Source organism: Taudactylus pleione, unplaced genomic scaffold, assembly GCF_031769625.1.
Source record: "Taudactylus pleione unplaced genomic scaffold, aTauple2 ptg000025l, whole genome shotgun sequence".
Lineage (NCBI taxonomy): Eukaryota > Metazoa > Chordata > Amphibia > Anura > Myobatrachidae > Taudactylus > Taudactylus pleione.
In genome coordinates, this window is record NW_028284427.1 from 8,619,899 (window position 1) to 8,691,987 (window position 72,089).

General features: G+C 43.0%; 1 protein-coding gene and 1 pseudogene across 1 annotated transcript; both read left to right on the forward strand.

The window, feature by feature from the left end:
- Window positions 1-5,128: 5,128 nt before the first annotated feature.
- On the forward strand, window positions 5,129-42,977 carry ETF1 (eukaryotic translation termination factor 1). The gene is made up of 11 exons (XM_088451304.1): window positions 5,129-5,336; window positions 5,419-5,535; window positions 19,659-19,834; window positions 22,422-22,561; window positions 25,070-25,208; window positions 28,041-28,231; window positions 30,004-30,133; window positions 38,391-38,546; window positions 38,661-38,725; window positions 40,214-40,361; window positions 41,185-42,977. The coding sequence occupies exons 2-11, from the start codon at window positions 5,450-5,452 to the stop codon at window positions 41,265-41,267; spliced, it is 1,314 nt and encodes a 437-aa protein (XP_088307430.1). The 5' UTR covers window positions 5,129-5,336; window positions 5,419-5,449; the 3' UTR covers window positions 41,268-42,977.
- Window positions 42,978-44,648: 1,671 nt separating this feature from the next.
- Window positions 44,649-45,730, forward strand: LOC148539648 (uncharacterized; annotated as a pseudogene).
- Window positions 45,731-72,089: the final 26,359 nt, after the last annotated feature.

A 72,089-nucleotide genomic window follows, 5' to 3' on the forward strand; every position in this document is an offset into this window, starting at 1 on the left:
GATCAACCAAGTAGCAATTCTAAAGAATAATGCTCACCTGTGAGCTGTTTTCACACCAGACATCACAGGGGTGCTCACGGGTTGTGCAGGCTGTGTACCCACACACCAGTGGTGGTTTAAGAGAGGAGGGGGCACATGTGCAGTCTCTGTGTGGGTCCCCTCCCCTCTGCAGTGCAGTAATAGTGTGTAGTGTGGACACCACAACCCTGCAGATGGGTACAGGTTGTGTGGTATGGGCTCCCCTGGACTCAGGGGCTTGTGTGCACCACACAACTTGCATCCATTATAGATACACCAATGCCACACATTCCTTATGCAGCACCAACCTGAATAATCAGTGAATAGAACGGGATCATCAGACACTGATCCCAGATGTGTACTTGGAGGTATGTCAGTGATGTCGGTGGGCGATCCAATCCAGCACCTCCACAACATCAGCCGACCCCCAGGAAGGAGTAGTACGAGTTGGGCGTATGGCTGTCTCGGGGGCGTGGCTACTCCATGCACACCCCTAAAGAAGACCATGCCCATGCCTTTGGGAGATAGAGGACAGTCCCGGGTACAGATATCCTGTAAGTGGGAGTTAAAGGGCGAAGGCAGAGACAGAGATCAAATTCCAGGGTCAATACACAGATATCTAGCAGGATTGAGTTAAGGGAGCAAACAGAAAGACATTAAGTCCAGTCTATGGTTCATGCACAAATATCCAGTGACATATAATCCAAAGGAAAAGACAATAAGCAAAATAAAAAATAAATACTGTTGAGTTTAGCGCTCTGCGCTGTCTCCTTGTTCCTACTATTGGTGCTGCAGGGTCCCCAAAGCGGACGGAGGTGCGCTGATGTCACGTGTGCAACCTCTGACTTAATGTACTACTGCGTATGATTGGCTTTATCGTGCTTCTTCCTCTCTGTCCACCTTAGGACAGGTCTTAACCTGTGCCTGAACGTCTCCTGAGACACACTATGGCCCATATATACAACACTGTGTCACCGTCACTAGACATAGTGTATTTGTGCTGGTGTGTGCTCCACACCACCTGCATTAACCCACGACTGGCTGGATCTATTATACTGTATGTTCCTGCATGCCTGCTAGATAAACCCTGTGTTGACAAGCATCCTGTGTTCTACCTGGTTAAGCTATCCATCATACACTGCCGGCACTGATACCTATAAACACCATATGTTCTGCCAATAAATCCAAGGTTCAGATTCACAGAATTCCAGCAGACAGCGAGGCTTTGTTTCCGCAGAGAAAACCCTAATCACCTGACATTGACTATCTAGTGAAGATCGCTTTTATGGGAAACAGTGATTTGGGCTGGCTCCAGCAATCCCCTCTGCACATGCACTGTGCTCTTTTGCCAGCTTTGCATTTCTGACACCTGAAAGTAACAGTAGAGCGTGTGCTGGAGACACCATGATGGCCTGAAGGAGGAAGCGCATTAGGCGGGGAATAGGCTACAATATGTAACCATCAGTGATAAATAAATGGAATCGGTATGAAATACCGGCGGATGGGTTGCCGGCGGTAAGAAGACCAACAGCGGCATCTCAATGGTGAAGATCCTGACAGGGACCGGTAAGTAACTTAACCCTCCACCTCTCCCCCCCTAACCCTCCCACGGTGGTGCCTAAGCCTAACCTCCCCCCAGTGGTGCCTAAACCCAACCCCCGTTCCCGCCCCCTAAACCTAACCCTAACCGGGAGGTGTCTAACCCTAACCTTTCCTCCCCGCAGCATAACCCTAACCCACCCATCCCCGGTCTAACCCTAAGCCCAACCATACTTACCTTCGGGATGCCGGCAGTTGGGATGCCGACATCGGTATCTTGATCCCTTCGGAATGCTGGCATCGGCATTCTGATGGGCGTCGGGATTCCAGCATCGGTATCCTGATGTCCCGCATCCCGTCCGTCGGCATCTTGACTGGATCCCAAATAGGCTATATATAATTTTTAATTATTATTATTCTTTTACCACTTAACTGGCATGGTGACATGTGATGCGCCTGGAGCCAGGGGCGGATGTAGACTTTTCTTTTTTGGGGGGCAGATTAAGAATTAAACCTTACTCCTCCCCTCTCTACACATTACTCCCCCCACTTCCAGTCCTTGCTTCTCCATCTGAATGTGCTGAGACCAACAGGCAAATCAATCAATGAAATATGTGTCCGCAGGCATACAGGCAGCTGCTGCATCGTTTCTGGTGTCACAGCAAAATTCAACCAGAACATGGGTGAATTACGTATAGTAACTGTCAGCAGTGTTAGTATAGGGGCTTACAATTTTTATTTTTTTAATATCCCTCCCAAAATTATTACTTTGACAAGGTCCGTTTGCTGGGACTCCAGCATTGTCTGTATTCAACCACTATTCGTCAACTACACTAACTAGTTTTGTGCTCCAAATTGAGACAACATCATAGACAAACGCATGGGGGAGTTCCGGATGGCTGGAGACCCCCTCACTAGCCCACACCATAACGACCACAATTATTATTATTATCATTTATTTAAATGGCACCACAAGTGTTCTGCATCGCCTTACAAAGTACATAAACAAATATGTAACCAAGAAAAAAAAGAGTGTTTATAGGGTCTGCGCTAGGATGTATATCAATTACGAAAAAATTAATACAAATTAAATGTACCAATGCCAATGTGCTAATGACAATTTATTGGATAAATATCAAAATGATTGATTGACTGCAGTCAACTATATAAGTATAAGATAAAATGTGTGCTTTAAACATTAAAAACAAGAACCATCATATTCTTGTGACATATAAACAATCCACCTGTATAGCCTAAAAAGAAACAGTCTCATAACAGCTATTGATAAAGCTGTACATACCAGTCTCCCATTGTGGACTTGCCAAAGAATTAAATGTCACCTCTGATCCAAGGGTCCAACCTACTTCCTTTTGACAAAACCCCTGTAAGAGGGGAGAAACGCGTCAAGGCCAGGATTTACTGCCACAAACCTGTCTTTACCATCACCCTTGCAGAACCTGTATCTGGATGCCGGCCCGGGATCCCCGCAGGCTCTGTAATCATCTGTGCGGGACCTCCGCTGCAACTGCTATTGCCAGCATGCCTGACTGTATCCCCGCTGATTGCAGACCATCTACAGTGGGTGAGGTAATTTGGTCAGCCACACATCCTCTCCGCTGCCGTGACTTGCGGCTCCGGCAGCAGTAAGTGTGGAACAGCGGAGGTGATCAGGCTCATCCACCGGCCGTGACTTTCTGCTCCGGCTTGTGGCAATGTTACAGGTGAGAGCATACAAACACCAGGCTCTCTCTCTTGAGGAATATCATACACCCATGCTTATGGACCCTTGGATCAGAGGTCACATTTAATCCTCTGGCAAGTCCACACTGGGAGACTGGTATGTACAGCTTTATCAATAGCTGTTATAACTGTTTCTTTTTAGACAATACAGGTGGATTGTTTATATGTCTATTTAGGGGATATAGGCAGAATCCCCTGTTTGTGAGTCAGCAGCTGAGGATATAGTAGACTCTGATACTCAGTTAATTAGCGCACCTGGTTCTCTATATCAAATATGTAACCAGCAACTTACAATACAATGCCAGACACGGACATGGATAATAAACATAGCTATATATTAGCGACCTTTACACCCACATAAGCAGCCAAGTGTTAGTTGCCCTAGTGAGGAGTAATGGTGCGTACACACTGGGCGATTAAAGTGGACGACTGAACGATAACAATATCGTTATCGTTCAGTCGTCCACTTTATCGTCCATTTTTAACACAAAAACGATGAACGATAACGACGGCACGCGTTCCCGCGGGTCGTTCGTCATCATCGTTCATCGGGTTAACATGCAGGCCAACCTGACGATGTCGTCAGGTTGCTGCATGTTACGGAATGGGGGAGAGAGCCCGGTGCTGAACGATATCGTTAATGATGTCATTGGTGTGCTCAATGTCATGAACGACATTGAGCACACCCTGCCGGGGACACACTAGACGATATCGCTCAGGGAGCATATCATCTAGTGTGTACGCACCATCAGAGATAAATGAAAATACACTAAGGAGAAGCACAAGAGGGTAGAGGGCCTTGCTCGAAAGAGCTTACATTCTAAAAGGGAGGTGCAGACAAACAGGAGTGACACAGATGGGGTAGGCGGGGAGGAAGGAAGATGTAGCAGCAAGTTAGGATGAGAGCTGGAAGGCATTAATGAAGTAGTGGGTCTTAAGAGCTTGTTTAAATGATTGTAGAGAGGTGTAGAGTCTGATGGGGAGAGGGAGGGAGTTCCAAAAGTGGGGAGCAGCATGGGTAAAATCTTGGGAGGCGGGAGTGGGAGGAAATAATCAATTGGCATGAAAGGCGGCGTGTTGTAAGGGAGTGAAGAGGGCGGATAGGAGAGTGAAGGGAGATGAGGTCAGAGATGTAAATGGGAGAGGAATGGGTGAGGGCTTTGTAAGTGAGTGTGAGAACCTTGAATTGGATTCTGAAAGGGAAGGGGAGCCAGTGGAGGGCTTGTAGGAGAGGGAAGGCAGAGCGTTTGGAGAGGAAAATGAGCCGAGCAGCAGCTTTGACAGACTGGAGAGGAGAGAGATGGGATTTGGGGAGGCCAGATAGGAGGAGGTTACAATAGTCCAATCTGAAGATGACCAGTGAATGTATGAGGGTTTTGGTGGCATCCTGGGTGAGAAAGGGTCTGATCTTGGAAATATTCTTGAGATGGCAACGACAGGACTGTGAGAGGTTCTGAATATGAGGTTTGACTCCAAGACAATGCACTTTGGGACTAGATGAGATAGTTATGCCATCTATTGATAAGGAAATAGTGGGAAATGAGGTTATGTGGGAGGGTGGCAAGACGTAGAGTCTCTCCTGGGCTGCAATGTCAGCACATAATTCTGGGTAACAATAAATGACAGAATTTATTCTAGAAATAAAACTGAAATAGCTGAATAAATATGAACATTGTAAGTGAAGCTGTGTGTGGGGAGCATGGAACAGTGCACAGCAATATGCTGCTGTGGGTCACACATGAAAACTACATTTCCCATAACCACCAGAAGAGAGGGCGTCACACTGGCACCAATGGGACAGCGCCTTGTTTGCCTAGCAGCCCCGGCCAATGTCAGCTTGCGGTGCTGGCGGCGGGAAGTGACGCCGGGCGCCCCATGTGAGCAGCCGCTAGCCCGGATTGCAGCACATGCAGCAGCGGCAACGCCAGAAGCCGGTCACTACGTCACAACTGGGAGCTGCTGCCGCCTCTGGGGCCGCCGCCTCCACTGAGACTGGGCCGCGTCGTGGTCGGCACTGAGAGCCGGGAATAAGTGTACAGGTAAGGGACCGCCAGCCAGTGGGAGAGCGGACCCGGCCGGGCTGTGAGCGCTCTGACCCACCGTTGTCTCTCTCTTGTGCAGCGCTCGGCTCCAGACAAGAGGAGGAGAGAAGATGGCGGATGATCCGAGCGCGGCGGACAGGAACGTGGAGATCTGGAAGATTAAGAAGCTGATCAAGAGCTTGGAGGCGGCCAGAGGGTGAGTGCGAGGCGGCGGCGGCGGGTTAGCGCGAAGCAGCGGCGTGAGTGTGAGGCGGTGGCGGGCGGAAGGTGGGTATGAGGCGGCCGGTGTACGAGGCGTGACGGAGGCGGCCGCAGCGGGGAGTTGCTGGGTGTTGGAGCCGTAGCGGGGAGGCCGCACAGGCAGGTGAGCACGCTGCTGCCCCATTACTACCAGCACCGCCGGCATCACTGACTGAGCAGTGCACTAGCCGGCTTCTCTTCTTCCAGCTGTTAATCATTGATATATTTTTAAAATAATAAGATGGAAGCAAAAATCTAGCACACATATTATTACTCAGCATTGCTCCGTAATAGGTGACCGGTAGATTTTTATTTTTTTTTCCAAAGTTAAAGAACTTTGATTTATTTTTATTTTAAACTGAAGTTGGGCACACATCTTTCTGATGGTGTGACCCAGTGATGCAACAGTATATTGTGTGCCATACACGCTGCATGATCCGCCATATGACTGTGCAATGTATTTATGCTACATGTGTGGTTCATTGAATCGTCCCATCTGATGTGCAGTACGTCTGATGGGATGATTCAATGACTGATCGGGTGTACGCACTATACTATGTGCACAATATATTGTTCCGATCTATGTCTGGATGATATAGCATATGGTGTCTACCCAGCTTATGTGTGACTTAAATTCACGCGGTTGTCAGGGGAGCATTTGTATTTCTTTGTAGATTAACTTGCGTAGCTTTTTCAGCAAGTCAGTTCTATGTGTAGTAAAGCTGGGCATACACTGGAGTGATGGGCATTTGTTGCGCCATCAGAACGAATGCCCTCAAACGGGGATTGCCTGTCCACCCATGAACGAGTTAATGAATGACGGAACTATCACTGTTCCGTCCTTCATTAACTTACTACACGTTGCTAGTGATATCGCTAGGTTTGGTGTACAGCACATCAAGCCTAGCGGCTGTCGGAGCACGCAATCGCCAGTACACACTGAGCGATGTAGGCGACTTATTACAAAACAGCCTGACAACGTTTCAGTGTGTATCCAGCTTTAGTGTTTGCTCTCGTGTGCTCTAATTGGGGAAATTGGCATAAAAGTATGGCACACATAGGACTGGAGTTGCCATCTCCTGCCAACAAATACATATATATTTGTTTTAATATGCAGGTCAGCTTCATGTGTGACAGTTATGTGCTGCAGCTGGTCCTCCACGCCTTTGCTAGCTCCTTCCTGCTCTGTTTTAATTGTTTATAATTTAAAATGCTTGCTTAAACGCTTACTGATGTTACAAATGGCTGTCTATTATTGATTAAATGTCACTTGCTACTGAGATTTAAGTAATGCGAGGTCCCTTTGAAGGTTGGCAGCCCAACCAGTGCAGCCCCAAAAATCGCACTGTATGCCTTGTGTAGAAAACTAGAATAAGGCCAATTATGGTGTTCTGTGTGCTAACCATTTTGCTAGATGTCGTAGATGTAATTAAGGCCCTCAATGCCCTCTGTTCTTAAGTAATTGATTTTCAGTCGTCTCCATTTCCAAGTTAATTCAATGAAATACAAATATCCGTTGTATTTCACTTTAAAAATCAAATGGCAATATTCTAATGTGGTCCAAATGCTAATATTTAAGTAATGTGAATAGATGGGTATGACTTTACATAATACAGATGAAAAGGACTATTTAAAGTAACTTCTGTTTTTTTTATTCTCCATCCTCCTCTTTCATTGGCACAAAAAAGCATGATTGTTTATTGTTTGCATTCTTAATAATGAGCCTTTATCTGTAGTTGATAACCAGTGCCACTTTGCTTAGCAAAGCAGACTGCAGCCAATAACTGGTAAACAGAAAATAAAAATGATAATGAAGCTTATTTCAAGAATAGTTTGGCACAGAGCTCTTTGGTCTGGCTGATTGTCAGTGACCTAACACATAGAGGGGATTTCAGTTTCATACGTTGACGTTATGTGCAGTTCCGTAATGGCGCATCATGGAAGGGAAAACTTGTCAAGTTGGCCCTACCGTAATGTTGCGTGTACATGGTACGATTTTAAATGAACTAGTCTATCATTCATCGTTAAATTGTTAATTTTTATGCTGCCAATGAACGACAAATGATGTGCATTCCCGCATGGAAGATAACATTATCGATAATCGTCCATGAATGCAGGCCAACCTGGACGATATATAACATTGGGGACAATTCAGTTCAACGCGATGTTGAATAGCCGCGGGAGGGAGCTACCGCAGCTATTCAATGCACCGCGCTGTGTGGTCGGAGAATGCCGGTTATCGTACCTTAACAGGGGTGTTAAGGTGCGGTAACCGGCATTCTCTGACCAAAGTTCTGGGCACGCGACTGTTAGCGCCGCACTAAGCAGAAAAACAACAGCTACGCTCCCGGCACTTTGGTCGGATTTCTCCTCGTCCCCAGGGCGGTGCGAGAAGAAATCCTTAGCGCGCCCAAACAGCGCTGCAAATTGAATAGCTGCAGGAGCTCCCTCCTCCCGGCTATTCAACATCACGTTGAATTGAATTCTCCCCAGTGCCTGCAGGAGGGAATGGTTGTTGGTCGTGGGTGATAATGTTGGTGTGTGGATGAACTGTATCGTTCATCCAACACGCTGGGAAATGCAAGGGAGATCGTTCAGCGATATCAATCGCTGAACAGATCGTCCCGTGTGTATGCAGCTTAAGTGCCCATCATGTGCGCAAGCAACGCGGAGATGCTCGGCAGCATTTTGTGCTGAATTGAATCACTCCTATAAGACTGTCTTACACTTACTGTCTGGTTTTTCATTAATGAAAGATTAAAATCCATCTTTGGAACAATATACAGGTTGAGTCTCCCATATCCAAATATTCCGAAATACGGATTTTTTTTTGGCATGACTGAGATAATGAACCTTTGAATTTTGAAGGATCAATGTAACAAGCTTTGTCTAAGGCACAAATTATTAAAAATATTGTATAAAATTACCTTCAGGCTTTGTGTATAAGGTGTATATGAAACATAAATGAATTTCATTTCTTTACACAAACTTTGTTTGAGCCACAAAATTATTGAATATATTATATACAATTACCTGCAGGCTATATGTATAAGGAGGATATAACATATAAATGCATTCTGTGTGTATATTTGGGTCCTATTCCCAAGATATCTCATTATGGTATGCAAATATTCTAAAATACGGAATATTCCGTTATCCAAAATACCCCTGGTCCCAAGCATTTTGGATATGGGAGACTCAACCTGTAATAGAAACCGCGCTAGAAACATTGATAGTAAAAAGTATTAAACATCATTTAATATCATATGAGAAACAAAGTATACTTTAAAAGATAAAAACAGCTGGCATGTGCAAAACAAGCAATAATGGACATAGATATATAAATATATGAAGCATATGGATATGGAGTAGCCACCTGGACACTGGGTTACTCTATGGGAAGCTTCCCCTACTTCACTTGGGACATCATCCGGATTTGGAATACCAGCACCATTATCACTGGGACTGCAGGCCAAGTATTCCACTACTTGCGTTGGACTCTTAAGCAGACCAGAACCATCGCTAATTAGGATCCTCATCATTGTTGCCATAGGTAGTAATAGGTAATGACATTTTAATTAGCTGGACAATCATTTTCCGCTGGGCCCCATTGATTTACCAGAACTGTACACATTATTCTAGTACCCAAGTGTCCATTCAGACGTACCACTACTAGCTTCATATAATATCTATGTCCATTATTGCTTGTTTCGCACATGCCAGCTGTTTTTATCTTTCAACTTATACTTTCTCTCATACAATATTAAATGTTTATATTAGAAACAGCGCTAGAAACAGTAGTAAAAAGTATTATTGTTCCTCTATATCCAGGAGACTGACAATCTCCGAATAACAGCAGCTTGGGGATCCAGCCTTAGCAGCGCCTTATTTACTACCTTAAGTAATTTTCCTTCTAAAATCCATCTTTGGTCAGTGAAGACTCATCTAGGGGGAAATTTAAGGCCATTTGTAGTAGGGCTTTTTTTTTTTTTTTGGAAACTGATCATACAGAACTACCACTTGCCTTATTTTAAGCCTTAAAATGGAGTAATCAATGCTTTACCCTATTGTTTTTATCATGCACTGGTTCATAATCCTTCCTTCAAGTTAGTGCTTGTAAGTTTTCTATTTTTATTGGAGTCTTTGTATAGCGTACTAAAGAGGTGGTACTTTGCAGCTCGTCATAGAGAGGAGGGGGAGGATGTTTAAACACATACTAATCACTGATTTGATGTTTATGAACATCTGCAAACGCTGTTTATAAACCTAATGGTGTCTGTATTATTTTGTGTGCAGGCATCTCCCCTTATTGCTAACAAGTGCTTAGGGGCCCATTTATCAAAGTGTACTTGAGGTATAATCCCCGATAACCTGTTTTCGGGGGTTTACCTCAAATCTTGAGTATCCACCATATGTATAAAGAGGGACCGCAGCAGGTATCTCCAATACCTACTGTGATCCCTCATTTACCGCCGGCAGCCGCCTCCCCCATAAGTTTATGGGTGATGCGATGCTGCCAAATTTACCAATATCCAGAATGCGTTGCATTTCCGATATTGGCCCCTGCAGCTAATGCTATCTGCAGATGACGTTGGCCTGCTGTAGCCTATGGGCTACACCGCGCATAATTAGCCGGCGGAGGGAGCCGCCGGAACCCTCCACGGCTGTGGCGGATGTGCATGCGCAGCACTCCCTGCACTGGCCAGCAGCTCTCCGGTGACATCGCAGGGACGGCTCCTTTTGGAGCCCATGTTCCGGATAATACATCCGGCCGATAGGATCGCATTTTGCAATGCGATCATGGGCGTTAATGGCATGCCCTGATCGCGCCGAAGCTAGAGTGAACACTAATGTTGTCCTGCATAGCAATATAATTAAGCTTTTTTTTTTTTTTGAAAGGAGTGTAGCTCCTGATATTCTAAACGTAACTTTTGGTTTTATGTAGACTTGTTCAGTAATAGTATAGATTGCTTTATATTTCATAAAGAGCTGGATAATTGTTACCTCTATACATGTGGTGTTTACAAACATTATTTGGTGTCTTAGCCTATCTCAAGATGAGGTATATTAAAGTATCCGGAGTCGTTTTTCCTCATAATCTTTTATAGCGGACAAATTGATTGGAATATGATGTGTTCTAGTTTTCTGATTACATAGGTGAAGTTATTGTCCCAGTGTCACCTTACCTGACCAGACTAGTTTTCTGGCTAATTGTATGCCTCCCCCCAAAAAGTATCTTACATTTTTTTTTTTTACTTTTCTATATTATCCAACCATTCATTTGTGATTCTATCCTCCCTTTTTTTTTTTTTTTTTTTTTTTTAAATACTTTTGCCTTTACGCCTTTTTTTTTTTTTTCTCTGATAATCCATTTCACATTAAAATAGCCTGGGGGAGGGGGGGATGTTGCCCAGGGAATGATGTCATTGGGTGCATAACCATGTCTGTGTATAGGACCAAAAATATGGCAAAGCGGAAACACAACTCCATTACTTTTCTCAAAGCCTGAACAAAGGTATATGCGGGAGTGAGAGGGGTGAGATTATTGCATAATGGCTTCACTGCTATCAATTTGAGGTGGAAGATGTACTATATGGGGGGGTTTGGAATGTCTGGGTTTTATATATATATATATATTTTGTATTGGGGAACTGAATGTTTAACACGCGTAAAGCAAACTTTATTCCTAACTGAATGTACCAAGGTTGCCATGATAGGTAGAGGGTAGAGTTTCTATAATCAGCAGACAGTGGCACACAAGGGGACTCACGCTGGCCATATACTGAGAGGGGAAGATTTGTGAAACCAATAGTCTTCTGTACGTTTTCAAACACAGCCTGTACTGAGTTGATTGACTTAATCTTTTTCCACTTTCTCTCTCCAAGATTTGATAAATCCTCCCCCACAGGGGCATTTTCAATTGGCCGCAAGGTTTAGTACAGTAAAAAACCTTGCGCCCCTCTCGCCCAATTTTGGATTACCGCGGGTATGTGTGCTTCTGATACCCGCGGTATCAAATTAGATAAGATAAGGCAAGTGGTTTGTGAAATAAATTAATTTTATTGACTCAAAGTACAGATGTCTAGGGTGCTCATTTCTTCACTCACAGAAACAAGTGGTGTACAGGGAGTTATTTTTAGGATATTAGTCTGTTTAAATTAATAATGTACAACACAAAGAAACTTGATAAAAGAAAAACAACAGGTGTTTTAATAGAAATGCATCCGAACCAGTAAAATATATAAATCTAGGTCCATAAATGTCCATGGACAGTGTTAATTTTTTTGTTTTATAGCTGGTTACCAAAACTGTCAAGTTAGTTTGCACTTTAAAGCAATATTAATTATATATAGCTGTCAGCTTTAATTTGAGGTTATTTACATCGAAATTGGAGAAAGTCTATTCCAAGGCATCAACAGTAGTTGGGTTAGGGACTCCCGGGGGGAGGTTAGGGTAAGGCACCCCCCCCCTACGGGAGACTTAGGGTTAGGCTGCGGGGAAGGAGGGGTTGGAAGGGGGGGAGGTTAGGGTTAGGCACCCCTAAACAAAGGTTGGGGGGGGGGGGGGCGGCGGGGAATTAGGTTAGTTATACTTACCCTAAGGACGATCAGGATTTCCTCCTCTGTCGGGCTGCCGGGATTAAATCATGCTGATTCCCACCATACTCTTATCTCATCTGTGCAGCTCTATGTTCTGCTCAGACCACAGTTGCATAGACTGCATGTGTGTATTCCAATGAGCACACATTTCTGTGAATTAGCAGCTCCACCATTTTGCGAGTGACACCAATCTCATTCTGTGAGTGCTGAATCTGCCGTTAACCACAGGGTGTGATGGCATACCATATCTGTATTACGCAAGGAACACGTCCATTAAGGCATCAGCCTTAATGATCGCAATTTCATTGCTTTTTGGAGTTTGAGTGGCAGAAATTCAATAGGTTTTGTGAATTTTCAGATAATGTCTAAGCAGCCTTAATCGGACATGTGAAATCGTAAGGTTTTTTGTCAATGGAATATTGTACATATCATATAGTGTAGAGTTTCCCAAACTCAGTCCTCAAGGCACCCTAACAGTCCAGGTTATAAGGATATCCATGCGTGACAACAGGTGACTTCATTAGTACCTCAGGCAATTTGATTTAACTGCCTATGTTCAACAATGGATATCTCTAAAACTTGAGCTGTTGGGGTGCCTTGAAGACTGTTTGGGAACCTCTGCTATAGTGTGCATGCCCAATCCATCTTTCACTTCCATCATTCATTGTTTCGTCACATCTGCACTTTGCATATCACATAGCACAAGTAACTTAATTCATACCTCAGCTAATTTGATTTAACCACCTCGACTCAAGCATGGATATCCTAAAAACCTTAGGAACCTGTGGCATAGTGTTGATGCAGCTGGCATGCACCTGTCTGGTCAACCTGTGGCTTTCCAGCTGTTAAACTACGAGTCTCAGCATGCTTTACCAGGTGATTGTGGGAGAGTATGCTGGGACTTGTAGTTTAACAGCTGGAGAGCCACAGGTTGGCCAGGCCTGCTGTAGAAAAGGTTTCAGTAATGTGGATGAGCTCTGAATCAATTGCTCTGAATTCTACACATTTTGTCTTAAACTTCTTCACGCAAAGAAAGGTGAGAGCTTGTGTAGCAACGACTTCTCTTTGATAGGCTTCTTGGCTGATGTTGTTCTACAGCGTAATTATGGAGTGGGATTATTTTTACTGGTGGGGGTTTTTTTTTTTGTTTTTTTTTTTAGTGGACTGCTGTTAGTGAGAACCAGGTATTGTGAATGACTTCAGAGAAGATAACATATCAAATCTCATTAGCAATAACTGCTGCCAAAGATTCTGTATGGAAGGTTACATTACCCTTAAAACTAGTAGTAGAGGTAGTAAAGTGTTATGGTCATAGTACATCATATGTAGGGGGCGAATCAAATATTTTTCAAGTCGCAGTAATTAATGGGAACTCAATGTTACAATTCAATTGTTCGTGGGCGTCCATTATTGCGCTTGTTGCGCCCGTTTTAGACTGGTTTTAGCTGCATAAGATGGCTAAGCCTGTGTGACGTCCTGGTTAAGGCGCCCAAACCACGGACTTGGCACATATCTGCTTGCCTCCTTCAGCAGGGGGTGAGCAACAAGCCGGCACTGGCGGCTGTTCTTGCCCAAATAAAGCAATAATTGAATTGCTCCATTGATCGCCCTGCACAAACAGTCGCCGGCACCAACTATTGAGCCGCCCCAATAGAAAGCAAAGACTTCTTTCTAGTTGTGCATTAATGGAGCAGTTCTTGTTTTAATAAATGAAGCAATTTGCTTGGGGTTTAACTTATGTCAGCTGAGTGAAGTTAGTTTATTTTCCATGTGCGCTGTTGATCTCCGCTCTTATCTCCTACACTTGGAGCAGATGTTACTTCTCTCAGAGGTGAGGGTTTTTCAAAAGTTGACCTTCTGTTTGATTTGTGTAAACTATTCTAGGTTGCAGATTTGTCAATTAAATCCTGACTTTCTCAAAGTCTCTGGTAGTTTGGTGTATGTAGTTTTTTTTTTTTTTTTCGGGGGTCTGGCTACCTGGAATTCATAGGGGGAAGTCAATGGTTTTTGCGTGCAGCTGGATTATTGCGCTCCCATCTGGGCTATTAAATTGTTTCTGCCACCGGACGCAAATGCATAATGTCTACTAACACCCTCCTGAGTTGGTTATCAGAAATCTGCAAAAAGTCCCTCTCTTGGGCACCTGCTGTTTGAGTGCACTAAGCATTACTTTAGATGGGTTTAGCTGCTTTACATGTCTAAACCTGGTCCATTTGCAAAAACCTGAAATAATTGAATATTGCTTTGACGGATAATTGGGCACACAAAAGTAATTGAATTCCCCTCAGTTTATGTGCAACCCATACAACCGTAAAGGAATGTTATTGCGTATAAAATCAATATACTGTTAAATACGTTTTTGAGAAATGAGTTAAGCTATCCATAGGGAATTACCCCCAATAATATATATGATTTAAGTAGAAGGTATTATCAGGAACAAGCAGTTGATTATTTTAGATTTGCTAGTAGCAGAATGTGAGGTAAATCTTAAGCAAACTGCATCTTAAGGTGCGTACATACTGGGCGATAAAGTGGACGACTGAACGATAACGATATCGTTCTTGTTCAGTCGTCCACTTTATCGTCCATTTTTAACCCCTGAACGATAACGACGACGTGCGTTCCCGCTGGTCGTTCGTCGTCATCGTTCATCGGGCTGACATGCAGGCCAACCTGACTATCTCGTCAGGTTGCTGCATGTTGGGGAATGGGGAAGAGAGCCCGGCACTGAACGATATCGTTAATGATATCGTTCAGCGGCTGTGCTCAATGTCATGAACGACATTGAGCACAGCCTGCCGGGGACACACTACACGATATCGCTCAGGGAGCATATCGTGTAGTGTGTACGCACCTTTAGTGTCCCAAGCCTGCTGGCTCAGTTTGTTGAAATTGGTAGCAGCATGAGAAGGCGGGTTTCTTTTTTTTGAAGCAAAAGACAGGAGTATTAAGTCATGTGATCAACAGTCACCACCCCACAGCTTTTGCTTTTCGCTAGCAGGCTGCCTGGTACATCACTCTGCGGCCAGGATCGCTGCCGCGGCGCTGCTGGAGCATACTTTTAGACACTCCTGGCAGGCACCCTGCAGTCTGTCGCTGATTAGAGCATCCTCAGGACTCTCCAATCAGCACTGCATTTAACGGTGCTGCCGGCCCCGCCATGTGCCCGACTTCCTACGGTAAGGGAACGGGTTGGCACGGTGCTATTCAGCCCTGTTACGGTGCTGCTTAGCAGATTTTTACGAGTAAGTTTTGACCAAATTATCCCCCTACTCCAGAGGTGCCCGCACCTGCAGTGGTTACTGTTCAGGTGGGCTCAGGCACGGAGGAGTAACCACTGTCCATTAGAGACAAAGTTAAATGTGTGCATGCAAAGCTCGTGCACTTAGCTTGATTGGCTAAGGGACCCAGCACGGAATAAGGTACACTATATAAGTTTGACTGGTTGTAACAAAAATCTTGTAATGTGTGGGAGCAAATGACAATCGACTGTTTTACCTAAACATTGGTTTAATCCATTTGATTTAACCAATTTGTCTGAACGATTGTCTGTTTTCTGCATTTTGGGAGCAAATGTTTTGATTGTCATTTGCTCCCATACATTACCAGATTTTCGTTCCAGCCAGATTAGACATACATTAGACATTAGTGTGTAACTAGCTTTTCCCCCTGTGGTATTGTGTATTTGAACCAGATAAAGAGGGACTGCATGTCTGTTTTGTGTGTATCTTTTGAACATCAAGAAGGACTGTACTTCTGTAACATCTGCATGTGGTGATTACCCTGGGCACCTTGAGCCAGGGGAGTTGTCTTTTTTTAAGACCATGAGCAATACACTTCTTGCCTTCAGACATCTGCATCTGCTGTATCCTGTGACCCCCAGAATAGCACAAATCACTGTTCTGGATTGAGCCCAGTGTCTCTGAGCTGAAGCCCTCTACCAGCTGCCCAGTGCAGACTGATCCATGGTGAGAGACTAGTGGGAATTAGCCAACACTATTCAGGAAGTGTTGCATCAACATGTCCACACATACCCAGAAGTAGGCGGCTCCAGGTGCTGGTGTAGGCCCTGGGAGAAGTGGTTCCAGGTGCCTAGGAGGACCAAGCGGTGCCAGTGTAAAGAGCCTGGTGGTGACAGCAAATTATCTGCCTACTACGCAGTGGGTGGAGTCAGTAACAGACTGTTACTGACTCCACCCTACTGACTGTTAAAGGGAAATCCTAGGAGTGGTGAAGTAAGCACCCTCAGGTTAGACAGACTAGTAACCACTCACTATTCCAAGTCAGTGGACAAAAGTCTGATCGCCTGGTGGAGTGAGGTCATCCGGTCACGGGCATATTCAATTAGTATCGTTAACCATGAGGTTCCGGCTTTCTGACCATTTCTCCAGCACCTTGCGAGTATTGACATTGCAGATATTTTTTGTACTCCCTGCTTCCCATTGTAGTGCACAGGAAAATCTGTAATGATTGGCTACTGTATTTAGCACAGTTGCACATAGTCGCTAATTGAATATGGCCCTATAGTCAAACTTCTGGAGTAGAAAGCTAATTGCAAGAGAAATCTTTGAAAACTCAAATACTGTAGTCTGGAGTTTCGTGCAGTTCCAGAAATATAAACGCAGCCCTTAAGAATCCGTGTTCTGGTTTTTTATATGGTTAGGTCTGCATATGAGCTCATCATTCATTGTCTTCATGTATGTTTGCACAAATGCTGGCAAAAAAACTTGTCTGCCAAACACTACATGAGAGAGAGATCACATTTTCTCTAAGGCTGGTTACACACAAAGATTTTCTGTCCAACCATCCAACTAGTTAATTGGTTGGAATGAAAATCTGGTATGATATGAAAGCAAATGACAATCAGCAATTTGCTTCCAAATGCCGGAAAATGGACAAAAACTGAACAAATTGTTTAGATTAAACATTTAGTAAACTTGTCTGACGACCATTTTCATCTGTTTTCTGGCATTTAGGAGCAAATTGCTGATCATCAGTTACTCCCATACGTTACCAGATTTTCATTCCAACCAATCAACTAGTTGGATGGTTGGACAGAAAATCTTTACGTGTGTACCCAGCCTTAGGGAGATGGTGCATAGAAAGTATGATTATTTTTCCACCTTCTGAAGCCTTAAGGTGGGTACATACCTGAAAGATATATCTGCAGGTGATGGTCGTTCATACACACTAAACGACCATCATCTGTGCTGCAGCGGGTCCCGGGGGGTGAACGGGGCGTGGCCTAATCGCGGTCTACATGGTCACGCCACCTTCGAAAAACATAAACCATTTGCGGTGCGCGGGGGGGGGGGGGCGCTGTGTGCCCCTCAGCCCGGCGCACAGCCAATGGGGGGGGGGCGTGATTAGTGTGATCGCTCCCCCCTTTGGCATAGGAGACTGCTCGGGTCGCTGCTTTGGCAGCCTCGGACAGTCTCTCAGTGCAGCCCAGCACACAGCAGTCCCCCCTCTGCACCCCTGTGTACGGGCGATTGGCTGATCACCCGTACACACTTGCCGATGGACAGATATATCTGTTCATTGGCTGTGCAGCACAGATAAATGCGATATGTCTGTGAACGACTTTGTTCAGACATATCGTCTGTACACACTGGCCGGGGGCAAGATATATTGGCCGATCAATTGTGTACCCAGCTTAAGTCACAGATACTTTCCCAAAACTATTCTGGAAGTCTACAAAACCTTGATGGAAGTCTGTGTGCTTCTATCAGGGCAATTTCTTTCTTAGCTGTTAATGATGCCTATTAGCAGAGCTGCTATTAGGGCTAGCATTCTTATCTTAAGTAAATGACCTACAAAATGTTAATGCCGCATACACACTGGACAATAAAAGTCAACGATATAATTCAATGATATATATATATAGTCTAGTGTGTATGGTCCGAACGACCAACAGTCGGCTGTACATGCAGCTCAATCTGGGGATATCTTTAACGATGCAAATCTGCCGAATGCAGCATGGCCCCGCCGCCGTTCGTCGTTGCCGGCATTGGCAAGTGTGTATGCACTTGCCGATGCCGTCACTCCCGCCCGGGTCCTTCGCTGACTAGGTCGGCTCATACACAAATTGTCTAGTTTGGGGGGGGGCGCCATTCTGCCTTCGTCAGCATGGCATCGTTAATGATATCCCCAGATTGAGCTGCATGTACAGCCGACTGGGAATATCGTTAACGACCTGCTGGAGCACGCATTGTTGGTCGTTCGGAATGATATATCGTTGAACGATATTGTTCACTTTTATCGTCTAGTGTGTAAGCAGCATTATGGGTAGATTTACTAACCCGTGGTTTGTCAAAGCCGCCGATCAGCAGCTTTGACCAAGGTATTTAAAATGGAATCTGTACAAAATACTAAACCAGGCTTATTTAGCAATTATAGTTGCTGTTTTAAATCAATCGGATAAAGCTGCTGTCAATTAGCGGCTTTGACAATCAGCAAATTAATAAATCTACACCTTAAAGTGCACATCCACTAGACTATTTATTTGAACTATAACGATATTGTTCAATCGTTCAGAAATTGTTTGCAATAATTTCTAAAATGACCAGCGATGAGCGCTCCCGCTGGTCGTTTTTCATCTGGCAAACATGCGGGACAACCTGATTATAACGTCAGGTTCAGCATGTTTGTAAATGATTGATGTGCCTACACTGAACGACTGGTCGTTCAGTGTAGGCACATCAGACTTACAAATGACTGCACGATTACAATGTCGTAATTGTGCAGTAGTTTTCATGTCTACTAGTGGATAGGCGCCTTAAGTCCAAAGTCACCCAAGTAGGCAAAGCAATCTTGGGCCCACCTCTCATTGGGAGCGCTGTTATTGTGATAATAGGGCCATTGGTGATTGGACTTTGCTGGCAATGTTTTTTTTTTTTTTTTTTTTTATTCCCTACCACCACTACTTAAAATTACTGTTTGTTGCTGAGTTTTAATTTGGTTGTATGATAAGTAGAGATGTTTGTTACCTGTCAATGGATAGATGTTTTTTTTAGGAATTGGGTGCCCTGTTGCACACTTACCAGAATAATAACTTTTAATACAGTCTTATGTATAGGGGGGGGATTCAATTAGACTCATTAATGAATGTGTGCTAATTGATCGCCGGTCCGTATTCAATTAACCCCACTTATCTGAGATTTCTTTTCGGGGCTTCTGAGACCCGAAAAATGATCTCTGATAACTGTGCAGTTAAGTGTAAAGACCCAGTTAACACACAGGTTCATGAACTTGTCACGAACTCTGAGTAACGACCATTAACTGCACTTAATGCCCCTTTATAACCACCGTTAAAAAGGGGTTCGGGTGAAAAAGGGATGGTAATAAAGCCTGAGGCAACCTCCCTTTTTCACCCCCCTTATCGGCCCTAATTGAATTCCCCCCCCATAGTTTGTGTCCTTTTTTGACACGTATTATTTGTAGCACATCTTTTAACAATCTCAAATTTTCATCACCACAGAAATGGCACAAGTATGATCTCATTGATCATTCCTCCCAAAGACCAAATTTCAAGAGTAGCCAAGATGTTGGCAGATGAGTTTGGTACAGCGTCAAACATCAAGTCACGTGTGAACCGTCTGTCTGTACTGGGAGCAATTACATCTGTACAACAGAGGCTTAAGCTATATAACAAAGGTAAGATATCTTAATTCAATGGATATTTTTCTCTTTTATATTGCAACTGAAACATGGGATCTGGTGATTGGATCATGTCCCTCTTTCTTCCCACTGATGGAGGCAATTGGTTCCCAGCAATTAGAGCATATGTTATGTTATGCTATTACAGTGGTCTTATTTTCTGAAACCCTGGTTACTCTATGGACTGGGGTTCGCCACATGATAGTGTAGCAGTGATTGCTGTAATATTGTAGTATATCATATGCTAACGCTGTGCCTGTAAGCTTGTAACACTGTGGCCCAGTTTTAATGCTTCGCAGCAGGTATAGGTTTAGGTAGATTTCTTTTTAAGATATATACTGGTGCAGGAGGGCAAAAAGTGGGGGATACAATGAAAAACCATGCCAAGGCACTTAAGCCTTGTGTTGTATTGGGTACCTGTTAACGTAAATTGACATACATTTTTATTATTGCTGACTTCTAACTGAGGAAATTTTCCAGGGAGATTCACCACTTATGCAGCAGAGTAGACTATTTAGTGGTGCCCATGGAAGCCAACTCACTCTATTATCCTGTCCCAATCTATTGAGCTCAGGTGGGGTACAGTAGAAAGTTGTAGGGGCAAAATAAAACCTAACCTGTGCCCCACGCACGCCGTCATTTTACTAAAAAAAAAAAGGAAACCACATGAAAATGATGGGAGAGACTGTAAAGGTGCGTACAAACTGGGCGATATTACTGAGCGACTGCACGATTACGACATTGTAATCGTGCAATTGCTCAGTAATCGTGCACAAATCGTGCACTTTTAGGTCAGAAACGACCAGCGATGCGCACTCCCGCTGGTCGTTTCCGACATTGTCCATCACCTGAACATACAGCACAATCTGACGATAACGACAGATTGGCATGTTCAGGAATGATGGACAATGCCTACACTGAACGACTGATCGTTCAGTGCAGACACTGCAGGGGATCAGGAACGACGGTACGATTACGATGTCTTAATCGTACTGTCTTTCCTGATTGCCTAGTGTGTACGCACATTTTGTCCTCTAACTCTGCAACTTGATCACCTAGAAAGATATGGTTACCCTTGTTTGCAACAGAGTGAGAACCCATATTTGAAAGTGGGGAGTCCCCACTTTCAAATTCTGGCCCACTAGTAACTGGTGATCATCAGACAATATTACCCTGCAGTATGGAAAGCAGATGTACATGCTTATAATTGTATCTGTAAATGTGGTGTCACCCATACATGATAGCGGGGAGCCCTGACTTTCAAGTTATGTGGCCCCCTTAGCAGTTATTGTCTGGAAATCACCAGACAGTATCGTCCAGCGCTGAAGTGCCTGCCCTCCCCACATGCTAACCCACACACACGCCACCCTGTCTTGAAAGGGAGGAGTCTTGTCTTTGAAACAAAGTGGCCCCCTTAGTTTTTTTTTGAACCTTTTTAAAAGACACCAGACCTTGACGTCTGCACAGACCACATTGCACTATTTATACAACCGGGAGGAAAGAGGGCATGGCACCGCTGACATCACTGTGGGATGGGGGGGGCCTGGCCCTGTTGACGTCCGTATTGGAGACATGCCCAGCCAGTAGTGCCACTAATGCTTGGCTTCGCCAAGCTCTCCTTAATGTGAATAGATGCTGTGCACACTGTTTTCAGCAGGGCGCCGCTAAAAGGACAGCGTGCATTTTACCCTTTAAAGATTGGATAAGGGCGCGGAGCCTGCTAAACCAGCCTAGTGTGCACACTAACCTGCAAAGATGTGGTTACCCTCGTTTGTTTGAAAGAGGGGAGACTCCTCTCATTCGATGTGCCCACATAAAAGCTAATGTCTGGTGATATCACTTATTACCAGACATTAACCTCCTGCAGTATATAAAAATGTAGTCCAGGCATACAAATAATTAAAGGGCACCCAAATTAGAAAGAGAGCTCCCTTTTCAAAGTTGGAGCCCCTTAGTATGCATTGTGATCACCAGCCAATATTACTTCACGATATGGAAAACTTGCGGTTTCTGTATATGAGGGAGGGCACTCATGCTGTATCACCCGTGTTATGACAGCTGCAATAGAGTGGGCACTCATATTTGAAAGTGAGGAGTTCCCACTTTCAAATTGTGGCCCACATATGAAAGCGGACAGTCCCCTCTTACGTCTTATGTGGCTCCCTTAACAGCTATTGTCAGTTTAAGTTTTCTTCCATACTGTTCCGCACACAAATAATGGCTTGAAAGGGGGGAGTTTTCTCTATTAAACTATGTGCTCCCTTAGTTGTTTGAATGTATAGGAAATGCTATGAGGCAGTGGCGCTGGTTTTTTTCATGCCAAGTTCAGTTGTACAGATTCAGACCCGGTCGCATACAGAAACAAGCGTCGCATATCAAATTAATCTGTGCATTCTCATGAAGCGTTTTTGTCACATGGCGTTGTGACAGACGCACATTCCAACAAAAGACACTACACCACTCTGCGCAGCTCCACATGGCATATTGAGGATAGGCGTATGAGAACACATCTGTATATAGAGGGTGGGAAGTATGAAGAACCATTGATAATGCATTCTCATTGGTGGTGTTTTTTTTCTTTCAGTACCTCCAAATGGTCTAGTTGTTTACTGTGGAACAATTGTAACAGAAGAAGGAAAAGAAAAGAAAGTTAACATTGACTTTGAACCTTTCAAACCAATCAACACCTCTTTATACTTATGTGACAACAAATTTCATACTGAGGTATGTCATTGTAGTTTTCAGTATAGATTTTATGTGGGATATGCCCTGTAATATCATAAAATCCATGAATTACAGCATATAAAATTGGCTCAAAAACTAGGCAGACCAAATTGTTGGGATAATTTAGCATGGAAGAATTAGAGCTATTGAGGACCAACTGCACATTGTCTTTGCTAGTTAGTGCTAGTGGGGTCCTTTCTTGATAAATTAGCACAATAACAAAATTGGTGGACTAAGGGAAAGCCCAAAAATAACTTATCTACAACTATTATCTTTCTGTGTGGTGTCTGAAGTAAGCGATCAGCTGCCAGTTATACATAGGCACTTAGTGGAGGGTTCTGGCATGACGTGGCTGAGAGAAGTAGAATAAGTGAGCTGCTGTCAGTGAATAGAGAATCTTTTGTTCTAGTCTTTCATTCGCTTTGCAGTAAAACCCCTAGAATACAGGTGCACACTTAGTGGGCGATTTAGTTGCTTTAGCTGCGGCTATTTCTTATGGGCACCCGATGAAGCAATTCAGTTATTGCTCCCTTAGGATGTGAATAGCCGTGGCTCCACACTTCTTCTTGCAGCCTCCCTGGGTGGTGACCAGAAGTGTAAGAAGTCTGCTTTTTTTTGTGCCCAATTCAGGACTTTAGATGGGGGTTAGCTGCTATAAGCGGCTACACTGTGCTTTTGGTCGAGCACACGTGGCACTGGTGTCTGAATGGAGTACCAGTTGAATTACTACCATTGGATGCCCAAAAAACATTTGAACCGCCCTCTTAGAGTCCAGATAATATTTGGGCTATTTTAACTATCCACCACTGGTCATATATAAAAATGGAAAATTCCTCTAATGGCTCCTTTTATTAAGAACTGCTAGGCTGAGAATGGACCTCATACTCAGTGGGGTACTTGCCCATAGAAAACCATATGCATTTTAGCTACGACACCCATATAACAGGTGATGTATATCATTTAGTTTGAACAATGTTACTAATGTTACATTTCTTTGTGTCCCTGGATATTGTGGTTGAGGTAATATGTTAAGTGTATGAAGATTACGTAGGCAGTTATGCTTTCAACAGCATAATGTCAAGCACAGAACATGGGAAGAATGTTTAAATCATTTTTACTTTTGGCTTTACAAGTGTAAACATGATAGTAAAGCATCATGTTTATAGTTTTAATGCTGATACAGTGAAAATGCAGAAAGGGGGGAAGGGGCTTGGACTGCACACCCTAATTTTAAACATGAAGCTGAGACTTGTACAATGTAGTGGACAAAGAATACAGGTGCACACTGAGTACTATGAACAATGATAGTCAAAATAATCCTGATAAATTCAATAAATTCAAATACAAATAAAATGGAGTATGTGAGGTTCTTGGTACAAGTCTGGCCAAATTTGTTTCACCATCCACCACATCAAGGTGAACCTCGTAAGATAGGTCCCTAACATCTCTAATACTAACACATTATGTCAATTTTATCCATATATATCCACTATATATCATAGTGCCTATATATGTAGACAGCAAATGTAGGAACCTGTGCAGATTATTAAAAGCACCTAAGGGCAAATGGGTGGGGTGCAAATACCAAGCAGTAGTAGTCTCGGCCTTCAAGTGTACAAAATACACAAATATATAATGTAAAGGGGAAGGGGGCTTGGACTGCGCGCACAGTGAAAATGCATTAAATAATATTACTCCCGTGTATGTGTGGTTTGGGTACGATATCCCGGCGGTCAAAATCCTGACAGTCACAATGCCTGCTTCCGAATACTGGCAGTCAAAATCCAGATGAATGTTGGTGAGTATTCTAACTATACCCCTAACCGTCCCCTCCCACAGCCTATCTTTCCCCTTAGTGCCTAATCCTAACCCAAATCTCACCATCTGGTTTCCGGAGCTGGGATTTTGACAACATACCGTCTGTGTTCTACGCTCAACATTATATTATTGAAAGCATAGCGGTCGACAAAACATGCCAATCTACAAGAGTATACGGTCTGTAATGTAAATGTGTTTAAATATATGAAATAGGCTAATATAGAGGTTCCAAAACTACGTCATTACAGACCATGTTATAAGGATATCAATGCTTGAGTCCAGATGGTTAAATCAAATTGACTGATGTACTAATTAAGTCACCTGTGCTCAAGCATGGATATCCTTAAAACATGGACTTGAGTGACGGAGTTTGGGAACCTTTGGGCTAGTAATTTAGTTAAGAGGGAATGGTGCTGAGTTAGCAGCGATGGATAAGAGTTGGTGGTTTTCCAATAATTTTTTTTCTACACATCGCAACCAGCAGTGTTTTTCCAATAGAGATGCACAGGAAAATCTGTAATGGCAGGTTGCCGTAGTGAGCGGTGATGTGCACAGCCACACATCACCGCTAATTCAATATCCCCATTATACTCAGAAACATTGTTTCCCACGTCCTTTTTTTTTTTTTTTTTTTTTTACACAAATGTAAAAAACCAAAGTACCAGGTTAATGGAAATGTGTTATTTGCAGGCTCTTACAGCTCTCCTTTCTGATGATAGCAAGTTTGGATTCATTGTAATAGATGGCAGTGGAGCTCTTTTTGGAACTCTGCAAGGAAATACAAGAGAAGTGCTGCACAAATTCACTGTGGATCTTCCAAAGAAGCATGGTAATTATTGTGTTTGCAGTGTGGGTGTATACATGGTTACTTTGCTGCAGCAATCCATGTGTGATAATTTTTGGGGCATTGTTGAAAAACTAACATTTGGCGATGGGGATTAAGTCAGTGTGATTCTAGTTACGCCCCAGTATTGAGAGGTGTTTTCACGACAAATTCATGCACAAACTTATTAACTACCTTCTAGGTGAGAAGGGTCCATCTACCCTATGCCTAAGACGACGACATTATACTTTTATGTGCAGCAGAATAATGTACAGGAACAGAAGTATATTTGTAATGAAATTTAAAGGGTAGTTTTAAAACCTTTATATTGGCGCTGATTCATTTTAACAATGTTTTAAAGTTGCTAAAGATCTGTTTACATGCTGAATTGACATTTCTAAAGGAATCTTTATATACTTGGTCACATAAGTGGGTAAGGAGTTCCCTCTGCTTATTCTGTGGTTTGTAATACAGTGTATCGGCAAAGTCATCTGAACTAGCAAAGCTGGATTAATCCTTTCTAGAGAACTGAATCTGATCACTTTGGTTGCCATGGGCAACTTAACCACTTTTTTTTTTTTTAAATACTTAAAACCTCTGTTTTTAGCTGTAATCTAGCACATTCTGGTTGTCAGTGCTACTGTTGGCCTCACAGTAGCTTCTGTCAACTATGTATATGGTGTGGACTGATTAAGGCAATGTTACTGCAGATTCATCAAACTTCTGCAAAACGGGCTGTGCTAATCTTCAAAAGGGATGTGCAGTGCCTTTACAATGGGTTTGTAGCCTTCTCAAGATTATAGCATTAACTAACTAAGCCCGGAGGCTTGCCTGATTTTTGGGAGGCTCCTGGCTGAATCAGGAGGGTAGGCAATTATGATGTATCTGTGTAATAGTTATGTAGAGAGATAGATATATATATCTATATCTCTCTCTCTAGATCTATGTGTGTGTGTGTATATATATATATATATATATATATATATATATATATATATAATTTTTTTTTTTTTTTCGTTGCATACTTATTTTCTAAAACATGTAGTACTTACACAAACTTAAGTGAGATTTTGGAACAGTGATCAGTTTTCAGACTTGAATAATGTTCAAAATTCGTGGTGAGATCTTAAATATGCAAGAAGACACCAACAGTATTTGTGAACTAGAAGAGAAACTCCTGAAATAAGTATAGAAAGTCTCGATTACAAAGATTTGTAAGATCTTTGCTTGCCCCTTTCACAATTTATTCTAAATCTGTTATATTTAGCAACTAGAGATTGTGCAGAAATATCGAGCCTGATTCTTAGTTGGGAGCAAAGCAAAAAAAAACACCAGGGTAAAACCATGCTGCACTGCCGGTGGTAGAGATGTAAAATGTGCAGAGATTTAGATTGTGAGTAGGGTGTCCTGGCTTATATCTAAATTGCAGTATAAAAATAAAGCTTGTCTGCATTTGTGGGCTACTCGCAAAAGCAGCCAGCATTTACCCTGAATGCTAAAAAATATACATATTTGCACCCCTTGGTTTGTCCAGGTGCAAAGTTGCTTGCTTGTGTTTGCTTTGCTCCTAACTCAGAATCAGGCCCATCATGTGTAAGTTGGTACACTGCAGAAGTCTTCACTAAATTTCAGTGAAACATGCAATTTCTCAAAATAAAAAATTTAGATATACCTGAAATCCTAACCCTACTTTAGCTAATATTAGAGCAGGGCTTGACAAATTTTTTAAAAATCTAGGAGCCATGATAAAAGTGTAAAAGCCAGATCACTGTCTCCCCCCGTGCCACAAATAAAAAAAAAAAAAAAAAGTTACAGAAGTGATTGTGGAACATAGCTGTGTCATGAAATTGTTATACACACTATACCAGTCCACAAAATGGTTGCAGTTGAATGGATATAGTAACATGGAGGCCCCCTCACTGCTCTGCACAGCTCCACCCTCCAGTAAGAACAGACCGCATTTCATAGAAAACAATGGTGCTGGAATGTACAACAGAACCCCCCTCCCCTGGTGGACACACCACTATCCCTCTGAAGCTGCTCCACAATCCCTGGCTACGCATAAATTACTGGGGAGCTCTATGCAGCAAGAGATAGGAGACAGTAGACAGCCGGGACGTACAGGAGGATCAGCATAGACTGAGACACAGCATGGGTCAGAGCACATGCAGGCTGGGATGGAGAGGAGGAGTCAGCACAGGATGGTACAGACAGGAGAAGTCAGCACAGGCCAGGACGGACACAGGCACAGCAGTCACCGCAGATGACACTGAGCACATGCACTCCTACCACAATACTATAGGCACGAATCTCTGCGGGAGCTGATTACTCTGCTTCCTCCCTCACTGCAAAATCTGGTAGACATGGTGACCTGGCCCCTGGGATTTGTCAAGCCCTGTATTAGAACCATGCTAGATTTTCTTTGAGCATTATCTGAATTGATGTGCTTAAGGTGTCTCAACCTTTCAAAAGGTTATTTATATTTAAAGTTCCCATTGCATTTAATTTTCTTCATAATGGTAAATCTCAGTAGCTGCATTTGCTAATTAGATTGAATATTGCTTCCCCTGTTCCTTCAGAAACCATTCCCCTTGGCAACAAGCACTTAGCATCCAGGGGTAGCCATGATATACTGTTAACAGCTACCATATGGCGGCTATATCAAGAAAACTGAGACGGGCGATTCTGGTACTGAAGAGGGCATATGAATCCCAATTCAACTGACAGACATTAAGGAGGAAAACAACATCCTGAAAGTATTTAATAGTGTGCAGTGTTTGGTTTTACTCTGAGATGATCTCAACATTTTATTATTTTTTTTTTATTATTTCTTTAAAGGCAGAGGAGGGCAGTCTGCTTTGCGTTTTGCACGTCTCAGAATGGAGAAACGCCACAACTACGTCAGGAAAGTAGCAGAAACCGCTGTGCAGCTGTTTATTTCCGGTGATAAAGTGAATGTAGCTGGTCTTGTGTTGGCTGGTTCAGCTGACTTCAAAACAGAGCTCAGTCAGTCGGATATGTTTGATCAGGTTAGTTTAAAAAAAAAAAAAAAAAACTTTATAGTATTATGACATAACATTAATAACTATAATTGTAAAGGGTCTATATCAATCACAGGGGATATTTTTATTTTTAATGAAATTATCCCAGCTATGTACCAAGGAGAACTCGCAGGGACAACGTTTGCAGTAACCGGTGTCCCTGCGAGTTATATCCACGGCATAGAAGTGAAAGACTTCCCCCGGGGGGAAGCTGTCACTGTGCATGCACACAGTCCACTTTCGGGCCGGCTGGGGGCTGCTAGAGGGACCTCGAAAGATCTTTCCTGACCCAGGAGTCCTCATAGGTTTACAGCAGTTTACATAATCTGAAGGTGGTGTAAACTACTGGGGTTAAACTACAACATTTTGTGTGAAATCTCTTGCATTGTGCTATTAGTACATACGTATACTACATAAAATTATGCAGACGCTGCAGTTTCTGCATAATTTCATGTAAAAAACTGCTTGATACATAGGCCCCTAAGCCCCTTTTTATATTTTTTTATTTTTTTCCCCGCAGCTCTCCATAGTATTGCTGAACAATCAAAACTTTTGTAGGAGTTTTATCAAAGGCCTAAAAGGGAAATTACAAAATGATGATTTTTTTTCCCCAAATTTATTGGTTTACTGCATGTTTCTCAGGTCTCCTCACAATAGCAACTAAAATAATTAGCTCCACCTGTGGATCTTTTAAAATGTTAGTGAGTAATGAATACACCTGTGCGTCTGATGGGGGAACTAGAAAACATGACCTATGGGGCTCCTGAGGACAGTTTGAGAACCACTGGCTTACTTCATGATTTTTAACCATTTTACCCTTTAGAGACCTGGTTACACAGCTTAAATCAGATAAGGCTCTATAGATTATAGATCAGTTTATTGATCATGTATCAAGTACACAAGGAAAAGTTTATCCTGTCTGCTTATTATCCTGTGTACTAAAAACTATATTGACACCAGTGTTTACCACAGCTAACATTTTATTTGTAAGGCGCCACAGTTTTGCAGTGTCATATAGTGAAGCTTGCATATAGTTATAGTAAATGTAAATTGACAACTTAGAATAATCCCACAAATTAGGTTTGAAGTGGACTAGAATGGAGGGCAGGATAACGCACTATCTTGACAATAAATGGAGGTAAATCACGGTGGGGGGCTGAACTGCCTCTCATCACTGGTCACTGTCAGCGAAAGACCAGAACAAGGAGAGCTCTGCTTACATGCTAAAGCTGCCTACACACACACCGATTTTTTGAACGATTATCGTTAAGTGGTATCATTTAATGATGATCATTTGAAAAAATCGTTCACTTTCTGAGTCAAACGAACGATTATCGTTCATGCGTGTTCACGTTTGTAGTTAAGTCAGACTTGTCAACTCAACGACTTTCATTAAGGGAATATGCAAAAATCGTTTGTAGTTCAAAAAAATTGTTCATTACACTTTAAAAAAATCTGACAGATAATCGTTGATAAAATCGTTGGTAACAATCGTTTTGTGTACGCAGCTTTAGAAATATGCAAAATATAATGACCCATTTTGTCAGGTCTTTTTTAACATGCAGAATCCATTGTGGCACCAATCTGGGGAGAGGAGTGCTGTTCAAAACTACTTTTTTACTGAAAGGTCTCCATAATTACTATCTTTGTAGTAAGCCTACACATGAGCTAATCTGCTGAAGTGTTGTGTGATACTTTCACCATCTGTGTGCGTGATGCTCCTGGGTTCATCTTTGATTGTCCTTATTTTTATTTTTTAGCGATTGCAATCCAAAGTTTTGAAACTAGTAGACATATCTTATGGTGGAGAAAATGGCTTCAACCAAGCAATTGAACTATCTACAGAGGTTCTTTCAAATGTGAAATTTATCCAAGAGAAGAAGCTAATAGGTAGGAGTTCTAGATAATTTTAGATTTGTCTTTGTATAAATATGAAATTTCTGTCATTTATAGCTTTTCTTTTCTTATTTTCTGCATACACCACGTCTTTCACAGCCAGATACATGCTAGATTTCAAGAGGCCCCTTCCGTTTTCCTTAAGTAATTTCTCCTTCATCCACTAGGGGGACACTGGAGCTCAAGACTGGGGTATAGACTGTAGAGTAGAGCCTGGCACTTTAAATAATTTAGAAGTGTGACTGGCTCCTCCCCATCAGCCCCAGTTTAGAAAATGTACTTGAGAGCAGATAGCATATTTGGCTGTCTCCAGCCTTTTCAGATATATCTCTTTATTTTTTTTTTTTAAATAGTTTTTTATTAAACAAGCACTGAGGACAGGCCGACTGCTTGCTGTGGCAGTTCTGCCTGCTACGTGGGAGCCGCCAGGAAGGGCACCGCCACGGCTACTGTAGCCTGTGTCTGGTGACCTCGAGGAGGGGGCACAAACAAAGAGTCATCGGACCCTGCGAGGACCCGCCACAGGACCCCCTCCCCCAGAGTCACTCCTCGGGTTACTGGTAGTAAGCCGTGCTAATGGGGGAAGTTATCTAATTCCTGGATAGAACACTGGAGCTAGCGGGGGCTGAACTTATTATTGGCGGCCATAACATCTGCCACCCATACCAGCCGGTATTTGGCGTATCCTGCATATCAAGCAGCGCCATTCGTGTTTGGGCTCTCCCTCACAAGTGCGGCTCTCAGTAATTGCTCTGCCGCACTTTGTAGTCTTGATGAAGTGTCTGCTATGAGATGAAATACGTTGGGACTACCTCTATGGACAGACAGCTCACTTATTTTCACTCTTGTACGTGTGCTACCTACCATTTGGCCGTTGTCCGGATTAAATAAATATATTATGTTTTTAGATAATGTGGAGTCTCTTAATCCTTGGAACCTAAGTGTTCCTAAATATATATTTTTTAAGTATTTGTATGTGAATATTATTTACTCCACTAGACACATCTATATGGTACACCCAGTGTGATTTTTATGCTTTTCTTTTACATATATACTGAATTTACTTGATGATCATGTGACCAAAGATCATTCCTTTTTTAAGAAGTTTCTGGATCCTCTCATATTCTCATGCACTGTATTTGGCACTGTATAATTGTTTCTACGCTAGTGCTCTTTTATCTTTATTTACTGAATAAATTTTTTTTTATAAATATAAAGAATTTTCATATTTTGGCCTTTATTCGCCACCACAATGGCTTTGAAATGAAACAAACAAGATGTGCTTTAACTGCAGACTTTCAGATTTAATTTGAGGGTAATTACATCCAAATCAGGTGAACGGTGTAGGAATTACGACGGTTTCTGTATGTGCCTCCCACTTTTAAGGGGCAAAAGTAATGGAACTATCAACTCAAAAGCGATTTCATGGACAGGTATGGGCTATTCCCTCGTTATTTCATTATCAATTAAGCAGGTAAAAGGTCTGCAGTTGATTCTAGGTGTGACATTTGCATTTGGAATCAGTTGCTGTCGACTCTCAATATGAGATCCAAAGAGCTGTCACTATCAGTGAAGCAAGCCATCATAGGCTGAAAAATCAAAACAAACCCATCAGAGAGATAGCAAAAACATTAGGTGTGGCCAAATCAACTGTTTGGAACATTCTTAAAAAGAACGCACCGGAGAGCTCAACAACACGAAAAGACCCGAAGACTACAGAAAACAACTGTGGTGGATGACAGAAGAATTATTTCCCTGGTGAAGAAAAACCCCTTCACAACAGTTGGCCAAATCAAGAACACTCTCCAGGGGGTAGGTGTATATGTGTAAAAAGTCAACAATCAAGAGAATACTTCACAAGAGTGGATATAGAGGGCTCACCACAAGATGTAAACCATTGGTGAGCCTCAAAAAACAGGAAGACCAGGTTAGAGTTTGCCAAACAACATCTAAAAAAGCCATTACAGTTCTGGAACAACATCCTATGGACAGATGAGACAAAAATCAACTTGTACCAGAGTGATGGGAAGAGAAGAGTTTGAAGAAGGAAAGGAACTGCTCATGATCCAAAACATACCACTTCATCAGTGAAGCATGGTGGTGGTAGTGTCATGGCGTGGGCATGTATGGCTGCCAGTGGAACTGGTTCACTTGTATTTATTGATGATGTAACTGCTGACAAAAGCAGCAGAATGAATTCTGAAGTGTTTCGGGCAATATTATATGCTCATATTCAGTTAAATGCTTCAGAACTCATTGGACGGCGCTTCACAGTGCAGATGGGCAATGACCCGAAGCATACTGCAAAAGCAACCAAAGAGTTTTTTAACACTAAAAAGTGGAATGTTATGCAATGGCCAAGTCAGTCCCCTGACCTGAATCCGATTGAGCATGCATTTCACTTGATGAAGACAAAACTGAAGGGCAAATGCCCCAAGAACAAGCAAGAACTGAAGACATTTGCAGTAGAGGCCTGGCAGAGCATCACCAGGGATGAAACCCAGCGTCTGGTGATGTCTATGCGTTCCAGACTTCAGGCTGTAATTGCCTGCAAAGGATTTGCAACAAAGTATTAAAGTGAAAGTTAGATTTAGGATTGTTTAGTTTGTCCCATTACTTTTGGCCCCTTAAAAAGTGGGAGGCACATATAGAAACCGTTGTAATTCCTACACCGTTTACCTGATTTAGATGTAATTACCCTCAAATTAAATCTGGAAGTCTGCAGTTAAAGCACATCTTGTTTGTTTCATTTCAAAGCCATTGTGGTGGGTGAATAGAGGCCAAAATATTAAAATTCTGTCAATGTCGCAAAATTTATGCACCTGAGTGTATATATGTGTGTGTATATATATATGTGTGTGTGTATATATATGTCAAAGGGTTCAGAATCGCTTCCCCTCAGTTGCACCCCTAACTAGAGATTTTGCACTTTTTTTTTTTTCACCTGCCATTCATTGGAGAAACTCTTCCGCCTATTTCAGTGCATTGAGTTTCTGCTTAGGCGGATACGTCCTGGAATTGAATTTGGAGATTAGACTCAATAGGCGATACTACTTCGTGGTTTTCAACTTTTTGCATTGAATACGGCCCTATGTCTAAAGGCCTGAGGGCCAGCCGCTGAGAAAGGCAGGGCCAGGCCTGGGTTGTATTATATTGGGGGGCATCAAGTAAATACTTGACCCTGCAGTTCAATTTTATTTTTTTGTTGTGACCACTATAAATGTCGGGTGACTGGGGGATCCAATCTCAAATGTTAGACCGGTACACGGTTTTCGTTAATATCTTACGCTATCCTGCCATTCTGGCTAATACGCATTTCACCATTATAAGTGTTAATGTAATGATACTTAAACTAGCAGACCGTTTTGTTTTTTTGGGGCATATGTATAATCTCTATATGGATACACATCCCTAATGAAACACTCTCGGGTATAGAATGTGGTCCTGTTGGACCTTCATGTCTCCGCTAACAATTCTGCTAGTTTCTACAGTGTATTTTACTGCAACATCTCCAGACTGAAGTCCAAGCTCTAGAGCATTTGGTCTTAGACCACCGAAGCCACTCTCTATAACTGACTATGCTGGCTGCTGTGACATGGAAAAGGTCAGTGACATTCAACGCAACGTCCAGAGGGCTTCTGGTCGCTCAGGTAAGCAGGCTTACCCCACTAAAGCCTCGGAAGATTCTCCTATTAATACAACCTGACATTACATAGCAGTCGTTCTCCCTTCCGCACCCTAGCTGCTGTCCTAGCAGCCATCCGCTATTTTATGGTACCTGTTCATGTCAGTTGGCTCTACACTTTAGAGCTTTCCTGGCATGTGGGTTCATAGTTTCAACTTAGAGATTAGTGACACGATTCTACTAGAATCTGTTAGGTATGCTACATTCTGGATTGAGGTGCATCTATGGGCTAGTGCACATATTTACATTAAGGTGTGAGTCAATATGTTCCACGCAGGAGGTCTTGTTGTGTTTTTTTTTTTTGCTGTTCAGAATGTGTTGATATTGTCATTACACTGGTACCTTCATGGTTGTCCTGGTGCTCTAGCCTTGCTGTATAGGATGCATCCCTATATTGGTAGCTCTCTCTCTCTGGGTGGCTGTTGCATCCGTGATTAACTGCTAGGGTATCATACTAGGTTCGGGCCAGAAGTCAGTACTGACTGCACACTTCGTCTGTTTGAGGTATGTTGCTGTGGTTTTCAGCTGCAAGGTTCCAGTTGCTGTTTCCAGAATGGGTTGTACTGCTGTCTGAACCTCTGCAAGGAGTTGTAGTCTCAATCGTCTCGATGCCGCCTCTGCCCAGTGGGATCTCCACTCGTTGGAGACTTCTATAATCTAACACTTACCCGTAATTGGTTGGACCTCAAGAATGGTCCTGGTCGACTGTTCGGTTCTTGGTTTTGGCCTTCTTGTATACTTTGTTAGAGAAGTCTGTGGACAGGATCAGCTCTGTATCTGTATAATTATACATATATCTATTTGATTTGTTTATACCCAACAGTGCAACTGTTGCATCTTCCTGTTTTAGGCTCTGGTACGGTTTTCTCGAGTTGTTCTTGTGTTGCTGCCCCTCTCCTGTGGATTCTTGTTGGGGCTCTCTGCTTCACTGTCCGGGTTGGTCAGCTGAGATTACCGTGTTCTGACGCGGCTCATATGCTACTCTCCTCTAGATGGCCGTTCTGTTCCATTCGACTTACGCTGTCTATTGTGGAATTTTCTGTGGCTGTTCAGTGAAGAGTTCTGATTGTCTCCTGTGCTCTACGACACTTGCTTCTCAGCTCTTGCTTTTACATTGGGCCTACGGTTCTTTGTGGTCCCTGTTTTGGTATGCCCTTGGTGTTGGCAAGTTCTCTGCGCTTCCCACCCGGCAGGTTGGCTTTGGGATGTCCCCACGGTCTTGAGCTCCAGTGTCCCCTAGTGGATGAAGGAGAAAACAGGATTTTGGTACATCCCTTTCTCCGATCCACAGGGGACCCTGGACGCCCGCCCAGTGCTGCGTATCTACCGTTTGGTTCCTTATATGGTTGTGTGACTGCCTCCCTGAGGTGTGTTCCTCTGTTCTCCTTCAGTCGGTCTTGTTCCGTTCTGTGGACTTCCCCTTCTCGTTTTCCAGTTGTCCTCCATTTCCTCTCGGGCTCAGTTCTTAAACAGGGGCTGATAGGGCTTAGAGGGGGAGGAGCCGGTCACACTTCTAAATTATCTAAAGTGGCAGGCTCTACTCTACACCGTCTATACCCCACTGTCTTGAGCTCCAGTGTCCCCTACGGAATTGAAGAAAGGGATTTATCGGTTAGTACCAAAATCCTGTTTCATTCTTTTACTGTAACCAAACACGCTTACTTTTGAGGCATTCTTTTGCTAACATGGATAAATATAACAGGCCAAATGGAAACCATGTACCGTATATACTCGAGTATAAGTCGACCCGAATATAAGCCCAGGTACCTAATTTTACCACAAAAAACTGGGAAAACTTATTGACTCGAGTATAAGCCTAGGGTGGGAAATGCAGCAGCTACTGGTAGTAATCCCCCCTCTGGTACTGTCCCCAGTAGTAATCCCCCCTCTGGTACTGTCCCCAGTAGTAATCCCCCCTCTGGTACTGTCCCCAGTAGTAATCCCCACTCTGGTACTGTCCCCAGTAGTAATCCCCCCTCTGGTACTGTCCCCAGTAGTAATCCCCCCTCTGGTACTGTCCCCAGTAGTAATCCCCCCTCTGGTACTGTCCCCAGTAGTAATCCCCCCTCTGGTACTGTCCCCAGTAGTAATCCCCCCTCTGGTACTGTCCCCAGTAGTAATCCCCCCTCTGGTACTGTCCCCAGTAGTAATCCCCCCTCTGGTACTGTCCCCAGTAGTAATCCCCCCTCTGGTACTGTCCCCAGTAGTAATCCCCCCTCTGGTACTGTCCCCAGTAGTAATCCCCCCTCTGGTACTGTCCCCAGTAGTAATCCCCCCTCTGGTACTGTCCCCAGTAGTAATCCCCCCTCTGGTACTGTCCCCAGTAGTAATCCCCCCTCTGGTACTGTCCCCAGTAGTAATCCCCCCTCTGGTACTGTCCCCAGTAGTAATCCCCCCTCTGGTACTGTCCCCAGTAGTAATCCCCCCTCTGGTACTGTCCCCAGTAGTAATCCCCCCTCTGGTACTGTCCCCAGTAGTAATCCCCCCTCTGGTAGTGTCCCCAGTAGTAATCCCCCCCCTGGTAGTGCCCCCAGTAGCAACATCCCCCCCCCCCTGGTAGTTCCCCCATTATTAACCCCCCCCCCCTCTGGTAGTGCCCCCAGTAGCGATATCCCCCACTGGTAGTACCCCCCGGTAGTAGCCCCCCCAGTAGAAAGAAATGTAAAAAAAAAAAAAGTTACCTGTAACCCCGCTCCTGGTCCCGACGCTGCTACAGGCTCCTCTGCCGCTTTGCATAATGGGAGAGACGTCGTCATGACGACGTCTCTCCCATTACCCACTGCGGGAGCCGGAAGATGGCTCCCGCAGTGGGAGCAGCAGTAGCCGCTGAGAGTCTGACACTCTCAGCGGCTGCTGATTACACTAAACACATAGCTGGCGGCTGTGTGTTTAGCAGTGTGTAGTGCTGACCGAACTCCGTCCGGTCAGCGCTACACACGCGGTGCAGCTGTGTCACAGTGACACAGTCTGCACCGCGGCCCGCATGGTACGCTACTCAGCAGCGTACCATGCGGGCATGACTCGAGTATAAGCCGAGGGGGTGCTTTTTCAGCACAAAAAATGTGCTGAAAAACTCGGCTTATACTCGAGTATATACGGTATATGTGTATATAAATCTATACAGATATTGTTGATGCCTTTTCACAATTCTTTAATTACTCTTCTCACTTGGCTTCTAAATTACTTTTTCGTATTATTTGACAAAAAAAAACTACACCACTTCTGTTACTCAGAACTATATTTTTCAATATTTGTGTTTTTCAAAGACTGCCTCATTTTGTCTGTATTTATTTTTTATCCAGTCTAGCTGTTCTTTTTAAAACCACCTTATCCACTAGCTAAAGTTACCTCCTGAGTTCAAAATCACTTGTTTAAAGACACTTATTTTACATCACAAAATATCTGTATATACAAAATTGTGGTTCTAGGACTATAAATAACAGCCAGGGGGTTTACTGCACAGAGAAACTAAAAGATAACCCTACCCTAAAGAGTCTATAGCCACCATCCCTCTGGAATGCTGTCCCATCTGCTACCAGCAAGGTATGAGCCAAGCCTAATGTTCTCCTGCTTTTTTGGCAAATTCACAAATAAATGACTTCTGTGGAGACTTATGGTGCATACACACGGTCAGATTTTTCTTCAGGTCTGAACGATAACAATTTAAAAAAATCGTTCATATCTGAAGGAAAATTTGAGATATCTGACATGCCTGAACGATGCGCGTTCCTGATGGTCAGATAACGATATCTGACATCAGATGTGTTTGCAGTAAGACTTCGAAGATCCCATTAATTTTAATGCAGTCAAAAATCGTTCAAATCTTTGGTAAAATCGTTCATCTGACGGATCTGACAAATATGACCGTGTGTATGTACCATTAAGCTAGGTACACTAGGCAATGTGTCCGGTCTGGCCGCATCGGGCGCCATTTCATTTCGGGCACATCTAGTGAGTACCAGCCTTTAGAAAGTCAAATCCTGGAGCAGAATCTAGACCAGTCTGACACTAGCTATAAACCTTACTTCTCTGTATAACACAGGAACAGCCACTGATTCTTGGGGTGGAAGCAGTCACTCTGCAAGGATCGGCTCCAGGGAGCCTATTTGAATTGCTGTGGAATTAAAGGAAAACAGTTTGTCCAGTCATAAAGAACCATTGACTTAAGCCAATGTCAAGACCCACAAGTATTTTTATTTTTTTTTGGAGTTAACTTGGTGCTAAAGCTGACGAGCACTTTCTGTAGAACATGACTGAATAGGGTACATGTTGGAAAAGCAAGTGGTATTTACAGAACCTGTCTGGTGATATTTAAGAACATGTTAAATTCTAGAATGCATTAATACCAGTTATAATGCACAGCACACATTACATTACTGGGCAAGAGAAGATGCTAGATGGCTTACTGGGCAAGAGAAGATGCTAGATGGGCTTAACATTTATCTTCAATATGCCTGGCAAACTGCATCTGCTGCTGTCTTTCTTTCATGTTCTGATTTGATTTCTGTGTATACATCAGCTTGTATTTAATATTTGTATCGGCTTTTACTTTTTTTTTTTTTACAGGGAGATATTTTGATGAAATTAGTCAGGACACAGGGAAGTACTGTTTTGGTGTAGAAGACACACTAAAAGCACTGGAAATGGGAGCTGTTGAAATTCTGATAGTGTATGAGAATCTTGATATCATGAGATACGTCTTACGATGTAATGGTTCTGAAGGTAAATTACTTTTTTCTCATTCGAAAAGATGGACCTTATTATTTTTTTTTTATTGCTAATCTTCAGTGCATCGCTCAAAGGTTTGACCAGTTATTTTTTTTTTTTCCCACTTAGAGGAGAAAGTTCTTTATTTAACACCAGAACAAGAAAAGGACAAATCGCACTTCATTGACAAAGAGGTATGTGTATTGGTACATGAAAACATTTCATTCACTTACGGTTTTGAAAATGGTATCTAGAGAACCGCTGGACGAATGTCACGATTTGTGTTAAATCCTATCCGCAGCATACAGGATTTTTATTTATATTTAAATAAAAAGTGTAGGCTACTCCTTGTACATAACCACCTCAAGAAAGCAACAACTTTTAAATGCCCTGGAGAAGAGGGGGGGAGAATGTAGTCACAATCCTGGCGGTCAGAATCCCAGAGCCGACATCCTGACACTAAGTAGTAGGGGGAGGGTTAGGCACTAGGGCAGATAGGTTAAGGCTGTGGGGGGCTGTGAGGGGGAGGGTTTGGCTACTTAGTTTTCGGGATCCCAAGCACCAGTAACCCGAACCCAACCCGAGGGAGGTACAGGGAGTGCTATGTTCTAGCCTGCAACGATTTGCATCCCTGCTAAAATCAACAGATTATCCTGTGGGTAATATCTGCTCCTTCCAGGAGTTCACCTGTGTTCAAGTTGACATGGACTACCATTAATGGTGTAAGGTGGTGTTTCCCATCTCCAGTCCTCAGGGACCCCTAACAGTGCATGTTTTACAGATCTCCTTAATATTACAAGTGAAATAATTAGCTCCACCTGTGGATCTGTTAAATTGAGTAAGCCTGTTATGCAGACACCTGTGCACCAACTAGGAGATATGTAAAACATACACTGTTAGGGCTCCCTGAAGACTGGAGTTGGGAACAGTGGTGTAAATATATAGCCACGAAATAACCTATAATGCAGCATTGATTACCCCCACCTCCACAGTCCACTGGGAGGAATGCTTTTTTGGCACACCAAAGTAGATATTATTCCAGCCATCCGTAATGCTGCAGATTAGAAGGGTTTTTCGATTGTCTGGGAGTTCATCTTCTAACCTAAATCTTGCTTACGCTCAACAGTCCTCCACTGCTTTTTGCCGTGCGCAGTCTTAATAATTCCTTAGGCTATGGGGCACCTTCCGCAATGAGAAGTGATCCTCTCTATTGCTTACTACAATATGCAGCCAAAACGTGTGCAATCTGTCATTACACTTCCTACCAAAATTGTCAAGGGAGTTGTATTGCAGAAGCTGGAAAGTTGGCACAACACATATTCACCTTACATATAGGGGGGGGGGGGGGGGGTTATTTATTCTGTGGTACCTTGGTCTCATTCTCCTATTGTGCACTGTGTGGGGTATTGAGGACCGAGTTTGAGAACCTGTGGTTTAGTGTATACCCTGCTTAACTTTATAACTATAAAGCATTAGGCCACTCTTTGAAACACATATTTTGTTAACCTGCATTCAAACGGGCCACCTTCTTTCTACAGAATGTTGCAGTGGCAGCCAGCATTGAACTAAAGCTCTCCACACCTGTACTTCAGTTGAGCTAACTTTTTTGTGAAAAGCAGGGTTAAAACAATTATCTTGCAATTTTTTTTTTTTGTAAAGTGTTTTTTTTTTTTTTTTCCCAGACTGGACAAGAGCATGAGCTGATAGACAGTATGCCTCTACTAGAATGGTTTGCTAATAACTACAAAAAATTTGGAGCAACACTGGAGATTGTTACAGACAAGTCACAAGAAGGATCACAATTTGTGAAAGGATTTGGTGGAATTGGGGGTAAATATTCTATATATTCAGCTGTCTTTGCCCTGTGTAGCAGAGTTTTCCACTGCACTCTACATGTATTAACCATGTAACGGGCAAAAAATTTTTTCCCAAATGCTACTAAATTTTTTTTATTTTTTTTTATTGAATTAAGGCAGAACATCTTATCTATAGCACAATTTTTTGAAATTTTTTTTTTCAGTGAAACCTATGACATTTATTGCTAAATAATGTTCAACGATAAATTAGACCATCGATGATTGGGGCATTGAGACTTTTTCATTTCCCCTGCGTCTGCTCCTCTGTACGGACACTGGGTGAGGATGCAAGGATGCAGAGGGACCTCGGAGGTTCCTCTGCCATTGGTGGCTACTGGAAGATTATCTTTTGGCAGCCGCCCAGTTGGACTTGTTGCATTATTTGCAACCATGTCTGGTAACGCACAGCCTGACATGGTTGCAAATGATGTGACTACACTAGGCAAGTGGTTAAACAGAATGGCAAACCATGAATGTCTATTTTTGTCCTGTCGTCATAAGTCAGTTTTAAGTTCTTAATCCTACATTTAAGCAGGAAATAAAAAGCAGTGTTTTTTGGTCAATACTTGTATTCATCTTTTATTAGAACTGGATAAAATGTTCACACAACACCAAGGCTGGTTGTGATGTGTCCACCCAATTGCTGACTTGTATTTATACATTTTGACCAAGGCACTCTTCCTTATATTTCTCCCTGTTGAATGTGTTTGTAATACAGATATAGGTGTGTAAATATGTTTTACCTGACAAATTATCTCCCCTTCTTTTACTCAGTGTCTTGTTATTTTGTGTTACAGGTATCTTGCGGTACAGAGTGGATTTTCAAGGAATGGAATATCAAGGAGGAGAGGATGAATTTTTTGACCTTGATGACTACTAGGTAGTCGACATGGGTCTGGCAGAATGTGCCTAGCCCTCCAGCATCCAACCCAAGCAGAAATTTCATGGTGGAAAACGCAGGTCCTTGCCTTAGAATTTGAACATTTCCAGTACTTTCTCTAAGCATTGGATATGAGAAATGAAATTTTTTTTTTTTTTTTTTCTTCTCCTTCTTTTTGGTCTGTCATGATGCAAATGCAACCGCTAGGCTCCCTCTTGATGCCACTTGGACAACTCTGACAGTAATCAGTTTCTACTTATGAGGAAATAAATTTGTCTTGTATTTTAAGAAAAGTAATTTTTTTTTTTTAAATCTGGGAAATAGCTTGCTTTAATTATCCATGCAAGTTTAGTCCACCATTTTGCTTTTTTTTATTCTATGTCATGGGAGGGGGGTAAACCAATATTGTTAAGCAATCCATTTATATTATGTTTGAATTTTCAAAGTAAAGAATGGACTAGTACACAATTTACACTTAAAGATGTATAGCAAACCTATAAAAAGACATAATATTTATCTGTGCTATTTAAATTAGCATTCACTGTTCTAAAAAACGATTGCACATTGACAAAACTTTTGTGGAAGTAAATTGCACCAAAGTGAAGTTTTAAATAAGAATTTTGCATTAGCATGAAAGGATATACTATAGCCTCATTACCAGGTCAATTCTAAAGATATATCCTTGCATGATACTGTGAAGAACTCTTAAAAAGCAACCTGCAGATTGCACTGCTGTCATTAATCTACCTTACTGCAAATCATCTAATACCAATAACAGAATGTGTATGTGGTAGCCAGTGTCACAGCTACACCACTTCCTAATATTACTAGTGATAAATATGCAAACATTTAACAAACAACCGACCTCCACGTCTTTGAACTGGTTTCTCAGTTTAATTTTATTCATTTATTTTATTGTCATTTGTAGTGACTTGTTTTTCCTTAACTTAATAAGAATATTTACTGTCATCGGTCAGTAAGAGTCTCATTTTGTTTAAATTCCATTTAATTGTGTGCTTCTATAATCATCTGACACAGAAGCTTTAAATATACAGTGTGCAAATTCTCTTGCAATATTTTAGACACTGTCAGTTTGCTACTTAACCCTATTTAAATGAGATAAAAAATCCAATTAACTCACTCTGGACAGTCCATTTATATACTGGTTTAAATCTTATCTGTATGTCTAATTACACTCAACATATTGTAACATTGGTTTTTTTTTCTTTTTAATGCTGCATAGACTTATGGTAAATGTAAGTTGGATTTTACTGTCCCTTTTAAAGACAGTCCTGTTGTACTTATTTTGTAGTACTAATGGCTTCCAAAATAAGTGTTTTGCAGTGTCCTCATTCTTCAGAATTAACAGTTTCACTACAAGGGTCTAATTACATATGTTTTCTAAGAGAAAAACCATTGGATGTAAATTTGCATTGAATTTGAAAGCTCTACCTATTCCACAGTACTGTTTAGAATATTCAACATAGTAGCTTTTTTTTCCTTCTTTCTTTTTGCTATATTTGGAAAAGATGCCAAATTTTTGTATTTCTTTAATGTGTTATTTTCTGTGGCACATCATATACATATATGTACAAATAAAATGGAGTACAATTCTTAACAGATTTCCTCAAATGAGTGTTCCCAAGCAGTAATAACTTGGTGTTGTGATGTACAGAAATGGAGAAAAGTATTAAACCATATTTAAGAATAGTTTTTTGAGCTTTGTTTTTATTGCATTCCTCTTCCCCTAATTTTACTAAATTGTTTTAATGTAAAGGATGTTGAATATAGAAGTAATACAAATACTACTTCTATTGAGATAAATTGAACATAATAATCTCAAAATCCCCCAAACCGCACGTATATCTCCTTGTGAAGGAACAGTAAGAATGGGAGTACATTTTAGACAAAATTTTTAGCAGTTTTTGCAAAAACCCAAGTCTTACACTATGATGATCTGGTCAAGTTCTGTTTTACATATTGGGTGTTAAATTTAGTTTGCACTCGGTGTATATATGAAGGTTTTAGGCATGTGAAATTGAATAACACATTTGCACCGCATATTACTATGTTCCTGATTGCCTTGCATACCAAAGAACATAGATTGAGTGAGCAACAACTACCAACTAACATTTCCAAACAAGATGAATAAAAAGCACATGTTCTGAGATCCTTAAATCTGCTGAATATTGCAAAATTATCAGGAGACTGGTCACATTCAACTATGGCAGACAGAAGTGAACGTAGTCAAAGAAGCAAATGAATCAGATGTGAAAGTTTCCCTGTAAAGTGCCTACGTGGACTCCAGGTATGTCTTGTAAGGCAGCAGTGGTAAAAGCTGAGAAGTGTAGACTGTAGAAGCATGGATTATGGTCATCTTATTTGGGAGGGGATTCCTTATGATGGTGTGGTGATGCATCTGAACACATTGTTGAGGCTTTGTAGTTATCTCTGGCTTTATGGAGATAAATACTATTAAGCATAATTCATATGAAGTAAAATGTGTACAGTGGTAAAATCATAGCAACCAAGCAGGCTATGATCTTAATACTTTTGCTCAAAGTCTCATGCAAACTTTATAATTATTCCCCCCAAATAAGCAATGATTAAATAACAAGTTATGCTACAATTTTGAAAAAAGACTTTTCAAATGCTACAAGTAGTTTAACATGTTATAATCCAGTTTTACATTTATTTCTTCTTCGATATATTGTGCAATGATCGTGTAATGTGTACCCAGCTTAAGTGCCCAGTCTCTCCATGGCAGCCATAACACTGGGGTTAGAACTCCATTTCCCCAACAACAGACAGGAAGTTTTTTTCTACAGGGACCTCCCACTCGGCGTATGTTAGCTCCTCCCCTTCCTTAGGGTCTTTATTTCCTGTCTCTCTAGACAGAGTAGGGAAGTTTATTGTCCTATGGGACTTACCTCAGTTTTTGTGCCCAGCAAGTGCCGTTTTCCTGCAGTCTGGCGGGATGGTGCCCCGGGGTCATGGAGATGGCTGTTGCGCTATGGCGACACGGCCGTCAGAAGCATGGAGAGGCTGGATGCTGAGTTACAGCGATCAGCGGCAGCCTCCTGTAAGATGCGGCCGGCGGTGCGGGATGACGTCAGCACCCAGAAAGCAATGCGGTGCAAGTGCCCGACCGTCACTAGGGTCAAAGGGCTATTAAAATGGCACCACACACTGGATCATCAGCTGAGAGTTCTGCCGAGTGTACCTGTAAGTGCAGACATGGAGCAGTAACATCCCCCCCCCCTTCCCCCAACAGCCGATTAGCGCCCCAACTCTGGAAATCAGGATATGGTGTTTTGTGATATATGCAAACATAAATCCCCACCTAGCCAAAGTCAACAGGTGAATCAGATTTAGGAACTTATGGAGTGGATGAAAAGGTCTTTTGTATCCAAGGAGGAATTTTTAGCCATGCCAAGGTCTCAGATAAGCCTGGGATATGATGAGTTGGAGTCCTTTGAGCAGAGTGCTATGGAAGGATTGGAACAAATATCTAGTGATGAGTCTGGTGAAATTCATGAGGATACAAGATCGTTGAACATGAATATCGTTGAGATGGTGTTAAAAAATATTTATAAATCTTTTAACTATAAGGAGTTACCTGATGAACAACAAGATAAATTATTTGAGGATAGAGGTAAGAAGAATAGAGTTGTACCTATACATAAGGTTATGAAGTATATTGTGCTGAAGGAATGGCAGAATCTGGATAAAAGGCAAGGAAATTTAGCAAGAACTGACCGTATGTACCCTATTGGGGATGAAGATTGTCTTAAATAGTGTGCTATCCCTAAAGTGGATACACCTGTAGCAGAAATGGTATCTGAGACAACTATTCCTTTGGAAGATGGGGCTTCTTTTAAAGATACAATGGATAAAAGAATGGAGACCTTTTAAAAGAGGATATGTTGCCTCAATGGTATCCTTAAGAGCTGGTGTAGCTATTGCTTCTGTATCAAGGGCTTTGAGGTTATGGAGTGCTAATATGCATACTGATCTAGAAGAGAAGATCTCAAAACAGTATTTGTTAAAAAATCTGGAAATAATGCAAAGAGCAATTGAATATATATGTGAAACTTCTTTGGATGTGACCGCATTTACTGCAAGGTCAATGGCTAATGCAGTAGTGGCTAGAAGAGCACCATGGTTGCGTTCCTGGTTGGCTGATACTCTGTTCTTTGAATGAGCAACAATTTTACCTTTTTGAAGGATCATTGTTATTTGGAAAGAAGTTTGAGGCATTAATACAGAGAATAACTGGTGGGAAATCTACAAGGCTACCTCAAGATGGATATAAAAGATATCAGGCTCAGACCTCTAAACAGCAGTTGAGGGAAGCACGAGGTTACAGACCAGGAAGACCGTACAATAGAAGATATTTATCAGGTATGACAAGGCAGTCATTTTGTCAAAACCAGGGGAGACCTTATGGGAAAAGACAATGACTATATTCAGGGTCAACCCAGATTTCCAGTAGGAGGCAGGTTGCTGAAATTTGCAGAAATATGGCAAACGTTTACCCAGGACAAATGGGTTTTGCAAATGGTCTCAAAAGTATATCAAATAGAATTTCAGAAGTTACCCAGAGAGGACAGATTTTTGATCTCACAGGTTCCAATATCAGAGCTAAAAATTATGAGGGAAAGTACAGAAAAGTTAATCAGTTTGCAAGCAATAAAACCAGTACCTCAAATGGAAAGAGGAAAAGGATTTTACTTTCAAATGTTTCTGTTAAGAAAACATTGGGGCAGTTCACAACAATATTAGATTTAAGAGACCTGAACAAGTTTCTTCAGACAAAGTTTTGGATGGAAACTTTGAAAACTATCGTAATGGAAGAAAAGAGAGGAGATTTTCTAATGTCATTAGATCTTCGAGATGCTTACTTTCATATGCCGGTTTGGCCTCAGCATCAAAGCCATTTAAGGTTTTGTGTTCAAAACAGTCATTTCCAGTTTACGTGCCTACCATTCAGACTAAAGTCATCTCCAAGGACTTTTACAAAGGTTTTATCAGTGATAATAGCTTATCTAAGAAAGCGGGGTTTGGCAATATGGCCATACCTGCATGATATCCTGATTTCAGGAAGTACCGCATCAGAGATAAGCAATCGGGACAAGATCTTAGAAGTCATGCAGGTAAGTGGATGGATAGTAAACTGGGAAAAGAGAAGATTGATACCAGTACAGCAATTGCAGTTTCTGGGGGTACAAATAAATACTATCCGATACGAAATTACTCTGTCAGTAGACAGATTTGCAAAGATTCAGAAAATGATTGGTCTGGTTTTAAAGTGCAGAAGAATACAGTTAAGGACTGCGGTCTCTCTGTTGGGATTGATGTCTTCAACCATAGGGGTTATACCATGGGCGAGATGGCATATGAGGGATCTTCAGTGGATTATCTTAAAACTTACCTGAAGAGGATGGTCCCTAAACCATTATGTAAGAGTGGAACAGCACACACAGAAATCATTGTTCTTTTGTCAACATCCTCCACCACATCAAAGATCAACATTGCTAGCACAGGTGGAGTATCGAAGATTGACTACAGATGCAAGTTTAATAGGATGGGGAGCACACATATTAAATCTAATATCGCAGGGACAGTGGTAGCCAGGAGAGGCTGCTATCAAACTTAAGAGAAATGAGAGCAGTCTGGAACGCAATGATGTATTTCAGAAGGCAGATCAGAGGTTCTCATCTGAAAATTCTGTCAATGTGACTGTTGTAGCCTATTGAACCGTCAAGGGGGCACCAAGAGCAGGAGTATGATGGAGGAAGTAAGCAGAGTTATGTCTTGGGCGTAAAGATATCTTCAGTCCATTTCAGCGGTTCATGGTCTAGGGACAGAAAATATGACAGACGATTTTTTTTTTTTTTTAAGTCGCAAGGAGATCATACCAGGAGAATGGGAGTTGAATGCAGAAGCTTTTCATGAAATATGATTTGTGGTGCCCGAGATGGATTTAATGGCGACAAACCAGAATACGAAACTCCCTCTGTTTTTCTCCAGGTACCAGATGGAATGGATGCAAACAATGGATGCACTATCAATAAAGTGGAAGTTTCACCTGGGATACATCTTTCCACCATTTCCTTTGATATCCCAGGTGCTCAAGAAGATAAGAGATCACGTATCAGTAGTGGCAGTGCTACCGTACTGGCCGAGAAAACCATGGTTCCCAGCAGCCCTGAGGATGTCCGTAAAGGAGCCATGGACAATACAAGGCAGAGTGGATCTGCTGAGTCAAGGACCGATTTTTCATTCGGGAATATCAGTGCTCAATTTAACGGTGTGGAGATTGAGCAGGAGTTACTGAGAAAAAGGGTCTCTCAGAGCAAGTCATTAAGATACTGTTACAAGAAAGAATCTACAAATGTGTACTATAAAATATGGAAAACATTTCTTGTTTGGAGAAAGGTGATAACTGGACTTTTGACCGTGGACATGCCACAGGTCATTCCACATTCCAATTCTTGTATGATGGTTTTATGAAGGGCCTGGCAGAGCTGAAATTTGAACCTTGATAGTTGCCACTAAGTGTATTACTAGAGAGAAGGTTGTCAGAAGAATTAAGAGGTTTTGTCAGGCCATAAAGAAGATTAAACCACGGATAAGGTCGTTTGTAGCACTTTGGGATCTGAACCTTATATGAAACGCTATGATGAAGGCACCGTTTGAGCCATTAGAAGAGGTGGCTCTGAGATATGTAACTTGGAAGGAAGTTTTTCTAATTGCAATTACATCTGCCAGAAGAGTGAGCGAGTTACAGGCGTTATGGGCGGAAGAACATTTTCTTAATTTTTTTCCCTGACAGAGTGGTCTTAAGAACTAATCCGGCATTCCTTCCGAAGGTAGTGTCCGCCTTGCACTTGAATCAAGAGCTTTTACCTAATTTTTTTCCTCATCCAGAAAGTGAAAGAAAGAATCTTATTAAACTGGATTTAGTAAGAGTTCTTACTGTATATTTGCAAAGAGTGAAGGAGATTAGGAGAACAAGACTTCTTCTGGTGATTCCTGCGGGAGTTAGGAAGGGTTGTGTACCAACCAAACAAACCAGAGCTAGATGGATTAGAGAAGTGATCGTCTTCATATATAAGAAGGAAGAAGGAAGGAGGAAGGATTCCAGAAATCAAAGGCACACTCTACCAGGGAAATGTCAGCTTCATGGACTGGAAAGGCTCAGGCGTCAACAGTGGACATCTGCAAAGCAGCTACATGGTCTTTTATACATACATTCTCAAAACAACATGCTTTGCATATTGCAGACCCCCACTTTGGAAGTCAAGTTCTTCAAGGGGCCTTAAATAGATTTGCATCAGACTAAGGCACTCATTCAGACCCGGTCGCCAGCGCTCGCAACCGGGTCGATGTTTAGGCCCTGCTCACGTGCAGTGGCCGCACTGCATGTGCGCAAGCCCCGGAGCGAGAGAGAAATTCTCTCGCTCTGGAGCACACTACAAAAGGGCCAGTTGTCGATGTCGATCAACAGGTCGGCCCGTTTTGTAGGCGGGGGGGGGGTGGTGGTGGTATCACAAACTGAGGCTTTCCTTAAGGAACGCCTGCCGTTTTGTGGGCAGCCGCACTGACATCAGCAGTGTTGTCAGTGGGGAGCTTCCTGCTCGACCAGAGCAGGAAGCTCCCTGGGGCTTGCGGTAGCCGAGACCCAACCTTAGTGTCTCGTCGCAAGCCTCGATGGTCTTGACCATCAAGCTGGTCGGTCGCTAAAGCTGTGGGTGCTAGCTAGCGACCGGGAGGCCCCACTTAAATATACAAGCGGCCGCCCTCATTCAGAACGAGCGCTCGCTTCTTGCGAGCCCCTCTGAATGAGGGCCCAAGTTTTGAATGTATTTTTTCTTATATAGGGTAGGCCAAGTGTGTGTGTGTGTGTGTGTGTGTGTGTGTATGTATATGTGTATGTAAAGCTTGGGTACATCCCAGTGTTATGGCTGCCATGGAGACTGAAGAAGAAAATTGCGAATTATAATTTACTGCTAATTCAGTTTCTTGGAAAGCTCCATGGCAGCCTTTAGATTACCCTCACGGAAATGGTTTTTTTTCCACAGAGAAAGTGATGACGAGACACTCAAAAGACCCGAAGGAAGGGGAGGAAGTAACATATATACGCCCAGTGGGAGGTCCCTGTAGAAAAAACTTCCTGTCTGCTGTTGGGGAAATGAAGGACTAACCCCAGTGTTATGGCTGCCACGGAGCTTTCAAAGAAACAGATTATCGGTAAGTTATAATTCGTAATTATCTCTTTCATCCAATCTGGGGATACTACTACTACTGGGTTTGTAGAGGCTGTTCAGAGACTGGGCACTTAAGCTGGGTACACATTACACGATCATTGCACAATATATAGTTCAGATTGCATAGTGTGTACACCCGATCACAAATGCCGCAGTTCCCTCATCACATGGTCTCATCTGCTGTGCATCACAGTAGATAGGATGATGCAATGAACAATGCCATGCTGCTAAATACAGCATGGAACTACACATCGTGCAGTGTTTTTCAGTTAAACGAAGTGCCTCAAAGTGTTGACAGGTTCTGCTTGAGCTGCTTTAGCAGTTATGCTGGGTACACACTGAGGGATATAGGGCCCTTTCCATTGAATAAGCAATATGTACACACCCGCCTATGCACTACAAATGTCTGTGAATTATGTTGCTCATGCATATATCCGCATTAGTTTTGCAGCAAAACCGATGCTGATATATCTTGCAGATAGAGATATATATATCTCTATCTAATATATATTGGCACGTCTGGTCGTGGGTATAGACTGCCTGCACACTTGCTGCAGTGCCTGACTTCTCAATTGGGTGGTCAAATTTAAATGCCCGCCCAGTTGTGTTGTCAGCACAGACACATTGGCCGAACGATTGGTGTGTTTGCACTTAGCAATCCTTGAGTCAGCGGCTGCCTGGTGTGTATCCAGCATTAATCTTAAAATAAATTGAAAGCGCTGACAGACTTGATATAGAGCCTGTCAGAATCCCCTCTATTTTTCAAAAAGGAATATGAGCGGAGAAGCTTACCAGAAGAATCTCTCCTGTACAATGGTTTGTTTTAATAAGATGGCACTCCATATCGGGACACATTTCTCCCGCTCAGGATCATCAAAAAAGAAAGCCTAACAAGGTGCTAATAAGGCAATACTCTAAAGCAGGGGTAGCTAACCTCAGTCCTTGTGAGCTACCAACAGTTCACTTTTTCCAGACCACCTAGCAGGTGCACAGGTGTAATCATTACTAACTAACATTTGAAAAGATCCACAGGTGGAGCTAATTATATCACTTGGTAGTTTTTAACTTCAGTCCGCAAGTACCCAATAGGTCAGATTTCTTTAATCCTGCACAGCTGAGTTAATCTATTTAGTGGCGTCAGTAATTTTACTATTGGCAGTACTTAAGGACTGGGCTTGAGAACCACTGCTCTAAAGGTGAATCTGAAAGGAAGTAGGTGCACAAATTCACAGAAAATGGGAGGCAGGAAAATTTAGAAAGATAGAAAAGCCTTTTTAAGGGTCCCAACCGCCGTCCTTAAGACTCCACAACAGTTCAGGTTTTAGAAATATCCATGCTTGAGCATAGGTGGTTAAATCAAATTGACTGAGGTACTAATTAAGTCACCTGTGCTCAACCATGGATATCTCTAAAACCTGAACTGGCCTTGAGGACCATGTTGTGAACCGGTTTTTTTTTTTTTTTTTTTTTTTTTTTCTTTTAAAGCAACCAACATTGACCTGTAAAATTGGACACAGGATCACTCCCAACAATATCTATATTCCCCAATCACATTTATTTACATTTTATTTCTTTCTAACAACACTGCCTGGCTGCAAATAAATCACAATTGCCGATAAAAGAAAAAATGGAAGAAATAAAGAACAGAAATGTAAGCCTTATAGAATTCAGGTTATTCACCAGAAGCCCTGAAATTTTATGAAAGTATAGAAAGGGAAGTTTAACAAAGTGCTTCTCTGATACTGTGGAGAGGCCAGCATCATGGAGGTATTGAGCCAAAAGCTCCTGCGAAGAGACCAATAATTCAGGAAGACAACGGGTCTTGGAGATTATATAATTTGGGATAGTAGGAGTGAAATGTGTTGGCTATAACACGGGTAAGGGTGTGTTACCCCTCAGAATATTTGATTGTATAAACGAAGTTCACTCTGGGAAGGTAGGGCTCTTGCTAACAATTTCTCATATTGTGACCCTCAAGACCTTGGGCATCCCATTAGTAGAAAATTAGTCAATAATTATCTCAGCGAGTTGAGACTTACAGCGTGAGTCGGCAAGAATTTGTTCGTTGAGTCACCACACACACACTGTTTAAAGTAGAGGCAGGAAGTCTCAATGGTCAGAGAAATGGGAGTATGGACCGACCAGGTAATGAGGAAGTAGTGGTCTGAATCAAATGTAAAAGTCTATGCAAAGTAGAAAATAGTCTAATCTGGAGTACACGTCATGGGCCCAGGAGTAAAATGTGTAGTCCCGGTGTACCGGATACTGAGGTCACCAAGTGTCAACCAGCTGGTGGTCATGGAGAGTGGCCTCGTCTTGTTATGTGTAGCCAAAGAAGGTCTGGCAGGGTTCCCTGAAACAAATTTCTGGTCACCACCCATGAGCAGAATACCGACACTAGTCCAGGACTACCTTTTCCCTCTTAATTGTGCCTTTAATGAATCGCTAATGAAAAATACGTTACGATTTTCTGCAGTCATCTTCACACTTGTTGCTCTTTTATTAATCTTATGTTGCACTGTATGTTTAATTGATTTCTCTGCCAATTTCTGTATACCCACACTGATTATAAATTTGTGAATGTTTTCTTTGTGCTATCTACTCTGTTCCTTTCTATTGTTCAAAATAAAGAGATTTCAAAATAAAGAGATTTCAAAATCTGCAGGCTCCTCACAGATAGCAGGTGCCGAACAGAGAAGCTTGCTCCGGCCAGAGAGAACAGATTTCTGCTCTTTAAACAAACCTTTAAGCTAGGTATTGGCCAATTGATTGGCCAATATATCTGCTGCCTGTTGGCCAGTGTGATCAGCGATATGTCTGTGAACAATGTCGTTTACAGACATATCACTTCTACTGTGCAGCAGAGCCATTGGCAGATATATCTGGCTATCGGCCAGTGTATGGGCGGTCTGCCGACCGCCCATACACAGGCAGCAGGGGCCGCCCTGCGGCCATAATCAGATGGGTGCCGTTCAGTGTGTATGAACGACGATCTTCTGCAGAGATCACTCGATCTGCAGATATATCTGTATAGTGTGTAACCGGCAGAGCCTTAACTAGAACTTTTTGGTACAATGTGCCAGAGAGAGCTTGATGCTGTCCTTCCTATTTTTTTTTTTTTTTAAATAGGACAGAAGATGGGGCACATGAAAAGGGCCATGGCCACATGGGGAAGGGCCAGGGAAGAGATGGGGAGCCCGGGAGATGCTGGGGATAGAAGGGGAAGCTATAAGTGAGAATGATGATAAATAGGAAAATTGACAGGCCCAAAGAGCGCCCCCTGCACCACCCTAGTTACGGCCCTGGTACCCAGCATCAGAAAGCAACAGCATAATGCATGTTTTAATCCAACCTGAGGGTGTCTGTAAGTCGGTGAGCAACAATTACTTTGAAGACCTCCCCCGCACTGATACCTACAGATACTATCCATGAAAGAACAAGGAATTGTCAGTACATGCAGTATATTTTCACTCTCTGCAGCCAGTATGGGATGCATGTAACACTCTGCTCTGCGCCACCACAGTAGCAAAGGCTACTGACCACTGCTAGGTGGCTCCACAACGTACCTACTTTTCAGCAGCTTCAGGGAGCGGGACTGAGGAAGGGTACACGGAAGGAGTGGAATGAGAGGGAATGATCAGCATGAGACTGATAAGCAGCTCACGTGTAAACTTTGCAGTAGTGGGCAATATATCTATTATTATTTTTTTTATTCCTGACCTCAGTGGCGCCCCCAACAGCCTAGCACTTAAAAGCTGTCTAATGGTAGCTCTGGTCTTGAGCCGGTATTCGTTAGAGATATAGGAGATTATTTGATACGGATGCTACCTGTTTGTGTAGGAATAATATATCATCCTCATACAACAGATTTTCAACCAGATAATACATAGCACTTTTTTGCCCCAAAACTTCTATGTCCAATTCTTAAGTTCTATTAATTTATCTTTAACTGGAAATATCTCAGTCTCTTCTAAATGTAACATAACTCCTTCATCCACTCGACTCATTAATTGGTATATAGGCTCCTAACTATGTATGCTATGTTCTGTGTGTAAGTATGAATGTACACTATGTATAGGCCAGTATGGCAGTCTAAGAACAGGAACCTAGCACAATAGCAATACTGTACAAAATATGACATCTTTACCACATTTATTTGAATTAATTTAGGTGACTCATGAGCAGGGCCAACATCAGGAGGGTACAGGGAGTACTGATGTGTAAGTACCAGAGTGACGGGGTCTGCTGGTTCCAATAATCAAGGTAGCTAAATGGTTCAACATTCACCGGAAGGTTGGCTCTCTCAGACCAGCTCTACTTCATGCCTTCACCTGTTCCCCACCTCCATCTCTCCTCACCCCCTGCTTCCCGTAGCCAGACCTTGACTATGCACAAACCCTGAAGAGGGCAATTTGAGTAGTTCAGCTGCAGCACACAGTAATAGAAGCTCTTTAGAAGTTCCTCCCCTGTGTCTCTGGGCCACCTTCTTGTACAAAGAATTACTGAATGAACGAGAAACAAGACTTATTTTCCTTATTGATTGCCTCTCTCCAAGCGGCCTCAATGAACAAAACAATTACTCAATATTTATCCGAATAAAGATTCCTTATCCTCAATTACCTTTTTTTAATCCTGATTCCACCTTTAATCTCTCTCCCTTATTACCTTTGCGCATGTTCAATCATTATGATTCCCACCTCTCTTTAGTTGTTATTCTTTTTTTCTTGACTGAAGCATACTATGGTCTGTCAATAAAATTAGGGGCTGAAAAACTATCTGATATAAAACTTAATTCATCTGGGATAAAATGTAATATTTAATTTGCTATAGACATATTTTTCTCTATTTATATACCATAGTTCACAACAAATAGGGAAGCAGATTCCCAAACTCGGTCCTCAAGGCACCATAACCGTCCAGGTTTTAAGGATAACCATGTTTGGGCACAGGTGACTTAATTAGAACCTCATTCTTTTGATTTAACCATCTGTGCTCAACCACAGATATCCTTAAAAACTGGACCGTTAGGGTGCCTTGAGTACTGAGTATGGGAACCTTTGAGCTAGGGTATGCAAATTTAAGTCTAAAAAGATTCATATGAGATTTATTGCACTAAATCCAATGTTACCTGCATAAGATGCTCCTATATACATTATATATTTGTTGTAATCTATGTATGTTATGTGCAATTTTATAGAATAGTTTGTTTTTATGAAACATCTAATACATAAGTATGACTGACATGGAGACTTCTGACTAAATAAGGTGCTACTGTGTAACATCCAGTGATGCAATACCCTGTTCAACCAGAAGACCCAATTACTATCGAGAAAATGGCTATAAAAAATAAAATACTCTCGATAAGGTATCAATCGCCTTTAAACGATCAACAGCTTAACGTTTATTGGAAGTTTGCCAGCAACACATATGTTGGGGTCACATAAATCCCAACTGAGCTAGTAATCCTATGTAGAATGAGAGAAGAATCTTCACATGGGGAGAACTGGCTGTAAACTATTAATATCTTTTTCCCATTGGTAAGAACAAGGCTTTTAGCCTCTATACATTCTCACACAGTACAAGCGGAATAATTATAAACAGTACAATATAATTTTTTAAAATTTTTTTTTTTTATTGAAGCGTCAAGTGTCACATTTACAGACATCACAATGAACAATGATACAAATGCAATGAACACAATAGTTGTACAATAGTGCAAATGGTGTATACTATTGTCCGAACAGCAAAGAGAAGAATCAATAAATTCAATTCATATATGGAATAATTGCCATACATAAAAAAATTAGAATAGTACAACAAATCATTGTAATGACATAATAGAAATGGAAATATAAGTAAACTAAATAGCTTGCCACCTCCCCCACCCCCCCGTACTCCACCAAAGGTACATACAAAAAGTTATTGAAAAGAAAAAATCAATACTGCAATCTTATCGGAGGGTCATTAGCTGCAAGTTGTAACAGATACCAGGACGAGTTCTGTAAACTATTATGGATTTGGGAACGCATAGAGGTGGAAAGTGTGTCTATATAACTTTCCCACATAAGGAAGAATTTCTCAGTTTTAAGGACCTTATCTAAAATGACTTCAACCCAATTCATTCTAAACAGGTAATGTAACTTGGCTTTAAAAAGAGAAAGTGAGGGCGGGAGGGGGTTTATCCAGGTTTGTAGAACAGCCTTACATGCCGCTGCATTTAATGCCAATAAGAGGCGTCTGCTACCTTGAGTAATACGAATATTGGGGGGAATTATACCAAACAAGGCCCATTCCGGCGTAAAAGGGACATAATTAACCAAATTAGCAATGGACTAGGTATGCACTTGAAGCCAAAAACCACGAATTATAGGGCATGCCCAAAGGCAATGACACAAATCTGCTGACTGAGCTCCACACTTATAACAATTTGAGTTTGGTGAGGATCCTATCAAGAAACTCCTATGGGGAGATAAATAGGCTCTATGTAGGATATTTAAAAACATTGCAATATAAGGGGAGTAAGGCATCAATGTTCATGCTTTATCATGAGATCGAATGAAATCATCTGCTGTCAGATGAGGAAATCGGGCTAGCCAAGGTTTGTGTGAGAATTGTCAGGTATAAATTAGGGGTGAGCGGGTTCGGTTTTACTCGGATTTACTCGGTTCTTATCGCCACTTTACCGCAAATTCAGATTTATTATATTGGCTATCCAAAACACATGATAGGCGATAGCCAATAAAATGCTGTTTAAAGATCCGAGTACATCCGAGTAAAACCGAACCCGCTCACCCCTAGTATAAATATGGGACGAAGAAGGGTATAATTTATGGAAATGGTCTTTGTTGTCAGAGATTGGGTTTGTATGAGGGTATCCAGTGGGTTATTCCAATCTAAGTCTGAAAAAACTCGTACAACTGAGCTAATATAGTGTTGCGCTTGCAAAAATGCAAGAGGGTATGCTGCTAATGTAGGATAACTTTCCCTAGACTCCTGGAACGTGAGGGGCTTTTTGCTGGATTTATTAACAAGTGTTCCTATATCACCCACCCCCTGAGCACGTTAAATGGATAAGATGCCCTACCATTTTGAAAGTCTGGGTTGGAAAGAAAGGGAAGGTACAAAGACTTATACGCATTCAGTCCAAATTTGTGTCGAAAAATGTGCCATGTTTTCCTGGTCTGCCAAAGCAATGGGTTATCCCGTAATGCCTGGCTAACCTCCTGATAGTACAATATAATTTAAAATAGAAGATGACCCCGTGGCAAGGGTTGTACAGCCATATTTTAAATAGATTGTGTATATATACATATGCTCAGTGGCCACTTTATTAGGTACACCATTCTAGCACTTGGTATGCCCCCCATGGCCACAGAATAGACAGAATTTGTTGCAGCATAAGAACAAGGCACTGGAAACATTCCTTAAGAGATTCTGGTCCAGGCAGACATGACAGCATCCTGCAGTTGCTATAAATTTGTTGTTCTGCTCATTCATGCTGTAAGTGTCTTGCTCCACTACACCCCATCAGTACTGTATTATATTGAGATCTGCTGGCTGCGGGGCTTATTGAAGTAGACTGATTATCAAGGGATGTACACGGACAGCAAAAATACTCAAACTGTGGAATTTAAACCCTGCTCAAATGGTATTGTGTGTCAAGAAAATAGTCCCCCATGACCTTAGCCTGAACAGCATACACAAGGCAGGATGAATCTATGGACCATGCTTATACCACATTCTGACCATCAACCATCTGCAGGTTGCAACAGTAATCAAAATTTGTCAGAACGGGCAGTTTTTACAGTTTTCCACTTCCAAGTTTAGTGAGCCTGTATCCATTGTAGCATCTGTCTTGTGTTCTTAGCTGTTGGGAGTGTACCCCAGTGTGTTTCTGCTGCTGTAAAACTTCGGCTTTAAATTTAAGAACGATTTATCAAGCAAAAAATACACTCTGAAAAACTGCCGCAACTACTACAGAGAGATCCAATAACTGTTGTATTGCATGGTTATTTGAGGTACTGTGTCTTCCTTTCACCTTGAACTGGCCTGACCTTTCTCCTCAGACCAAAACCCCCAAATAGCACAATCAATGATTCCTTGATCAAAAATCACTAAGATTACATTTCTTCCCCATTATGGTGTTTGGTCTGAAACTATGAATCAGGTCTACTGCCACATGATTGACCAATTAAATACTTGCATTAAAGAGGCGGTATAGCTAATGAAGTGGCCACAGGCAAACTAAGTACAGATGTGTCCTCATACACTGTCTCTCAAGTCGGGGTAAATAGCCCATCTCAACGCACCAGGTTCCGTGCGTCTCTGCTTACGCCGAGTATCTTTTTTGGCTGCAAATGTGCCTTTTTGGCAATGAGCTGTGACTAATACCCCTTTTACACCAGAGCAAAACCCTGTGTTTTTGCTGGGTCTACCCGGGTCGCAGCTCAGTGTAAAAGGGTCCCTGAAAAATAACCTGGGTCAAGTGACCTGGGAATCCAACCCAGGTAGCTAGCAGGGTCAGACCCAGGATGGACCTGGGTAATGGTGCAGTGTGTACGCACAACCTGGGTTATCCGACCTGGGTCATGCCTAAAATGAGCTGATTGGTGTTTGTGGAGCAGTCACCTCCCACTTTTTATGACCTCACAAGTTTAGCAGGGCAGACCCAGGTTCAGTGCAAGCGGGGCTGACACTGAGAATAACCCAGATTGATGGTGCTGTGTAAATGGTGTCTGACCTGGGTTGGACCTGGGTTTTTGGTGGAAAAGGGGTATAAGATGTACCAGGGGATTGCAGATTTGATATGAGACACTTGAATATACAGTATGTGCACGGCTGAACCTGAATTCAAAGTGCTATGATGCAGTGGCTGCGGCCCTTTTCCATGCTAAGTTGCGTTGTGTTTCATATACAGACTCAGTCGCACCCAGGTACACAAGTTTTGCATATCAAATTAATCATCACAGTCTTGTGGTGCGTCCTGATCACATCTCATTTAGATTAAGACTAATTTTCGGCGGAAAAAGACGCTCGGCTTAAGCAGAGTCACACACGGCCTGGCTGCTCACACACATGGCGTGTTGAGGCTAGGTGTATGAGGACACATCTGTACATACAATTATGGTTTCAATCAAACACTTGACATCATGGCGATGCGTCTTGCAGGGACATGGAAAGAGCCACACCATGTGACAAGAATAGCCTGTAGCAGAGAGACTGGTTGCTAAGCAACCAGATAAACAACATTAAATAACTGAATGAAACCAATCATTTATGACCTAGTCATATATCTCAGGCAATATATAAGGTATGCAGTTGAACTATTATGTCTTAATGCATAAAGCATGTTTGTCACACGCAACACTTGATAGCTGAGAAAAAAAAAATATGTACAAATGTGCAGTACATAGGAAAACAAGTAAAACATAACATTCTAATAACAAGAGATATGATAAGAACTTACCTTTGTTATCTCTGTTTCTACGAAGTTCATAGGGTCCACAGGGTTGACCTTGGGGTATAGCTGGATCCACGGGCACCACGCAGTTAAAGCTTTTGCTGCTCCCAGAATGCACTTGGGTCCATCCTCCTCTATAGCCCACCCCTGAGCCACAGGCACCTCAGTTGGTAAGCAGCCAAGGCCGGAGGAGGAGACTAAACTGAGAGAAGGAAGACTGGAACACACAAGAAACCATACTCACAGAAATGGGAGACGGAAAACCGGTGACCAGCCAAATAGCCCATATGAAGCCAGTTGCGTCAGGGTGGGTGCCCTGTGGACCCTATGGACTTCGTAGAAACAGAGATAACAAAGGTAAGTTCTTACCATATCTTCAGGGTCCATAGGGGGTCCACAGGCTTGACCTTGGGGATGTCCCAAAGCAGTTCAACTAAGGACGGGGACGCTCCTGTGCAGAAAGAAGAACACGGCGCCCAAAGCATGCATCCTGAGAGGCAAAGGAGTCAAATGCATAGAACCTAAAAAATGTCTGAATGGAAGACCAGGTGGCTGCCTTACATAGCTGAACAGCAGAGGCGCCACATCTAGCAGCCCAAGAAGGACCCACACAACGAGTGGAATGAGCCTTAACAGAGGCTGGAACAGGTAAAACCTCCTGTGCATAAGCCTCACAAATATCAGAACAAAGCCAACGGGCTAACATTTGTTTGTTGGCAGGCCAACCCCTAATGTGAAAACCAAAGAGGACAAACAAAGAATCAGACTTCCTAACGGAAGCAGTCCGGTCCACATAAATTCTGAGAGCACGGACTACATCCAAGGAAGCCTCACCAGCTAAAAGATCAGGTGACTGAAAAGCTGGCACAACAAGTTCCTGATTGATGTGGAACTTCGAAACCACTTTAGGAAAAAACTCAGGACGAGTGCGAAGCACAGCCCTATCCTGGTGAAAAATTAGAAAAGGGGGGCGACAGGAAAGTGCCCCCAATTCTGACACCCTCCTGGCAGAAGCAATTGCCAGGAGAAAAACAGTGTTAAACATTAACCACTTGAGTTCCACTGACTCAAGAGACTCAAAAGGAGGACCCTGCAGGACCCGAAGAACCACTGCCAAGTCCCAAGGAACCACAGGAGGCACCAAGGGAGGCTGGATTTGGAGAACACCTTGGAAAAAAGTGTGAACTTCTGGCAGTGTAGCGATCCTTTGTTGGGACCACACAGACAGCGTGGACACATGAACTTTCAGGGAGGCAAGACGTAAACCTAGGTCCAAGCCTGATTGCAGAAAATCAAAGATCCTAGAAACTCGGAACACCTGAGGATCATAGTTTGTGGACTCACACCACTGAAAGTGCGCCACACCCTGTGGTAAATCCGTGTGGAAGCAGGCTTGCATGCCCTGAGCTTGGTACTAATAACCAAACCCGAGAAGCCCTGAGACCTTAAGACGGCTGTCTCAAGAGCCATGCCATCAAAGACAGCTGACCCAGATCCGGGTAAAGGCAGGGCCCTTGAGACAATATTTCCTGACGCTGAGGAAGAAGGTACAGAGCGTCGATGGAGAGGCTCCTCAGATCGGAGTAACAAGGACATCTGGGCCACGCTGGAGCCACCAGTACGAGCGTGCCACCATCCTGCTTGAATTTCTGCAGGACCCAAGGCAGCAGGGATATCGCCCATTTCACCGACAGCGTGTCCACCAGACTTGTGCCTGTGTCTCTTGTCCTTGACCCGTGCACGGGCAACTTGTGATTGTGACGGGAGGCCATCAAGTCCAGCTCCGGCAGCCCCCATCTGTCCATGAGTAGCTGAAACACCTCTGGGTGAAGCGACCATTCCCCAGGATGCACGTCGTGACGGCTGAGGAAGTCCACCTCCCAATTGAGGACTCCTGGGATGAAGACCGGCAAGATTGCTGGAATGTGGCACTCCGCCCAAGCAAGGATGCGAGACACCTCCAACATCGCAGCCCGACTGCGAGTTCCTCCCTGGTGGTTGATGTACACCACCGTGGTGGCATTGTCGGATTGAACTTGAACCGTCCTTCCTTGAAGAGCGGTGCTGGATGACTGCAGGGCCCTGTACACAGCCCGCAGTTCCAGGATGTTGATGGGGAGAAGTGCTTCTTCCGCAGTCCAATGTCCCTGATGTGACAACGAGCCTGTCACTGCCCCCCAACCCCGGAGACTGGAATCTGTTGTGAGCAGGACCCAGTCCAGGATCCAAAAGGGGCGCCCCTCGACTAGATGAGCTGTCTGAAGGCACCAAGCCAAAGACTGCCGAACCTCCGGGGTCAACACCAGCATCTGAGACCGGATCCGGTGAGGTAACCCGTTCCATTCCGATAGAATCAGTCCCTGCAGGGGCCTGGAATGGAACTGGGCAAAATCCACCATGTCGAATGCCGACACCATGGACCACAGAACTCTCATTGCCGAATGGACTGACAGGTGGCAACTGCTCAGGCAACTGTGTATCTGCAGCTGTAGGGAGGAGACCTTTTCCGGAGTCAGGAAGATCCTTTGCTGACGAGAATCTAGCAGGGCTCCCAAATGAACCATCCACTGTGATGGAATCAGGGAGGACTTTCTCCAATTTATCAACCACCCGTGCGCTTGCAGACAAGCGATCGTCAGGTGATGTTGAAGCAGTACCTCCGGAGAGCTCGCCAGCAAAAGGAGGTCATCTAAGTACGGCAGCAGCCATATATTCTGGCTCTGAAGATGTGCGGCCATGATCGACTTGGTGCCGTGGAGAGGCCAAAAGGTAGCGCCCGAAACTGGTAGTGCTGTTGTAGGATAGCGAACTTCAGATACCGCTGGTGCGAAGGTGCTATCGGAACATGGAGGTAGGCATCCTGGATATCCAGGGAGACCATGTAATCCCCAGGTTCCATCGCCAGAATGATGGAACGTAACGTTTCCATCCTGAATTTGGGAACTCTGAGGAACTTGTTCAAAGACTTCAAATTGAGGATAGGGCGATGAGAACCATTTGGTTTCTGCACCAGAAACAGAGTAGAGTAGTACCCCATCCCTCATTGTGACTGAGGAATGGGAACAATGACCCCTGCTTTCAGCAGGCACTCTATAGCTGCCTGAATCTGTAAAGCTTTGGTTTTGTCCTGAGAAGGACTTTTGCAGAAAAACTGGTGGGGCGGTCTGTGCCGAAAAGACAGGGCGTACCCCTGGGAGACCACTTCTCAAATCCAGGCATCCGTGGAGGTATTGTGCCAGCACTGGGCAAATTGAAGAAGTCGGCCTCCCACTCTGGGGTCCCCCAGAGGGAGGCCCGTCCCATCAGGCAGAAGGTTTATCTTCCTGCTTGGAAGAAGGGTGCCTAGCACTCCAGGCCTACTTCTTGGGCTTAGAGGCAGCCTTGGTCGCCGACTGCCTCGGGAAGGACTGACCTTTTGTCTTACCTTGAACCTGAAAGGACCAAAAGGCGGAGCTCCTCACCTTAGCAGGTGCTGAAGCCGAAGGGAGGAAGGCCGACTTGGATTTAGCCAGAGTATCCACTATTTTGTCCAAGTCTGGACCAAATAGCAACTCCCCATTAAAAGGAAAGGCCTCCAGGCCCTTTTTAGAGTCTGCGTCAGCTCTCCAGGACCGCAGCCACAAGGACCGACGAGCAGACACAGCTACAGCCGAAACCCTAGAGGTCAGCGTTCCTTTGGGAATGCCTCCGTTTGGCCAGCCACCCCCCCCTCCCCGCCTACCAAACAGGGCGAGCTGTCAATCACTATCAACAGCTCGCCCCCTTTGGTGCGAGACCCGGAGAGACTGAGCACCCGAAGCTAGCCGGGTCTCGCGCATGCGCAAAATGGAGCCGGCTCCATCGTGCGCATGTCCAGTGGGCAAACATCGACTCGGTTGCGAGTGCTCAGCGCTTGCGATCGGGTCTGAATCAGGCCCACAGTTATTTTGCAGGGGAGAGGTATGCAGGGGGACCGGTCCATGCACCGCCTGGGAGATCTGCGTTTGCCACGAGAAGATGGCCGCCGGAGAGCTCTGAGGAGGAGTGGCCGTAGGAGGAACAGCTCAGCAACGCCAGCACGCATGAGAGAAGGCGCTCTGAGCTGAGAATCCGATCCGCTAAACCAGGGAAGGCTAGTGATTAACCCCAGTGACGCTGGTTCCCTTCCAGCAATTATTCCCTGGTAGTCCAGTGGTCATGCGGGGTATTCCTAAAGAGGGGGAGCCCGCCGCCACTACTAGCGCCGCTGGTCTGTCCCCAGGGACCGGCGGTGAGAGACTGCCTTTTTCCCCAGGCTTACCTGTCCCCGTAGAATCCGGCAGCAGTCTGTGGGAGGTCCCAGAGCCCTGCTAGTACTGACTCCGGGGTCCCGCTGCGATCCCCAGATCAGTACTGGCGTTGCAGTGCCAGCGGGGCTGTTGGAGCAGCAGCGTGGACGTCCAGATGGACAGTCTGATGCTGCCGCTCTGAAGAAGTAAAAATAAATGAATAAAATCTTCACTTAAAAATAAGCTTAGGGGCTGCATATGCAGCCCCACTGCACCAAGGTGACCCGACTCCGGCCGGGCACCAACTAAAACTGAGGTGTCTGTGGCTCGGGGGCGGGGTATAGAGGAGGATGGACCCAAGTGCATCCTGGGAGCAGAAAAGCTTTAACTGCGTGGTGCCCGTGGATCCAGCTATACCCCAAGGTCAACCCTGTGGACCCCCTATGGACCCTGAAGTAGAAAACATAATTTAAATGACATTATGAAAAAAATGTAAAGTAATGTACTATACATGAAATATTGACTCTATAGAAAACAAGAAAGACCTAAATGTTCATTCAGAGCCTGATTCAGAGGCGATCGCTGTTTGCGAGCATTCGCTCTGAATCATGGCAGGTTTTTTTTTTTTCGGCCTCCAGGCCGCTCGCTAAGCTGTGGGTCACTCTTTGCTGAATCTAATAGAGCAGGAAGTCCACTACTGACATCACAAGTGATGTCAGTAGGGCCGCCCACAAACGCCAGGCGTTCCTAAGGGTACGCCTGCGTTTGTGCAGCCACCCCCCTCCCCACCTACAAAACAGGGCGAGCTGTCAATCAACATCAACAGCCGCCCCGTGTTGTAGCGAGACCCATTGCGACTAAGCTGCCATCGCAGTACGGGTCTCACGCATGCGCACGCCGGAGGCGGCGCAGTCGGGGACCATCAACCCGCTTGCGAGCGTTGTGCACTCGCATGTGGGTCTGAATCAGGCCCTTAGTCTTTTAGGGGACAATATGTTGAGGCGGTGAATCCACCGACTCTCTGCTTGCAATAACATTAGAAAACAATCGCCCCTCTTAATAGAATTGGGATGTGTTCAATGATGCGATATCTCAAAGTAGCCTAGTTATGTTTGGCTTCACTGAAGTGCCTGGCAACTGGTTGCTCATTAGTTCCAGAGGCCAGGGCTGCCTTGATAGAGGATCGGTGGACTACCATATGCTCCTTAAACATCCTTTTGGTTTTACCGACATAATGTCAGCCAAACGGAGCAGCTGATAAGGTAAACTACAAATTTGGTAGTGCAAGCCACTCTTTGCTGAATCTTGAATCTCTTACCCGAATATGGGTGGAAAAAAGAGTCACAGGAACCATATATCTGCACGTGGTGCAATTGATGCAATTAACAACCAGGATATAGTAATCCTAAAAAGGTTTCCGATGCTTGATTGTTTACACTTGGAGAGACATAGGCCCTCATTCAGACCCACTCGCGAGCGGCTGTCCACTCGCAAGTGGGTCGATGGTCCGCACTGCGCATGCGCACGACGGAGGGAGCTCCGTCGTGCGCATGCGCGAGACGCGACGAGCGAAGGACTTTCCTTCGCTCGGAGTGTCTCATCAAAGGGGGCGTGCTGTCGATGTTGACTGACAGCACGCCCCCTTTGGTGGGCGTGCCGGGGGCGTGCCTGCCAGACGGAGGCGTTCCCAAGGGAACGCCTACCGTCTGAAGCCGGCCCCACTGACATCACTAGTGATGTCAGTGGGAGTGATAGAGCCAAAATCACTCCTGGCCTTGCGGATGAAAAACTCAACCGCAGGCTTTTGCTCGCAGTTTCGATGGTCGCGATGGTCAAGACCATCGCGACCATCATCCTGCACGCTCGTATATGCTGTGGGTGGTGACCCACAGCTATACGAGTGTCCAGGAGGACGCTCCATAGTAATGGAGGTGGGCCCTGATTCAGAGCGAGCGCTCTGGTCAGAGCGTCCGGCTCTGAATCAGGGCCATAATTTCTTACCAAATAATCTTTCAAATTTCTGCCTCTCTTGTATACTGGCACAATGCCCTTATTTTTCAATGATTTTAGTGCAGAATCAGAGTTGATTAACGGCCAATGCCGTTTGACACTTCTACTAATGTCAGAGCTGGCATCATTCAAGGAGCGGTCCTCTATCAAGGCAGCCCTGGCCTCTGGAACCAGCGAGCAACCAGTTGCCAGGCACTTCAGTGAAGCCAAACATAACTTGGCTACTTTGAGATATCGCATCATTGAAAACATCCCCGTTCCATTAAGAGGGTGTGATCGTTCTCTAATGTTATTTCAAGCATTCAATATGCGTATTGTAGTAAATAGAGCCCTAGGTCAAAAATTATATATTTTCATTCAGTTTTTTAATGTTGTTTATCTGGTTGCTTAGCGACCAGTCTCACTGCTACAGGCTATTCTTGTCACATGGTGCGGCTCTCTCCATGTCCCTGCAAGAAGCATCACCGTGATGTCAAGTTTCTGGCGCTGGCGTGTGTGGCAGGCGGAGACAGGGATGGTCCTACAGGTATTTAGGTAAGCTATTTTGTATCCACTTGTATCTTGCACCCTGACGAAAATGACGACCAAATACAGCATTGAAACGTTGGTAACTCACCTTGCAAGCCTGTATTATTCCTGAGTGCTGCCAGCATGGATGTGTTATGTGTCTTTGCTCCTTGTGTAAGGCAGATTGGAGGGCACCAGTTTTAGGCATGTATTGCATTATTACACATGTTGAGGAGTGCCGCTTCTAAGACATTATATATATATATATATATATATATATATATATATATATATATATATGTCAATTTATACCGGAACTCCACAAATAAAGTTGATACTCGCCCAGGTGCCTTCCAAGGTACAGAGACCTTAGGTACAGGAAACATGTGAACAGCGGCACTCACGGGACTGTCAAAGAAAGACTCATGACTCAGCAGTGTGCTCAAGTTCGACGTTTCAGTTGGTGAAGACTTTTATCAAGAACGTTCTCAGTCCCGTGAGTGCCGCTGTTCACATGTTTCATATATATATAATTTTTTTTAAACTTACATATCCAATGTTTCAACATTATATTTCAGATACACTAAGAATTACTTTGATGAGTATATCTCCCATCATAAATAAATGAAGCACAAGACCATGGTTTTAATAGGAAAATAAAATATATTATTAAGAAAAAAATGAAAGAACGTTTTTACAACAAAAAGTTTACTACCAAATCTATTTCATAACATAGATGAAGGCCTCAATTCTAACGTGTGACATTTTCTGGAGAAACAATAACCTATCTAGAACAGAATAGCTCCATTGTTGGGACGCTAGCAATGTATTGCCTGTTCCCCGTTTGACATAAATATCTTACCTCTACCCTCTTATGCTTCTCCTTACTTTACTTTCATCTACTTCTTACCCTCACACCAGGGCACCCAACACTTGGTTGCTTACGCTCAAAATTTTGCCTAAGAACACAGCCATGATTAAAGAATGGTACCAAAACATCCTCCAAGAGCAAATTCTCCCAACCATCGAAGAATAGTTTGGTGATGAACAATGCCTTTTTCAGCATGATGGAGCATCTTGCCATAAGGCAAAAGTGATAACTAAGTGGCTCGGGAAACAAAACATCAACATTTTGGGTCCATGGCCAGGAAACTCCCCAGACCTTAATCCCATTGAGAACGTGTGATCAATCCTCAAGAGGTGGGTGGAAAAACAAAAACCCACAAATTCTGACAAACTCCAAGCATTGATTAGGTAAGAATGGGCGGCCATCAGTCAGTATGTGGCCCAGAAGTTGATTGACAGCATGCCAGAGCGAATTGCAGAGGTCTTGAAAAAGAAGGGTCAACACTGCAAATATTGACTCTTTGCATAAACTTAATGTAATTGTCAATAAAAACCTTTGACACTTCACGAAATGCTTGTAATTATACTTCAGTATACCATAGTAACATGTGACAAAAAGGTCTAAAAACACTGAAGCAGCAAACTTTGTGAAAACCAATACTTTTGTCATTCTCAAAACTTATGGCCATGGCTGTACATATACTTGTCTCTGCAATATCCCATTATTTTGTTGCTGTTCAGGCAGGCTGTGAGGCCGTTGGTGGCCAGTCAAGAGAGTCTATATAGGATAAAAATTAAGTTTTTAGCCTTTCCCCGGGAAGAAAATACTAGATTGCGTTTGTCATTTGCAGAATTTTCTCAACGTCCTTCAGATACTGGTCAGATTCTTGAACTCATTTGTTTGATCTGTAATAGAAAGAGATAAAGAAGGTTAATGGTCATGTTACTAAAAATGAACAGTAAAAAAATGTAAAACCTCAACTGGATAACAAACGTTACAGTTTTGTTTCAACAGATCTTTGTTGTATTGTGTATATAAGGAAGACTACATATAGGATAGAGCATCTGTAGGACAGAAGGCATTAATGATCATCAACTTCAAATGATGGATATTAAACAAAATACAGGTGCACCATTCACACCTGTATGTGATCTCCTGCAAGAGACCTGAATTCAGCTTTGGCAATTATGTGTTCATCTCTGATATAATCTTCAAATTCCCATTGTCTCTTCTGTGAACACAAACAATTAAATTAATTGTATTTATAAAAAGCCCCACAAAGCAGTAGTGCAGTATACACAGATACCAAATCATTGAAAATCTATGTTCACTAGAAAGGGAAAACCAAGAAAAATTTTATTCAAAGTTATTGAAGAGAACAAATTTCTCAAGTACATTTTTATTTCTAGTTAAATGAAGACTCTTCTGCATACAGGAGCAAAGCACATGTGGAAACTGATGTGTTAATGCATGAAATACATTCTGCTAACAAGTCTAAATACAAATGGTCTTCTAAGAATCAAACACTCAAAATATCTGTAAAAGTTATCAGAATGAAAAGATTTATATTTCTTAAAAATAAAAAATATATATGTAGCCATAACTTTAAAACTACCTGCCTAATTTGTGTAGGTTTCCCTTGTGCTGCCAAACCCCCTCTGACCCGTTGTCCTGTGGTATCTGTCACCAAGACATTAGCAGCAGATCCTTTAAGTCCTATAAATTGCGAGGTGGGGCCTACATGGCTTGGACCTGTTTTTCCAGCACATCCCACAGTTGATTGATCAGATTGAGAACTGGGGAATTTGGAGGCCAAGTCAACACCTTGAACTTTTTGTCATGTTCCTCAATCTATTTCTGAACAATTTTTGCAGTGTGGCAGGACACATTATCCTGCTGAAAAGGCCACTGCCATCATTGTCATGAAGTGGTGTACTTGGCCTGCAACAATGTTTAGGTAGGTGGTACGAATCAAAGTAACATCCACATGAAAAACAGGATTCAAGGTTTCCCAGCAGAACATTGCCCAGAGCATCACACTGCCTCTGCCGGCTTGCCTTGCTCAGGTAAGCATCAAAGCATTTTGTGCTCTGCCACCTTTCTATCATAAATGAATCGAATACTGGTAGTCCTGCACAGACACACTGTTGTTTATTATGTAGTTATAATTAATGGACTCCTCCTCCCAGTATTCTTTGTGTATATAGTGTTATTTTATCCAGTTTATTATGCAAGATCCAGAATTTGGAGACGGTTTTCATAAAAGAGTGACGCGTCAAATGGTCCCAGAGCAACAGCTCCGATTTGAGAGGCTTACCTATGATTTGGTCATTCGTGGGAAAAGTGGCCAACTAACGCCACATACTTTTATAAGTGAGCCTCAGCAACACCAAATTGCCCCTCCCAGTAGAATGATGGCTCCCACCCCATCAAACTCTACTCCCCCACCCACCTATCTGTCAACATCTTCCACTGGCATTTATACTGCCTTAATGGAGGCAGAGGAGGACCCTCCTCAGTGTTATCATTTTTAGGAATTGTGTTATACACAAGTTTTATCATTCCCAATAGTGACTCTATGATATATGGTGCTTCTGCCGCTGACTGTACAAGGTCAATAAACACATGCCGTAAGGGTAGATTGATGGTGCCGCAATTTGCACTTACAGCACGTGTTTATTGACCTATTCAAATCAGCACCATATATCATAGAGCACCATATACAGTATACAGTATACAGTAGAGCACCATAGAGCACCATATAACAGCGAGCACCAAAGTTATTGGGACTTGTTGATAATTTTACTTATAATCTTGTTTACATACAAATAGATGCACATGTTTCCTGTTAAATGTGCACATTAGGGCCATATTTTAAAAATGCCATATTTTGTGGTCAAGTTTTTGTTATATAATTTAAAGTTTTATTCTTTGAATATGTATGCACATAGTTTTCAATAAAATGTGCAGTTTTACATTTTTATATATAGTATATGTTACATGACATTTTATCCATATATAAAACAAGAAAAAATTTAGCCGTGTTTTAGGGTGCATAGTTTGTAAGTTTCTAATAAAAACATTTTTTTTTCTTGCACAAGAAATAAAAATGTGTTGTCTTTTCTTACTGTAAAGTACTGATGCTTCAGGGCAGTAATGATGGCTTTGCAGGTCTCTGGTATGATGAGGCCCAAAGCTTGAGGGGAGATGAGGGAGCCAAACTTCAGGTCAGCAAGGGATCTTCCTGTAGCCAGGTACCTCAGGGTAGCAATCAGCCTCTCCTCAGCAGAAATGGCCCCACAACTTGGTATTCTGCCTCCGGGTGTAGGGAGTCACCAAACGCACCAACTCCTGGAAGGTGGCGTCACCCATGCGCAGGAAGTTGCGGTAGTCATCAGGATTGTTCTCCCAATTCTCCATAAGCAGTGGCATGTGAGAGAGAGAGTCTCCCTCTACAGCAGCCACTCCTTTGTCCAGCATGATCTCAGCCTTCTCCTGTTCTGGGGGCCTGATTCAGCAAGGAACGCACAGGAGAGAACGCATGCACTTGGCCGATGTTTTCGTACTGCGAATGTGTATGCATCGCACTGCACGTGCGCAAACTACCTGGTGCGACCTGGTAAGCGTACAAAGACTACATGCAGGGTGCACGCAGACCCCTTCCAATATTGATTAACAGGAAGTGCTGTTTGTGTGTGGTGATGGGGGTTGGTTGTGCGAACGCAGGTGTACCTGTGCATTGAGACGCCATTTTAGGGGCGTCCATAATAAGCCAGTGCAGCGATGGACGCAGTGATGAGACTCTGAGCACATAGGAAATGCCAAGATCCTACTCGAGGTCTGGTCAACCACTATTATGCAAATGTGGTCGATGGTTCTCAATGTTTACGCTATCTTACGTACTGATCAGGCTTTGAGTAAAGGGAGATGGGCGGTTTAATATAGGGCTGGGCATCAGCATTTTGCGCGTATGCATTGATTAGCATATTCTAGCAGCCGATGGGTGCGTGTGTCTGCTAGTGTGGGTTCCTTGCTGAATCGGGCCGTAGGTCCTCTCCCTATGAGCTAACACCATAGCCACAGTATATGATGCCATAACTCTATTCGAAAAGGATCCATCAAAAGAGAATGTAGTATAGAAGCACTTTGTTATAGAAGCACTTTGTTAAGCCAGGCAAAACAGAGCAGTAAAGCAATGTACAGCGTTCAACAGGTATTCACCAAGCCTCACAAGTCACAGAGCAGACTTGCACAGAGCTAAAATGGTGCCTGCCTTATATACCCTGTAGATAGTACAGTCCATTATAAATTTTGCAGAAATCTTTAAAATGGTCGTCAGGTGTTTTGGAAAGCAAACAAAATATCTCTAACGATCGAACGATTTGGATGTCGTTAACAATGCACAATATATCGTTTGGTCGTTTGTTAGATTGCACAGTGTGTATGCACTAAATCGTTTGCCTGGGAGTTCAGACAAAATTGTTGATGACATTGCATCGTTTGCAAGTCGTCTAGTGCACAGGTTCTCAAACTCGGTCATCAGGACCAGGAACTGCATGTTTTCCAGGTCTCCTCACAGAATCACAAGTGAAATAATTAGCTCCACCTGTGGATCTTTTAAAATGCGTTAGTGACTAATGAATACACATGTGCACCTGCTAGGTGATCTGGAAAACGTGATCTGTGTGGGGTCCTGAGGACCGAGTTTATTAGTGACTCGCAGATCAATTACTTGGATGTGTTGATATCTTTGAATTCAGGGAGAATTGAGTCTACATAATGCTAGTTGCCATCCATTGCCACTTAAACGTGGCTTACCTTATTCTCAACTGTTGCGCATTAAGTGCATTACATCTGACCCGATTCTTGCGGAACAACAAATGATTTTAAAGTTTCTTGATAGGGGTTATGATCGTAAAGATCTTGAAGTTAGCAAACGGAAGGTGATGGGTCTAAATAGATTGGATTTGTAAAATGGCAAGGTGAAAGCTAATAAACCTCCAGCATTGATCTGGACCAATCATTTTTGTAATGCTAGCTCTAATATCAGTCGTGTTTCCAAACATTTTTGGCCCATGATACAGTCGGATAAAGATTTACAATTACCTAATACTAAATTGATGACGTGTTACACTCGTGGGCGCAATCTTAGGGATATACTTGTGAAAACCAATATTACCCCGATTAATAAGCAGTTTCTTCAACCTCCAAAAGGTACTAAGCTAGGCTGTTTGCGCTGTACTTGCATGACTTGCCGTTATTTGTTAGCAGGTGACATATTTTATCATCCCCATTCAGGAAAACCTTATAACATCAGATATACATTAACCTGTAATTCGACTTTTGTGGTATACCAAATCCTTTGCCCTTGCGGCCTCTCATACATTGGGAAAAGAACGGATGGCCCTACATCGATCGGCCATTCGTTCTGCCCTACATACAGGTTCTAATGAACAACCTGTGGCAAGGCATTTTGCC

Bases quoted from the DNA above. Each gene is read 5' to 3' on its own strand.
- ETF1 (XM_088451304.1), top strand. From the start codon at position 5,450: ATGGCGGATGATCCGAGCGCGGCGGACAGGAACGTGGAGATCTGGAAG. The intron at 5,536-19,658 runs GTGAGTGCGAGG...TCATCACCACAG, and splicing joins AGCTTGGAGGCGGCCAGAGG to AAATGGCACAAGTATGATCT. The intron at 40,362-41,184 runs GTAAATATTCTA...TTTGTGTTACAG, and splicing joins AGGATTTGGTGGAATTGGGG to GTATCTTGCGGTACAGAGTG.